Source organism: Plecotus auritus, assembly GCF_963455305.1.
Source record: "Plecotus auritus genome assembly, chromosome: 3".
Lineage (NCBI taxonomy): Eukaryota > Metazoa > Chordata > Mammalia > Chiroptera > Vespertilionidae > Plecotus > Plecotus auritus.
In genome coordinates this window covers 158614993-158687081 of record NC_137772.1, presented here as the reverse complement: position 1 = coordinate 158687081, position 72089 = coordinate 158614993, and the positions used below count along the sequence as shown (strand labels likewise).

General features: G+C 39.2%; 1 protein-coding gene across 4 annotated transcripts; it reads left to right on the top strand.

The window, feature by feature from the left end:
- The first annotated feature begins 15475 nt into the window (after positions 1-15475).
- CPSF6 (cleavage and polyadenylation specific factor 6) lies at positions 15476-51033 on the top strand. Of its 4 annotated transcripts, none has more exons than XM_080658549.1 (11): positions 15476-15641; positions 25677-25886; positions 28438-28541; positions 32485-32630; positions 33530-33703; positions 33833-33943; positions 34392-34896; positions 36265-36380; positions 37380-37533; positions 40609-40798; positions 48005-51033. In XM_080658549.1, exons 1-10 carry the CDS (start codon positions 15582-15584, stop codon positions 40793-40795), a joined length of 1767 nt encoding a protein of 588 aa, XP_080514675.1. In that variant the 5' UTR covers positions 15476-15581; the 3' UTR covers positions 40796-40798; positions 48005-51033. The 4 variants fall into 4 exon arrangements, with proteins under 4 accessions (XP_080514675.1, XP_080514674.1, XP_080514677.1 ...); XM_080658548.1 differs by having other exon boundaries at positions 40606-40798; positions 48005-50402; XM_080658551.1 differs by lacking the exon at positions 33833-33943.
- The last annotated feature ends 21056 nt before the right edge of the window (positions 51034-72089 follow it).

Here is a 72089-nt window from a genome sequence, read left to right as displayed (position 1 = left end):
GCTCCAAAGAAGAGGTAGGCACTAGATGACGATTATGTAGTGTTTGAACTAGAAGCGTGTTTTTTTATGCAAACCCACATAAAATGTGATGCTATGAAGGAGCAAAAAGTAAAGCCTTGTCCAGAAGCCAGACTTCAGAGACTGAAGTGAATATATAGAAGAGCTCAGGGAACATGTTGTCCCAGAGATACAGAGAAAGACAGAGGTAGCTGTCTGATAATTTCCAGTTACCATATGGCCTGACTATACTTAATTGCAATTGAGTTCCTTGGAAGTCCCCTATCTTCTCATAATAAAACCCTTTAAGCCACATTTGTTTCTTGCAAACAAATCACCTACACTCTGTGATTTTGCAGTCCCAAAAGGGCCCTTATTCTTTCAAGTGTACAATTTTCTCTGTTACGGAATGTTAGCAAGTGTTTGAAAGTTAAGCCAGGTGTCTCTTTGTTAAGCACACGTCCAAGTCGTCCAGCAATGTCTTCTGCAGATTCTAACCTAGGATTCTGAAAGCCATTCTCAATCCTTTCTCAGGGTGGGTTCCTAAGTTCCTAGAGTTCCCTTTCTTGAGAAGTTAGAGGAATCATTTAACTCTTCTGTTTTAATTTGGGCTGTTCTTCCCCAAAGCAAAGCCTGGGACAAGCACTTGAATTAAGGAGGGAGCAAGCAGAGTGACACAGGAGAGGAGGGAAAAGTCAGTAAGTGGTGCACTATTTGGCTCATTAGAACTACAGGTGACTGGGGCTCAACCCACAGAAAACCCAGGTAGGATGTGCCTTAGAGTCCACCTGCTTTTTCCACTATTAGTTGAGGTTGTGCCAAGTAGGTTAATTTCCCTGTACTTTTGGGTTATTCTGTACAAGGCATGGAGGAACTCTGTGGCTTCAGAAATACCCCAGAGGCAGAATGGCTGAGAAACAGGGGCACACAATGTGGGGCATCAGCAGTGAGCATGGGAACTGTTCACATTCCCCCAATCTCCCCTCACCCTTGGAACTACCCTGCTCTGAGAGAGAAAACAGAGGTGGGCTGAGGGGATGTGTCAAATATCATCTTCTCTTTGGGGTAAGTGTTTTATTATTAAACCTGACTGTAGGTCCTGAAAATCAGGAATTTTAGAAATATATATGGTAATCCTCTGTGGCAGAGCTATTGTCTGCTAACCAAAAATCCATATTCTCTTCCTGGGTATTCTGCTGGCCTATATTTCCCAGCCTCCCTTGCAGTTAGGTGTGGTCAACTCACTGAGTTCCAACCAATGAAATGTAAGCAGAAATAATGCTATCACTATCAGGCCTGGCCTTTTAAAAACCCTCCCAGGCATACTTCTCTATGTTCTGTCCATTTCTGCTGTCTCAGTGTTGGTTGTCAGGTGACGTCCAAAACCACATGTTAAAGATAGCAGAGCCTCTGCCAGCCCGGTCCTTGAATGACTGTTCAAACATAGCCTCTCTTACGCCCTCTTCTCTCATTCCCCCAGTCTCCACTCACCCCTGAAACTACCCTGCTCTGAGAGAGACAAATAAACTTCATCTGTGGTGTTTGGGCCATTATATATTTGGGGGTTATGTTATTGCAGCAGCTAGCCTACCCTAACTAATTTACCCACCACAACACCTTACCATTGCCAAGACATAGAGATTATTTTCCAGGTGTCTCTGAACCATACTATTTATAAAAGACTTGAAAGTTTAGGAAGACAATTATAAAATTAATATATGGACATGTAAAAAATTAAAGAGTCTAGCCTGGCCAGCGTGGCTCAGTGGTTGAGTGTCAACCTAGAAAAAGGGAGGTCACGGTTCGATTCCCGGTCAGGGCACGTGCCTGGGTTGCAGGCTTGATCTCCAGTGTGGGGTGTGCAGGAGGCAGCCAATCAGTGATTCTCTCTCATCATTGATGTTTCTATCTCTCTCTCCCTCTCCCTTCCTCTCTGATATCAATAAAAACAAAAAAATAATTAAAGAGTCTAATCAAAGTAAAAGTCTCCTCTCTGCCTCCTCACCCCATTTCTAGCTTCACTCCCATTTGGTAACCACTTTTAAACTATTTCTGCCTTTTTCTGACTGCTACCTCTATATAACCTCTTCTGTTTTATCAATACTAAAAAAACATTTAGTGACATCCTACTATGAAAAATGAGTAGTTACCAAAGATTTTTTTAACCTAGGAAAGTGAAAAAAGTACTAGGCAGAAGAAATCATGTGGTGGTAAAAGAACCTCACACCTGTTTTAATATATGAAGAAGAAGCAATGTGAGGCAAACACAAAATTTGAAATCAAATTTGTGTGGAGTTCAGCTTATACTGCTTGTTAATCTTTTAGGATGCTATTGCAAGAGGAAATAATGCCTCTGCAGTTGTTGTTGTTTATTTATTGATTTTAGAGAGAGAGGAAAAGAGAAACATCAGTTTGTTGTTCCACTTATTTATACATTCGTTGGTTGATTCTTGTATGTGCCCTGACTAGGGATTGAACCTGCAATCTTGGCATATGGGGACAACACTCTAACCAGCTGAGCTATTCATCCAGGTGTCTACAGGTGTTTTGTTATGGGTTCATCTCTAGAAATATTTGTGGGGGTCTTCACACACCACCACACTGCATGGTGGATGCCAATTAATCCTAGTGTCAAATCTTAGAAATCAAACTATTCTGGAGGTAACCTGTACGGAGCTAAGTGCTTTGGACATCTATTATTAGATAGATATTGGGCCAGAAGAAAAACAATTCCACTTGAGCCAGCACCTTTTGCTCCAACCAATAGAGGGCAGTAAGAGACACAGAGTTCTGTTTGTTTTTAGAGTAAGGGAAGTCTTTCTGAGAAACGAAGCCAAAGTCAAGTTTGAATTGTCACCCTATCAAAGTGTTGGCCAGAAGCCCAGAAGCATATAAAAATCATTCTTCCCAAAGGACAGATCCATCAAAAACAACTTGAGCCAGCATAGCTCAGTGGTTGAGTGTCCACCTATGAGCCAGGAGGTCACAGTTCAATTCCCGGTCAGGGCACATGCCCAGGTTGCGGGCTTGATCCCCATTAGGGGGCATGCAGGAGGCAGTTGATCAATTATTCTCTCTCATCATTGGTGTTTCTATCTCTCTCTCTCCCTCTCCCTTCCTCTCTGAAATCAATAAAAATATATTTTTAAAAAAACTTGAGCCCTGACTGGTTTGGCTCAGTGATAGAGCGTCAGCCTGCGGACTGAAAGGTCCCAGGTTCGATTTCAGTCAAGGGCATGTACCTTGGTTGCGGGCACATCCCCAGCGGGCGGTGTGCAGGAGGCAGCTGATGGGTGTTTCTTTCTCATCGATGTTTCTAACTCTCTATTCCTCTTCCTTCCTCTCTAAAAAATCAATAAAATATATATTTTTTTAAAAAGTGCCTACAGTTTAAAAAAAAACAAAAACAAAAACAAAAACAACAAAAAAACTGGAAAAACATTCAGCAGATTTCTTGAAACATCATAAAATAATACAAATCCCATATTAACTTCGAAATAATTAAGCTACTAGTACATACTTAGACACACTACTCAACCATCAGGTATCATGAGGAAATTATTGTCCCGTTGGCAATGTGAGGAAAAGAGCTCATTTTCTTGTTCTCTGTACTATGTCCAAACTGATTCTTCTGCTGATTTCGTGTTACTCACTAAACAGATGACATCACCTAAAATCTACCTCAGAGTGTTCTTCTTTAGTGAAACTCTTCTCCTTCATTCTGATTACAAGTCCCACTATGGAATTTTTCAGATTGAAAAAAATAACAAACTCCTCACTGACTACTCAGTAATAGAAATTCTCATAAATTGTTAAATTTTTTAAAAATATATTTTATTGGTTTTTACAGAGAGGAAGGGAGAGGAATAGAGAGTCAGAAACATCGATGAGAAAGAAACATCGATCAGCTGCCTCCTGCACACTCTCCACTGGGGATGTGCCCACAACCAAGGTACATGCCCTTGACCGGAATCGAACCTGGGACCTTTCAGTCCGCAGGCCGACGCTCTATCCACTGAGCCAAACTAGTTAGGGCTATTCTATTTATTAAGAAAGTAAAAATTGTCCCATATTCTAACTAGCAGAATTCCAATGAGATTGCATTGACCAGAACCAAATTACAATGCTATCCTAGCTACAACAGAAGCTAGGAAAACTAAGGCAACAAAGTGTTTACCAATAGATGAGGATTCCTTCGCACTTCAGGCAACTTTTGAAAATGGCTCAGAATGAGGGAACAAAAGACATCCTTCTAACTATGATCTGGAGAAAGTCATTTTCTTCACTGTAAAATTAACATATTGGATTAGATTATCTTTGTTGATGGTGTGTGGTGATGAAGGTCTGGGTTAGGATAATAGTAGAGTAGAAACTATTTGAGAAATATTTAAAGGGTAATTCAACAAGTTTGAGACTGAATGAGCCCAGGCTTTTCAATAATTTGCATTTTTCTTTTCACTTTTTTCAACCCTTCCTAGTAAACACCCATATCTCAGTTCCAATTGCTTTTATTTGAAGATTTGTGCTCTACCACCACTGCTCTACCACCGGCCTGTTCAGGATTCATTTTTTCTTGTGTAAAAAAAAGGGGGGAGGGTGGATTCATTGATCCTTTTGGGTGTGAAGTTTATTGGTTTTTAACAATTCCATTCAACCAGCATTCATTAAATACTTTATACAACTAAGGCATCCTTCCAGATACTATGAGAACATAAAGATGAAAAAATGTGTTTACTTACCTCAAGGGATTCACAGTATAATAGTGTGATACAAGGGTTTATCATCATCATCACCATCATCATCATCATCATCATCATCATCACCTATGTTCTTTTTTTCAGGCCTACTTGCCTCCAAGGTTAATCTTAACGTAATTGGAGCCTAGTGCAGTGATAGTTTGTATTTTCACACTAGGTAGTTCCATTCCTGGCTCCAAGTATTCTCTTAGAGAAGGGAAGCAGCATATAGAAAAATGAGTGAGTGGGAGCATTAGCTTCATTTTGGGAGAGTCCATGAAAACCAGATGGAATTGGGGGTACAGTAACTTGCTAGTCAGATCCCATGTCCCATAATAGCTTACCTAGCTCTTGAGATTAAACATTTCTTCTTCACTTTGAGTGATGAGGGAACATTTTTTAAAAACTTGTATGTGACTCTGGCCAGGTAGCTCAGTTGGTTAAAACATCATCCTGATAAGCCAAGGTTGCAGGTTCAATCTCTGGTCAGGGCACATACAAAACTCAACCAATAAGTGTATAAATAAGTGGAACATCAAATTGATGTTTATCTCTCTCAAAAATAAAATCATTAAAAAATTTAAAAAAAAAACAACACACAACAAAACCATAGCCACCCTGGCCAGTGTGGCTCAGTTGGTTGAGCACTGTCCCATACACCAAGAGGTAGCTGGTTCTATTTCCAAACAGGGCACATGCCAGGATTGTGGGCTCTATCCCCAGTAGGAGGCATGCAGGATGCAGCCGATCGATGTTTCTATCTCTCCCCATACCCTTCTCTCTCCCTAAAAAAATCAATAAAATACATATAAAAAAAACCGAAACAAAGCATAGCTGCCAAAAAAAGAAATAAAAAATTTATGTGCTCACGATTGAACAATTTAATCATTGAATTAGCCATGTAGAGGCTGGATAGAGTGCATTAATACTGCCTAGAGGCCCGGTGCACAAAATTTGTGCATGGGGGGGGCAGGTCCCCTCAGCCCAGCCTGCACCCTCTCCAATCTGGGACCGCTCGGGGGACATCCCTCTCACAATCTGGGACTACTGGCTCCTAACTGCTCACCTGCCTGCCTGCCTGATCACTCCTAACTGCTCCCCCTGCTGACCTGTTCACCCCCAACTTCCCCCCACTGCTGGCCTGATTGCCACCAACTGCCTCCCCCGCCGGCCTGGTCGCCCCTTACTGTCGTCTCCCCTCCCCCCCCCACTGGCCTGGTCACCCCCAACTGCCCCCCCGCCAGCCTGGTCGACCCTCACTGCCCCCCCCCCACTGGCCTGGTCACCCCACACAGCCTACTGCTTGGTCATTTGGTTGCCCCTCAATAACCCCCCTGCCAACCTGGTCGCCCCATGCAGCCTGTTCAGTCATCTGTTCAGTTGCTATGGTCGCTTAGGCTTTTATATATATAGACTAGAGGCCCGGTGCACGAAATTCATGCACGGGGGGGTGGTCCCTCAGCGCAGCCTGCACCCTCTGCAATCTGGGACCCCTTGAGGGATGTCCGACTGCCCATTTAGGCCCAATTCCTCTCACAATCCAGGACTGCTGGCTCCCAACCGCTTGCCTAACTGCCTGCCTAATTGCCCCTAACCGCTTCTGCCTGCCAGCCTGATCACCCCCTAACCACTCCCCTGCCAGCCTAATTGATGCCTAACTGCTCCCCTGCTGGCCTGATTGCCCCTAACTGCCCTCCCCGGCTGGCCTGGTCACCCCTAACTGCCCTCCCTTACCAGCCTGGTTGCCCCTAACTGCCCTCCCCTGCTGGCTTGGTCCCCCCAACTGCCCTCCCCTGCAGGCCTGGTCCCCCCAACTGCCCTCCCCTGCAGGCCTGGGTGCCCCCCAACTGCCCTCCCTTGCAGGCCTGGGTCCCTCCCAACTGCCTTTCCCTGTAGGCCTGGTCACCCCCAACTTCCCTCCTCTGCTGGCTTGGTCACCCCTAACTGCCCTCCCCTGCAGGCTTGATCGCCCACAACTGCCCTCCCTTGCAGGCCTGGTCCCTCCCAACTGCCCTCCCCTGCTGGCCATCTTGTGGTGGCCATCTTGTGTCCACATGAGGGCAGCCATCTTTGACCACATGGCGGCAGCCATCTTGTGTGTTGGAGGGATGGTCAATTTGCATATTACTCTTTTATTAGATAGGATTTGCTCCCTTTGTCCCCTCAGGCTTACCCTACAGTGATTCAACATCCTTTCTTTATTAGTTTCTCTTAACCCTGCTCACACCTTCATAAGGGTTACTCCACTAAATTCTACTTCATTTTCCCTGTCGAGTGTGCCATTTCCTTCCTGCCAGATTCTGACGGAGACACGTCTTTCCCGAGAACTCCAAAGTAATATCTGTGCTTCTAAGAACTACCAGCAACCCCATCTCCCACATTGTACGTATACTTTCTAATTCAATCTGATGCTCATAAAGCATTTATCTCAGGGATGGCACATATTACTATATGCTGGCTCCTTTCCATTTCTCTCACAAAAATATTCCATTTGAGGTAGATGTTATTGACCCAATTTTTTTTTTTTAAGAGAGAGAGGAAGGGAAAGGGAGAGAGCACGTGGGGAAGAAACATTGATGTGAAAGAGAAACATTGATCGGTTGTCTCCAGTATGCACCCTGACTGGGGATCAAGCCTGAAGCCTGGGCATGTGCCCTGATTGGGAATCGAACCGGAGACCTCTTGGTTCATGGGTCAATGCTCAACTACTGAGCAACACCGGCTGGGTACAACCTTAACTAATATTTTAATATAGGGATTGGCCTTAGTGTCCTCACTCAGTTCATATGTCAAATGGTTTTATGTCACTAAGGTTTGTGACAGACATGACTCTAGGTTTTCTGAGGCCTGATATATCTATATTTTGGGAGCTTTCTTAAAGGAACAAAAATTTATGAGTACAAAATAATGTATGAAGGCAAATTGTTATTTGGAAGATGAAAAGAAACAGGAATTTAAATTTCCTATGATTTTCTCATAAAGAGAAAAAAGCTATAGTGAGTTGTTAATTTTATATGCCTCATTATTTAGTGTTTTCCTGCCAGTAGAGTCTTCCATTTTATCTAGCCATCAGTGAAAACCAAATCTTCCACTTACACTTTTGCCTGGCTCTTTAGACTAATTTCCTAAAGAATAGCATCTGATTTCATAGATTTCAAACTTTGTTTCTCTTCCACTACCCATGTACCTCTAGTGCCTAACATGGTTGGACTCACTTAGATCATGATATGAACTCTGGCCTTGCATGTTTGTATCAGAAGCTAAGTAAGTCATAACAGTGGCAATAAAAATATTCTTGCAAAGCATTCCTATACTAGGTTGGCTAACAATAACTTACACATAAGTATTTTCCATTACACACAAACTAAATATACCCCTTCATTCAACTTCCACTTAAATCCAAAAAGATGGCCAGTATATTCCAACCCCCATCTGACATGAGGCAGGGGTAGATGACAGAAAGGTAAGTGGTGGAAAGGAATAGTGGTCTCAAACAAATTGTGCAAGGAGCCCATGAAGTGTGTGTGTGTGGGGGGGGGGGCGGGATTTGAATCATTAACTCTTTTTGCTTCCCACATAATCCCCCTTGTTGGGGCAATCCAGAGAAAAGAGGGAGATTTCTTCCCCAATGGAGAGGATTCTAAAAGGAGTACCTCACACAGGCACTTAACATACTTCACTTGCAGTTTATGAGAGCCCCATTACATAGGCTTACAAATCTATTTTCTAGCTTTAACTAAGCTAACCATCACAAAATGCCCAAGTGTCTTAAAAAGAATCCTAAGAAACCCTGGTTCGTAGCTACTAGTAATAATGTGAGTACAAGTGAAAGATAAGAAAATGGCAGAGCCAACACTTGTCTACTTCTAGTATGAATTCTTGTTAGCCACATAAGATGAAAATAATGATGATATAATCAGATCTGACAAGAGTTGGTCCCAAAATTTCAAGAAGTCTATTTGAAAATATGCATTTATATCTACTAAAGAAGACATGAGGTTATGATTAGCAAGACATTTAAAAATCTTGTTTATTTCATCCTCTAAAATTTTATATTTGTATGTATATTCATGGTATGAAAATGTTAATAAAAATACTTCAATAAAGTAATGTCTACATTTGCGTATATTATGACTACATGTTTATAAATGTTATACTAATAGAGGTGAGTATATTTAAAAGTCTTGCCCTAGGTGGTTTGACTCAGTAGCTAGAGCACTCACCCACGGACTGAAGAGTTCCTCAGTTGCAGGCTCAATTCCCAGCCCTGGTCAGGGTGCATGCGAGAGACAACAAATTGATGTGTCTCTCTCATATAGATGTCTCTCTCTGTGTGTCTCTCCCCCTTCCTTCCACTCTCTCTTTAAAAAAAAAAAAAAATCAATGGAAAAATATTCTCAGGTGAGGATTAACCAAAAACAGATAAATAAATAAATAAAAAGCTAAACTATAGCCTGTAGTGGGTTACAACCAAAGTCATGTTCCTACAGAGATTATGGCATTTATTTATTTGGAGTAAGTTAGAATGATAGCATGTGTTAAATATTTGTGGATTATAAATTTTCTCCAACCATCAGGCCTTTGTCTATGTGTTGTCATCCAATAGGTGAAATGTGTTAGACAACCTTTGGGGTGTCTGCTTAGCTCAAAGTAACCATCTTTCACTGACAATTTTCTACCCTTTTCAAATTCAGAATAGAATTTGTAAGCCATGTTTTGACTCTGTGACCCTGTCCCCTTAGGCAATCTTGATTGGACTAAGATAGGCTTCTATAAAGACTAAGTTGTGCCTTGACTGGCTTGGCTCAGTGTATAGAGCGTTGGCCTGCGGACTAAAGGGTCCCAGGTTCAGTTCCGATCAAGGGCATGTACCTTGGTTGCTGGTACATCCCCAGTGGGGGGTGTGCAGGAGGCAGCTGATCAATGTTTCTAACTCTCTATCCCTATCCCTTCCTCTCTGTAAAAAATTTAATAAAATATATTTTTTTTAAAAAAAGACTTAAGTTGCTGCCCTGGCCGGTGTGGCTCAGTTGACTGAGCATTTCCTGTGCACCAAAAGGTTGCCTATTTGAATCTTGGATAGGGCACATGACTGGTTTGCAGCTCAATTTTCAGTGTGGGGGGCAGGGGGGCAGCCAATGAATGTTTCACTCTCACATGGATGTTTCTCTCTCTGTTACCCCCTCTCCCTCCCTCTCTGAAAAGCAATGAAAAGTTATTGTTTTTTTTAAACTGAGTTGCTTTCTCTTTAGATTTTGTAATTTAAACTAAGGCAGATGGCCATTTTCTTGTATGGTGGCAATTTAAACTCTGGAGCATAGCCATGTGCATGAAAAGGAGAGATAGTTCCTCTATACAGAGAAGTAGATGTACAGAGAACTTTAGGACATTATTTACCTCCTTTCCAACTCTTTTACTACTCTTCTTAAACATTTTGATTTTATATTGTTTATATTGTTGAAGTGATGCAATTGTGGGAAGGGGGCCACAGCCAAAGAATGTGGACCACCTCTTCCTCTAGAATAGTGGTTCTCAACCTTTCTAATGCCGCGACCCTTTAATACAGTTCCTCATGTTGTGGTGACCCCCAACCATAAAATTATTTTCGTTGCTACTTCATAACTGTAATTTTGCTACTGTTAATGAATCGTAATGTAAATATCTCTGTTTTCCGATGGTCTTAGGCTCTACAGCAGCGTTGAGAACCACAGGTTGAGAACCGCTAGCAGCGTCGCCTAACACCATCGGAAAACACAGATATTTACATTACGATTCATAACAGTAGCAAAATTACACCCACAGGTTGAGAAACGCTGCTGTAGAGCCTAAGACCATCGGAAAACAGAGATATTTACATTACGATTCATTAACAGTAGCAAAATTACAGTTATGAAGTAGCAACGAAAATAATTTTATGGTTGGGGGTCACCACAACATGAGGAACTGTATTAAAGGGTCGCGGCATTAGAAAGGTTGAGAACCACTGCTCTAGAAGCTGGAAAAGGCAAGAAAATGGAATCTCCTCTAGAGCCTCCAGAAGCAATGCAGCCCTGCCAACACCTTAATTTTAGCCCAATTCAATCTGTTTTTGACTTCTGATTTCTGGAACTATAAGATAATAAATTTATGTTGTTTCAAGCCACTAAATTTGTGGTAATTTGTTAATTTGTTACAGCAGCAATAGAAAAGTAATGCAAGTGGGCTAGAAGGAAATTCCTCTGCAAGAGTTAACATACAACTGAATTCCTCCCAAGGCACTTTGGACTTCCAATTCTAGGTAGATTTGAATAACAGAATTTCAGAATTGAGGGGGACCTTCATGGAGGACTTGAGGTAAAGGACTTGTCTAAGGTTACTTGGCTATTCAGTAGTAAACCAGGACAAGAACCCAAGCCTCCAATCTTTCATCTATGTACTTTACTGACTGTAAGATGACTATAACAAAAAGGCTAGTACGTAGAAGGTATTCAGTAAGTGGTAGAGTTTTTGTTGTCATCATTATGATTATATGTTTTTTGTAATCTTTAATATTTCATTTTTTAAACATTGCCAAGTAAGGAGGTATCAAGTGTTAAAGAACCCAAAATTCAACTGAGTAAATTTAAAGACCTAATTGGCTTTATTGAACGATTCATGAATTGGGCAGCATCTCATCTAGTAAATAGAAAGGTGTTCCGAAGAGCTGTATAAAATGGGTGGCTTTTATAGGCAGAAATGGGGTGAGACAAAAAAAGTTAGAGTGAATTATTTCAGGCAAGGTCACCTCTCCTTAGCAGAAGTAAGAGGATCTATCAGGCAGATTACCTCATTAGTGCTAACCAAGAAATTCCAGACTGACTTAAAATTCCACTCCTGGAAGAGGCTGAAACTGCAGTTAGGTTAGGTATTCAGTCTTGGTAGGACTACAAGTGACTCCATTTGGGGTCTGTTACCACATTCAGAGTGCTTTTGCCCTCGGGGGCATTTTCAGATTCAAGCAATATGGTTGAGAGGTTGAGCTGCACTTTTGACTTCTAGGGAAACAAAATATGGAGTCTAGGACGTATCACGGGTGGTGACTTTGGTAAACCATGCTTTGGGCTGGTCCTCAGAAGGACAGCACCCTGGGAGGTAAGGGTGAACAAAGCTAAATCAATCACCCCCAGGGTTCCCAATCATCTAGATTAGGGTGATCCTGTTTGTTGGTACCCCAAGGTCCTGCCAGAAGAAGCTGAAAATTATATATATACATGTCTCCCATTATTTTTTCAAGTGTTTCAATTACAATGTCGTGCACATAGTCAGGTAACAAGACAACATGAGTGAGAATCAGCATAAACAACAAATAACTAGAACTAACAATAACAATAGACCCAAACATTAAAAATAAAAAGCAATACACCTCTAAACATACATAGTGAAAGCCTTGGTGGGTTAGCTCAGTTGGTGGGAGCATCATCCTGATACACTAAGATTGCAGATTCAATCCCGGGTCAGGACACATAGAAGACTCAACCAATGAATACATAATAAGTGGAACAAATCAATGCTTCTCTCTATATAAAATCAATAAAGCCCTGGCTGGTGTGGCTCAGTTAGTTGGGTGTCATACTGTTAAGGGCAAAAATAGAATATTGGGGACTAGCTATGGTTATGGGAAATATTAACCATGCTCTGTTAACCATGATTGCCTTGTGTTGGTTAAAGAAAGGACATTCTGACCTGGCTAGGAATTGTATGTCGCCAGGACCTGGGCGTCAACCTTGGACCTGGGAATCAACCTTGGAACTTCCCCATGCCTGTAATCCCTACTTCCCCACGTAATCCTTGTCTTACCCTATATAAGCAGCTGGTTTATGGGGGGCTGTAGAGTAGATTTTTGTGGGTGACCTGCTGCTCTCCCATACGGCCAGCAGCATTGGAATAAATGCTCATATATGATTCAACCCCGTCTTGCTTAATTGGCTCAAGTAGTGACAGGCAGCACAGACCCATTGATTGTCCCGTTACAGTCCTGTGCACTGAAAGGTTGCCAGTTCAATTTCAGGTCAGGGCATATGCTGGTTTTGGGCTTGATACCTAGTTGGGGGGTGGAGGGGAGGGGAGTACAGGAGGCAGTGGATTGATGTTCTGCTCTCACATCAATGTTTCTCTCTCCCTTCATTTATCTCTAAAAATCAATTAAAAAAAACATAGTGAAAGAGCAGAAAACCAAGTTCTAAGAGGAAAAAAAAATCTCAAAAGCAGCTAGGGGGGAAAATAACCTGATGATCTTCAAAGAAACAGCCACACTAACAGCTGATTTTTCTTTTTTTTTAAATATATTTTTATTGATTTCAGAGAGGAAAGGAGAGAGGGAGAGAGAGAGAGAGAGAGAGAGAAACATCAAGGATGAGAATCATGGATTGGCTGCCTCCTGCACACCCCCCACTGGGGATCAAGCCTGCAACCTGGGCATGTGCCCTTGACTGGAATCGAACCCAGGACCCTTCAGTCCACAGGCCGACGCTCTAGCCACTGCGCCAAACCGGCGAGGGCTAACAGCTGATTTTTCAAAGGCAACAACAGAAGTCAGAATCTTGAAATTAGTTTTAAGTGTACTGAAAGAAAGAATAGCCCTAGCTGGTTGTTCAGTGGTTAGAGCGTGGGCCTGCAGACTGAAGTGGCTAAATTTCGGTCAAGGGTAAGTACCTCAGGCTTGGTCTGGTCCAGGGCATTAGGCAGTCTGGGCGTGTGAAGGAGGCACCAGTATCCATGAGTCTCTCACAGCAGATGTTTCTCTCTCTGTCTCTCTGTCTCTGCCCCTCCCATTCTCTCTAAAAAAATCAAATAATATCCTCGGGCGAGGATTAACAAAAACATAAATTGCTTCTGTTATCAAATCCCCTTCTCTGACCCTTCAGCCTTCTTTCACTTGTGACTACTATGGACCCACCAGGAAATCAAGGATAATCTCCTTTTCTTTTTTTTTTTTTAAATATATATTTTATTGATTTTTTACAGAGAGGAAGGGAGAGGGATAGAGAGTTAGAAACATCGATGAGAGAGAAACATCGATCAGCTGCCTCCTGCACACCCCCTACTGGGGATGTGCCCGCAACCAAGGTACATGCCCTTGACCGGAATCGAACCCGGGACCTTTCAGTCCGCAGGCTGACGCTCTATCCACTGAGCCAAACCGGTTTTGGCGATAATCTCCTTTTCTTGAATCAGATCCGAAAAATCCCTTTTTCATCTGAAGGTAGCATATGCACAGGTTCTGATGATTGGCATATGGCCATCAATAATGGGCCATTTTTGTGCCTACCACATTACCATCTTTTTAAAAATATATATTTTAATCTTCTTTACAGAGAGGAATAGTTAGAAACATCGGTGAGAGATCAGCTGCTTCCTGCACACCCCCTACTGGGGATGTGCCCACAACTAAGGTACATGCCCTTGACCAGAATCGAACCTGGGACCCTTCAGTCCGCAGGCCCACACTCTATCCACTGAGCCAAACCGGTTAGGGCCACATTACCATCTTTTATCATAAAGCCCCAAGGAAAAAAGGAAATCAGCACAGTATTTCCAAGAAGCAGAAAAGGATAGGGCATTTTGCATACTATTTCATTTAAAACTACCATCAACCTTTGACCTTGGTGAGGTAAATGTTATTACTCCGATTTTAAGGATTCTGATATTGAACATGAGAGAAATGAAGTAACTTGACTGAGGTCATCTAGAAATTTGTATCCAGATCACCAGATTGGTCTCTATGACTCCAACCACGCTTTTCCCACCATACCCAGAACAAATATTGCTTGGTTTATCAATTCTATGAATGATTTCTGGTCAGTCGGGATCTTAGGAAACACACTTTAATTTGATGGGAAAGAAATAAATAATGGGGGAAGGTTTCAAACTGTGACAACATTTTTGAATAAAGTATTGGTGATAACAGCTTTCTTTATTGACCACAACGTCAAATTCCTTCTATTTTATTAGGCCTCCTCTCCCCCATCAGTAAATTGAGATGTTTGGACCTAATAACACCCTTTTCCGTGTTATCCCCCGTCCCTCCACCACCCCGCCCCCAAGGGGAAGGGGCATGCTAGGATTCTAGGGAGAAGCCCCCGGCCTCAGGATGCCTCCACCTTGTCGGGTGGGCTCTCGGATGACTGCATTCATGTTAGAGGCATCTGAACTATTCCAAAGAAAAACCACTGCAGATCTAGCCAGGAAAAAGAAAAGCAGGGCAATGAACGGGGGAAGAGATGAAAGAAGACGACGGTAGGAGCTGGAGCTGGAAACATAAATAACAATGCAAATCACCTAAGTAGCATGCAAATAATTAAAGATAACCGTCAATGGGGACCCAGGGTTTACAAGGCAAATGAAACGCTGTTGGTCTGAGTGAGGGTGCAAGGGTAGGACATTGTTCCCGCGCTTCTGGCGCTAACAATCCTGGGCTACACTTTGCATTTAATCGTGGACAGACAACTCCCGCCTTTCTAGAAGCCCTGGCTGTGAAAAACGTTAAGAAACACTGTGCAGCTGAAGTACGGCAAAACGTCGGCGTGTGCCGAGGCAGCGAGGAAATGCCGCCTCCGGACACAGCCCGGGCGCCCTCCATCCCCCGAGCCTCACGCAGACACGCGAAAACACAAAAGAAACCGCCTCTGGCCTCAGAGACCCGGCTTTTCGCTCCCGCCGCCCGCGGCGCGGCTGGGAGGAGCTGTCCCCCGCGGCCCGGCGCCCCGCCCCCCGCTCGCCGCGGAAGTGACGCAGCGCGCCCCGCCCCCCGCCGCTAGTTCGGCTGCTGCTGCCGCTGCGGGTGGACCTGCAGGAGGCGGCGGCGGCGGCGGCTGCCGAGGCCGAGGGAAGATGGCGGACGGTGTGGACCACATAGACATTTACGCGGATGTAGGCGAAGAGTTCAACCAGGTACGTGAGGGCCCGGGCCCACGCCGCCGAAGCTGGCGGTGCTGCGGCCCAGACACAGGTCCTAGGCCCGCCGCGGGCTGCGAGCCGGCGCCGCTGCAGACCGTGCGCTTTTGCCGCCGTGGGCCGTGCCCCGACCCCGGCGCGGCGCCCCCCTCGCCCCTCGTTCTACCGCGTCGTTTTTGCGGGCCGCTGACAGTGCGACCCGCCGCGGGGCCCGGAGCGCGGCCACGGGCCGCAAGGCTGCCGCGTCTGGCTCCTCCCTCGCCGCCGCCTCGCTCCCCATTGTTGGCGGCGGCCGGCGGGCGCTTCCCGCCGCGCTAGGCCCGGACTGGGGGACCGCGTGTGTGCGGCGGGGAGAGCGGGCCGCCGCCGCGCCCCCTCCCCTGTCGCGGGCCGAGGAGGAAGCCCGGCGAGGCGCGCGCCTCCCGCCGCCCCCTCCCCGGCCGCGCCGCTCGGGCTCCGATTTCTCTCTTCGCTCCATTTTGTCTCCTGGCCGCGTACGGTCGCCTCTTGGAAGGCCGCGTTCACCGCCCTTTGTATCCCGCGCGCCGGGCTTCCCAGGCTCCTCGCGTTTGCGGCGGGTTTCGGCGTGGCGCTTTCCTCCTTCTTCCCTCACACTTTGTGGCGGCGCCTTAGGTGTGGGCGCGTTTGCAACAAGTCCTTTGACTTTTGGACCCATGGATCGTGTTAAAAGTCGGTGCACTGGCGGCGCCCTGGTGGTCGAGGGCTTGCGGCCCGGCCGTTCGTGGCCTTTTCGGTGAAAATACCTGGAAAGATGGGTGGTCTGGGCCAAAAGGAAGACTTGGAAGCGGGATGGTTGGATGGAACAAAAAAGATGGTAGCTCACCAAGAGATCAGAGGAGTGATTTAAAAAACGTTCACCTGAAATTCTGAAGATATTGTTTAAAAATAGAGTTGTAGACATGACCTGTTTTTTTCCAAAGCAAAATGGTAAATGTCCTCCGAGAGACATGCTTTATGTTTTGAAGGGTTGGAGAAAGTGAGGACACAAGCTTTTCCCGGTACCTCACAGGCCACAGTTGGCCTAGAGCTAGCTGCGGATTTAGGATGCCTGATGTTGGGCATCCTTGCAACAGATCTCGTTTGTTATTAGAGTAGTGCCGTTGAAACTTTAGGCCTGCTGTTCACGTCTTCACTGCCTTTTATGCAGTAGCACATTCTTATTTTTTATTGGATTTTGGGAGTACTTTATTAGAGCTGGCGACAGTGAAGCAAGGGTTTAGGGTAGAAGAAGCAACAGGAGAGAGCCTAGGCGGGCTGCTTTGCCTCACTGAGAAGTCAGAGAAAAGGGGGCCTTGAAGACAGAGTGGGGGGTTATTAGCCCTGGACGAGCTGCACTGCCCCTAAGTTGCAAGTCTGGTGCGATCCCTTACAATTTAGGAGAGGCAGGCCTGCGAGGGAAGAAGAGGGGATGGGGGGGGGGGAGCACGCTATAGTAATACATTTTTAAAAATCAAGTTGTGCCTAACTGCAGTGTATCTAAAAGCTTTATTTTTATGTTTTTCCAAGTCTGTATGAGAAACTTAGTAAAATTCTACTGGTTAATGTGTTTGATTTTTTTCCCCCTCCCTCCATTAGGGATCTTAATGTGTGAGTAGGGGCTCAAGATTTTTTTTAATTGGGAAAGCTAGAAATCCGTATCATTCTGTTTTTTCAGGAATGACTTTGTGCCCCTGGTTTCCATATTAGGAAAAAATTTTTCAGTTAGCTTTAAATGTTTCCTACTATGTTAAAACTGGATATGCTTAAATGTAAACCATTGTAATCAAACGTTAAGTTTTAAAATTGTTCTTTTTGTTGTGCTTATATTTTGAATATATGATGCCTTAGTTGTCAGTGACTATTATCTTGAGTGCTACATAGTCAGATCTAATGCTTTTAAGGTTATTAGATATAGACCTCCAGGAATTTTTTTCCCCTTTTATCATTTCATCCCAAAGCGAGCCATACTTACAAGTAAGGAACAATTAAGTGTTCAAGACTGTCTTTATTAGCTTTTCTTACAAGAGTATACATTTGTCCCACCTGGATTGACTGAGTGGTTGAGCATTGCCAAGAGGTCGCCAGTTGGATTCCCGGTCAGGGCACGTGCCCGGGTTGCGGGTTTGATCCCCAGTTGGGGGCATACAAGAGGCAGCCGATCAATGATTCTCATCATTGATGTTTCTCTCTTCCTTCCTCTCTCTGAAATCAATTAAAAAGAGTATACATTTGCTTTGCTTTTCTACACCCAATAAACAAAGAATTGGTGTGCAATTTTAGAAGTTGAGCTTTCTTCAGGATCTCTTTGAGAAATATTTTAGGCATTCGCAGACTTAATATGATTATGGACATTTCTCTAATTCATATAGCTGGATGAAGTGATACTAGTGTTATAACTAGTGTTGACTGAGCAGGAGGTAAGAAGAGATTAAAATGTTGTGGCCCTGATGTGGAACTATTTTATAGTATTCTTTTTAAAGTGTAACTTTTGACTTGTACCTACAGCATTTTATCTCACACATAGTTGGATAATTTTATCAGTAAAGTAGCTATATTTTTGAATTGATTAATGGGATTAAATTGAAGCCGCAAAGGATAGTTGTTTTGCAATGTTTTCTGTTTTTAATTTTTTTTTTATTGATTTCAGAGAGGAAGGGAGAGGGAGAGAGAGAGAGAAACATCGATGAGAGAGAAACATGGATCAGCTGCCTCCTGCACACTCCCTACTGGGGATGTGCCTGCAACCAAGGTACATGCCCTTGACCGGAATCGAACCTGGGACCCTTGAGTCCGCAGGCCCACGCTCTATCCACTGAGCCAAACCAGTCAGAGCCATTCTGTTTTTTAAAATGTTAGTATTATTAACTTTTTTTTTCCCTGAAATTTTACCAGAATTAGAGGCAACTACAAAATCACTACTGATTTATTTACTTTGCAACTATATCATTAGCTAGTGCCATTATTTGTATTGGTTGCTGTAATAAACTATGACTTATTTTGTTGTAGTTGAGGAAAATGTTTTACTAAGTATAAACAGTCTTGACTATTTTAGCTTTTAAACTGCTGTAAACTTTTATAAATCTTTGTTCTTTAATGGGAGCTGCAGTTTTCATTGAATTTGTGTACTTTGAAGTTCTCCATGGTCTATGTATTTCCTATTTCTTCCATTTTAAATAGTCATACTTTTATGAAGCACTTTTTTTTTAATGTGTGTATTTTGGAAAAGCACAGTATAAACCTATTTCATAAAGTATGAAATGTTAACTGTCTTAGAAGAAACTTCAAATTGGAAATAGGGTAAGAATAAATTAATGAAACTATAGTAGAGTCCCTTTCTTCACTAGAAGAATTTTAGAATAGAGAATAAAGTTGAATGGGAGAAGGCACAAGGGACTGGGCTATTCTTTATGCGTACTTAAGTTGAAGGTCTTTGGATATAACCAAACTGAGAATAGTTGCTTTAGTGGAAGGAGAATTTGAACTACTTCCAAACCTCTACATTACTTGATTTTGGAGTTGAGAAGAAAGCGGTTTTGTTTTAGCCTGTAGGGTGTATCAGTTGAATTTAAACTGGGATTTGTACTCAAATATAGTGTTGCTAGCCTAATATTTAATAATTATAGACTTTTATTTTGACTAAAATAATTGAATTTTTAAAAATTCAATTGCTCAAAATACATTCCTTGAGTTTTTGTTATATGCCAACAAGGAGGGATACAAAGTTTAGATATAGTGCACTAGTGTTTGGTGAGAGGCACCCACACACATAATTGTAACACTGATAGGTTGTGTATTGTAGAATCCACTCCTTTATGTGTGTATCTGTATCTGTAGAATTGTTGGTAAGGAAGAGGAAAGCTGATAGATACTGTATGCATTGAAGTAGTGTGTCTTTTGCTTGTTTGGGGATCAAAAGCTCCTAGGGTAGAATTAAGTTATTGATCTGACTACTCAACTTTAAAATGAAAATGTGCATAGGTAGTGGCCAGGAAAAAAATTCATTTAGAAGTTATAGACCTAGACATCCTTGAAAGTCAGGTTTATTTCATGAGTCATTATACTTTATATCCTATATAATAAAAGCCTAATATGCTAAGTGTCTGATCATTTGACCGTTGGACCAGTCTCTATGATGCGCACTGACCACCAGGGGGAAGACGCTCCAACCGGTAGGTTAGCTTGCTGCTGAGGTCCAGCTGTCAGGACTAGGTGAGACGGCCAGACACGCCCTGGAGTCCTCCTGCCCTTCCCGGCCCGGTGGTGCACCAGTGGAGTCCCTCTGCCTGGCCTGCATCCTTTCTGGCCTACGCCCTCTCACAATCCAGGACCCCTGGGGGGATGTCGTGGAGCCGCTTTCAGCCTGATGCCCGCTTTCAGCCTGATGCCCGCTTTCAGCCTGATGCCCGCTTTCAGCCTGATGCCCGCTTTCAGCCTGATCCCGCAGGCGAGGCTGAGGGACCCCACCAATGCACGAATCTGTGCACCAGGCCTCTAGATTAATCATAATGTATATTTACTCTAGCCAGTTTTGGAAAATGAGTTTATTAGACAAATATCAGTGAAACCTTATTTCTGATAAATTTATATGTAATAGAAAACCCTCTAAGATAAGGGTTTAGGGTCAAGAATGAGGTAGGTAGAGATTGATTCGGCAACTTGGGTAGAAATGTTTAGGGGAGCTAGAACTCTTCTCACTCAATTTTATTATTTATGAGTGTGATCCATTCAACTGCCTATAAATTGTCCACTTTGTGGTTTATGTGGCATGTTTTTAGTAACAAGCTGGCTTCCTTACTATTAGTCGAGCTTTGTATAGGAATTACGAGCTAATTTTAATATATACTCAGAACATAATTAGACAAAATCAGGATATGATGTATTTTCTAAAAAGATAAATACGTATTAGATTTATCTGATACTGGATTTTGTGTGCTAGCAATTTTCCTTGGTATAGAATACATTTTGTAAATGCAAAATATAAATTTTCCCTGCTTATATTTCTCTAAGTGGAAATGACTATTAAATCCCTTTTATTTGTTTATTTTTAAATAGAGGAGCTTTGAAACAAATGGCCTTTGCTGTGCTGTTACTGGTAGTATCATATGCAGGAATGATATTACTACAATTTTAGGACCAGAAGCAGTCTTGGTCCTATCAGGATGAAGAGTATAGTTGTACTAATTACTATGTATAGTACAGCTATACAATGGTCATCCGAATAATGGTATTCAGTATATACAGTATATAAGTGTTTTCTCTGACTTGGCAATAACTACTTGTATATCATGTAGAATATAATCTTGGAAGTGTAAAATCTTGAGATGATACCTAGTCTGTAGAATGATTGTAGTGATTTAGAATGCAGGGAATGAAAAAAAAATTACTTAGTGCATTTTTAAAATAAATCCCAAGGGCTGTTAATTATTGGAAGTTATATATAATGCACAGCTCTATTGGTGAAAAGTTAAGATTGGGCAGCATTTGGTATCTAAAACAATCAGGGGGGGGGGGTAATGTTGATATTTTCTTGTTTTTGAATGTTATTGAACTTTCCTAAAGATGATTGAAAAGATTTTGCATAGTAGCACCTGACGTTGTTGACCATTTCTCTTTAACAAAGTAGAAGGCATTTTTTGTTCAAGTAGACTTTCAGAACTTTAATGTATGACCCATGATACACATTTTGCATAATTTCAGAATATGCTTGTTTCCCCTCTTTTTAAAGTGGGAACAAAAAGTAGGATATGTTCTCTGTATTATTATTTTTTAAAAAATGTATCTTTATTGATTTCAGAGAGAAAGGAAGAAGAGAGAGAGATAGAAACATCATTGATGAGAGAGAATCATTGATTGGCTGTCTCCTGCATGTCCCCCAGTGGGGATCAAGCCCGCAACCTGGGCATGTGCTCTTGACCGGAATCGAACCTGGGACCCTTCAGTCCGCAGATTGACACTCTATCCACTGAGCCAAACCATCCAGGGCTATGTTCTGTATTATTATTATTTTTTTAATGTGGAGGTTAAGTGTGATGCTGAAGGTGAAAAGGAAGATTACTAATACTACAAAAGAGTATGTGCTTTGAGCTGAATTTTGGTAAGAGCGACAGATATATTTAGATTTATTAGTATTTTTTTTGCCATATCCAAATGTGTACCTTTGGGGCTATAAGTACAGGCTGTGGCCTTGAAATAGAGCAAAGTTAACTAGTCCACGTGGAAATTGAACCCCAGGACCGTGGTCTCAATTAGCATCATACTTGAACCAGTTGGAAGCAGTCCAACCAGACAAAGTGGCAGATCCTGAAATATTGGAAGTCATAACAATATGGAAAATTGGTTGGTGTCAACGTAGGAATTCATGGAAGGACAAAAATAGTAAGTGATTGTGATTCACTAGGTTAGTGTAGCTGCAATTATGCTTGTAAGGAATTGTTTATGTTAATATTTTCCTGGATTTACAACCAATGAAAAATCAAATAATGTGTTAACATGTTTGGTGAAAGTATAAACTTATTCTCCCTCAGGCCTTATATTGTGATTATAGGCTCTGCTGAGCAAACACAACTCCCTTTGTATAATAATAATACTAATATTATTACTGTTGTTGTTATTATTATTATTATATTTGAGGTACAGAACTGGATTGCAAGAGAGTTTACAGTGCCCACAACCTCTTGTGGGGAGCTTTTTAGTATCTCAGATGTATGGAACCACTGCTGCAACCATGTCACTTGAATCTTCAACTACACGGAAACTTCCTAACATAACTCACCCTCCTTTTTTCTGTTACTGCAATTTGAACATGTATTTTAACAAAAATTCCGTTCTGAAAGATTATTTTGGTGTTGCTGTACAAACAAATTTATGGCATTATTCACTGACTTGTCTTAATTTCTACCTTTTGCTAAAGATGGCTTTGTTCGCTGACCTACCTTAAGATTTTGGGCCCCTTATTAAATGTCTTACATTCTACCTCATAACAGAATTGTTATGTAAAGATTCTGTTATGTAATTGGTAAATTGGCTAACTTTGTTATGCAGAAGGTTACCTGAAGACGACTTGACAAATTTCAGGTCCCTTTGGCTATGTGTATAAATGGTATTTCCCTGTCTAGATTTTCTTTCTTTCTTTTTTTTTTTTTAATATATTTTATTGATTTTTTTACAGAGAGGAAGGGAGAAGAAAGTTAGAAACATCGATGAGAGAGAAACATCGATCAGCTGCCCCCTGCACACCCCCTACTGGGGATGTGCCCGCAACCCAGGTACATGCCCTTGACCGGAATCGAACCTGGGACCCTTCAGTCCGCAGGCCGACGCTCTATCCACTGAGCCAAACCGGTTTCAGCTAGATTTTCTTTTTCTCTTTTTAAAAAAAGTTTTGGTCTAGCTTCCTCTGAACAACTAAGTAATAGCTATGTTCCTATGGGGCCTATAATAACAATACTTCGTTAATTTGTTTACAATCATTTTATGAATGCTCTCTAGGTCATTCTCTATCCATGTAAATAGTCCCTAAAATTTTGCTCCTCTTAATGTGCCATTTGTATAACAGTTCATCCTTAATAAATTGTATTAATGGGAGAGGATATGAGTTATGTCTGAGTTTGTTGTTTTGTAACTGATTGACTCTTTATTATCACAAATACGGGGTGTGGCAAAAATAGGTTTACAGTTGTGAGTAAGTAAAAGGTTTTATTCTTGTACTAGTAGTCCTGTGCACGAATCCATGCGCCAGTAGCTGGCCCCAGTAGCTTGCAGCAGCCCTCCAGTAGCTCTCCGCCCGCTGCCCAGCCCTCCTGTAGCTTCTTTCCCGCCGCCCCCCCGCCCCCCCATAGCTTGCTGCCTTGCCCCCTCCTGTAGCTCTCTGCTGCCCTGCTTGTAGCTCGCCCCACCCTCCTGCTGATGAGTGAACCGTCATTACACGGTTGGTCATTACGCTTCTCCGCGTAACGACCATTTACATATTACATCTTTATTATATAGGATTATTATTGATTAATTACTGTATTTTCTATACGAACAACTGTAAACCTACTTTTGCAGCATTCTACATCATAAGAATAAAATAGTTCACATTGATTTTAGGTACTTGGTGGAAAGGAAGAAAGATGGAAATAGGCTTTCCTCTGATACAGGTTAGTTAAGCCTGTGGCTCAGTAATGGTTACCAAAGGCAATTTTTTTTTTTTTAAGATTTTTTTATTGATTTCAGAGAGGAAGGAAGAGGGACAGAGAGATAGAAACATCAATGATGAGAGAGAATCATCGACTGCCTGTCTCCCGCAGGCCCCCGACCGGGGATCGAGCCCACAGCTCGGGCATGTGCCCCTGACCGGAATCGAACCCGGGACCCCTCAGTTCGCAGGCCGACACTCTATCCACTGAGCCAAACCAGCCAGGGCACCAAAGGCAATTTTATTTTATTTTATATATATATATATATATATATATATATATATATTTTTTTTTTTTTTAAATATTTTTATTAATTTCAGAGAGGAAGGGAGAGGTAGAGAGAGATAGAAATAGAAACATCATTGATGAGAGAGAATCATTGATTGGCTGCTGCCTGCATACCCCCCACTGGGGATCGAGCCTGCAACCCTGGTATGTGCCCTTGACCGGAATTGAACCCGGGACCCCTCAGTCCTCAGGCCAACGCTCTTATCCACTGAGCCAAACCGGCTAGGGCTAAATATATTTTTATTGATTTCAGAGGAAGGGAGAAGGAGAGAGATGGAAACATCAATGATGAGAGAGAATCATTGATCAGCTGCTTCCTGCACATCCCCTACTGGGGATTGATCCTGCAACAAGGGCATGTGCTCTTGACTGGAATTGAACCTGGGACCCTTCAGTCCTCAGGCTGACGCTCTATCCATGAGCCAAACCAGCTAGGAACCAAAGGCAGTTTTAAATGGTGTTGAGTGTTCTGCCAATAGCTGCACTTCATGGGGGGGGGGGGGCTTATTTACAAATTGAACCCTCCCTTTTCATTTTTCTCTTTATATATGTTTCTTTTCCCTCTTCCTTGCTTGTTTAGGCATGTAAGTGGCATCCTCTAGCATTGCTTTAATTCTGTTAGTGACAGCTTTCCTAGGTCCATTTTCTCTTGATAATTGACTAGATAATCTAACAAGTCAGGTAAGCATTAACTCTTTGTTGATTGAGAATAATAAAACTATTGCTAGACACTAATTTGTATAGTTTTACTTGTCTTTATGTATTGTTTATCTTTCCCTTGTTAATTTGTTATAACTTTTGGAATTATTTACATACCCACGTTTCATCATTCCCTATGCTTAGCTCTCTAAGCTTTTTTCCCCAAAACTAATAGATTTCACAGGGCTAGGAAAAAAGATCTTGAATACCCTAGAAAAGAATAGTTGTGTTTTTCTTCAGTTAAATATTTGTAATGGCTCTGATTTTTGTTTGTGATATTTTTTGTGTCGATTTTTTTTTTGTCTTTTGTGTCAATTTTTTTTTTAAAAAAAAACTCATCTATTTGTATTAATTCATGTATTATTACTTTCACTTTAAGAGTATTTTACTTCCAAGGAAAGTTTTACATTAGTACTTTATTATGAGCCCATGTCATTCTTTTCCCAGAGGAACATTATTTTATATGTTATAGTAAATAGTGGGAAAATAGCTTTCACTGTATAGACATTTACTTTATAGGTACTGTTTTAAGAATACAAGTTTGGCCCTGGCTGGGTAGCTTAGTTCGCTGTCCAAGGTTGTGGGTTCAATCCCCTGTCAGGACATATACTAGGAGCAATCAATGAACGCATAAATATGTAGAAATCAATGTTTCTCTCATCAATAAATTAAAAAACAAACGTGTGGCATAAACTGAGATTTTTGCTGATATTTTTGGCCTTTTCCTTTTTTTGATCTAAAACTTTAAAAACAAATAGTTGAATTAAATTCTGTCTTTTTTTTTTTAAATAGTTGAGTAAATTTGTATTCAAATCTCTTTAGTGTAGTAGTCTATTGTATGACTTAAAAGCATTATTTTTGTATCCAGGAAGCTGAATATGGTGGGCATGATCAGATAGATTTGTATGATGATGTCATCTCTCCATCCGCAAATAATGGAGATGCCCCAGAAGACCGGGATTACATGGATACTCTCCCACCAACTGTTGGTGATGATGTGGGTAAAGGAGCAGCACCAAATGTTGTCTATACATATACGGGAAAGAGAATTGCATTATACATTGGAAATCTAACATGGGTAAGTAAACTTATCATATGAATTGGTAAATTGAGTTTGAGCTATTCTAGCAGTTAACTTTGAAGTTACTAAATTGATTTTTCTATGTGCTTGCTTATGCAATGAGGAGGACAATAATAGTATCTTTAAAACAAATTCCAGATCTTCTAGTTTTTAATTTTGTAGTCATTCAACTTATTTTGGTAGACATTCCAATTAAATATAGTCCAATGATTTTGTCTTCTAATCAGTTATTCTTTTTACCTATTCCTAGATGTCAGCTATCTCAATTTTACAAAGGAAAAATATTTACATAAGGTCTAAAACCAGGATTCAGAACTGCAAGAGAGAAAGAGACACAGTATGACTCCTGGTTTTAAAGTTTTCATTATCTAATTCCTGTTAGAAACTTGCAGAGTTTTAATTTCTGCTCTCTTTTTATTTTGAGTACATTTATTAAAGCTGGGGACGGAATCAAGGAGGGGCTTAGGATAGAAGAAGCAACAGGAGAGAACCTAGGCTGGGCTGCTTTGGTTCACTGAGAAGTCAGAGAAAAGGGGCTTTGGAGACATGTTCAGGGGACTACCTTTGGACCAGCTGATGCTGCCCTTTGCTCCCATGGTTGCAAGTCATGCAGGGGGTCCCTTAGAATTGCAAGACTTGGGGGGGTCTCTTAGAGTTTAGGTCCTGTAGAATTTAGTAACCTGTGGGGGAAGAAGAGAGAAGGGGAAGATGCATACTCACGGAAGGAGAGCATGCTAAATTCTGATATTAATTTTTTTTTTTAGTGTTTAATTTCCAATTGCTGGTTGTTAGTATACTGAAGTACAATTTTATTACTTTTTTTTTTTTAATCCTCACCCGGGGATATTTTTCCATTGATTTTTTAAATTTTTTAAAATATATTTTATTAATTATTTACAGAGAGGAAGAGATAGGAAGAGAGAGTTAGAAACATCGATGAGAGAGAAACGTCAATCAGCTGCCTCCTGCACACCCCCTACTGGGGATGTGCCCACAACCAAGGTACATGCCCTTGACCAGAATCGAACCTGGGACCCTTTAGTCCGCAGGCCGACACTCTATCCACTGTGCCAAACGGGTTAGGGCTCCATTGATTTTTTGTTAGAGAGTGGAAGAGAGAGGGAAAGACAAATATTGATGTGAGAGAAACATATTGATCGGTTGCCTCCTGCACGAGCCCCTACCAGGCCCCAGCCAGGGAGGAACCTGCCACCGAGGTACATGCCCTTGACCAGAATTTAACCTCAGGACCCTTGGGTCTGTAGGCCGACGCTCATCCACTGATCGCTCTATCCACTCAGCCAAATTGTCCAGGGCTGCTCTTAAATTTTTAATCTGATTTATGGAAATACTGCTATATATACATTGTATCTTAATTTGCATTTATGGGACTTCAAAATTAGTGGTTGGGAGTTTCATTAACTGGATGTTTAATGTAGCTATTTATAATTTTATTAGCATTAAATTTTAAATACTAGAGCAATCTTATAGAATTTTTATCTCTACTTTGAAACGTGTATTATATGTACTGGAAAGTTTAAAAATAGTCTAGAAATCAAAAGTTGTCACTCCTCAGAAGGAGACTTGACTTTGTCAAAGGAAAAAATGACAACAGCCAACACAATAGCCATCTGGTGTGAATGAACAAAAAAAAATATATCCTTTTTTTGTCAGATCGGCAGAAAGCATATATTTTGGTGTGCTATAGAATTTTGGTAGTTTATGAGATGAAAAAGGTTGAAAATCATTGCAATATACAGATGATGTATTATAGATGTACATTTGAAACCTGTATAATTTTATTAACCAATATCACCCCAATAAATTCAAATAAAAAAAAAACACTTGTCACTCTTCAACTTCCTTAATAGCATTTTCTTTTAAAATTTTTACATTAAAACACATACAAATGGATTGATCTTCTACCACCCAATCTGAGAAGTTTTATAATATTGGAGACAGTAACAGTATAGTAATGGAGAGTAGTTGATAATTAAGTCTTTGAATCTGGACTCCTCCATATATTAGTTTTGTGATATTAGGCAAGCTTGTTAACCTCTCTTTCATCTTATGTGAAATGGGAATAATAAAGGACTTGTAAGACTGTTTAAGAGTTAAATATTTGATATAAAGTACATGGTAGTACTCAGTACATGTTATTTTTTTTCTTTTCGTCTTTATATATATATATTTTAAACGGAATTTCCCCAAATGGTTGCCTTTAAGGAGAGGAAGTGACAAGTGATACTAGTTTTATTTAAAATTTTAAATCTTTGCAGTTTAATGTTGGAAGAGACCAGAAACTTTTTAAGATTGATATCCTATCTCTAAAGATTTGTATCTTCTTAATTTCTGAAAATTATCAAGGAATGCATTTTGCCCTCAGGTACTTTTGTGCTATTTAAAAACTGAAGACTGATTTGCAGCAACTGCACTTAGATTTGAACTGAGCATTAATTTTCTTTATTTTGAGTTTACCCTTAAAAAATTGAAACAATAAAAATCTTGGATATGTTTTAATGGTTAATGAGGGGGAAATGTCTTGCAGTGGACAACTGATGAAGACTTAACTGAAGCAGTGCATTCTTTGGGAGTAAATGATATTTTGGAGATAAAGTTTTTTGAAAACCGAGCAAATGGCCAATCAAAGGGGTAAGATTTTTTCCCCCTAATAAAGTTAGTAGCTAGTGATTACAGTTTTGGTGTTAAGTTTTCTTCAAGTTAATGCTTACTATTCACATGTGTAGGATGCTGTGTTATCCACATTGGCAGGAGGTTCTTGGGAAAAGATTTGTACTCCATTTGTCCTGTGATCCAGCTCACTAAAACTAGTGGACACATTGCAAGTGTGGACAGTTTGAGTCTATTCTTTAATTTTCCTGAGTTTTCTCCATCTATGGTTGAAATTATTATTGAGATGACAGTTTAAAGAAACCTTACTATCCCTGGGATTAAAGGGTCAGGGAAGGTGGGCAACAGGAGAATAATGTAACATGGATGTTTTGCTTTATTTTTTTAACTGTTAAACTATACACATGAGATAGGAACATTATACAACACATATTCAAAATTTAATGAAAGCCATAATCTAACAATCCATAGATTATCACTCTTAACATTTTAGTGACTATACTTTCAGGTTTCTTCATAGCACTTTGTGTTTTTATTGCAAAAAAAACTGTAGGTTACAATTTGTGTGTTTTATAACGTGTTTGATACAAGGAGTAAAACAAGTATTATAAGTACATATTCTCTTCTAATGTCTAATTCTTTCCATCATACCTTGTATGCTTCTGTAATTTAACCATTCTTATTTTTGGTTATTTCGGTTTCCAGTTTTTGCCTATTATAAATATGTTACAGCAGGAATCATTCTATATAAAACTACCTTCTGAACTTTTGCAGTAGCTGCCTACTAGGTGTTCCTGCTTTCACCCTAATCTCCTAAAGTGTATACACATAGTAGAAGTTGGAAAAAAGTGACACCAATATTCGTCTGCTCAGAATCTTCTAATGGCTTCTCTCTCACAGTGAAAACCAGAATATTTACTGTGGCCTACAAATTATATGTGATCTGTTCCCCCACAACCTCTCTGACATTATCTCTTAACCATTCTTTACTTTATTATGCTGTTGTTTCAGCCATATTAGTCTGTTTGTTGTTCCTCAAATACATTCCTACTTAGGACCTTACACTAGGTGCTTCCTCTTCTGGTTTACTTTTCCCCCCAATGTTCACATGGATCTCATTTCCTTCAGAACTTTGTTTTAAGAGTTCTGTCCCGACCATCTTGTGCAAAATAGCACCTTCTCTTTCCATCACTGTTTCCTGTCTTTTATTTTTTCTGTTACTAGTGTATTTTTACTTGTTTATTGCCCTGTCTTCCACTATATTATAAGCTCCATGCAAGCAGAGATTTTGTTTTGGTTAACTATTGTATCCCTAGCCTTAGGATGGTGCCTGGCATGTAGGAGTTGGTGTATTGCTCAATAAATATATGTTAAATTAATGAATTCATTAAATTGTTGCTAAATTTAATCTTGACTCACAACAGCAGAATTTTTTTTTTTTAAATATATTTTATTGATTTTTACAGAGAGGAAGGAAGAGGGATAGATAGTCAGAAACATCGATGAGAGAGAAATATCGATCAGCTGCCTCTTGCACACCTCCTACTGGGGGTGTGCCCGCAACCAAGTTACATGCCCTTGACCGGAATCGAACCCGGGACCTTTCAGTCCGCAGGCTGACGCTCTATCCACTGAGCCAAACCGGTTTTGGCACAACAGCAGAATTTTTGACAACAAACTGGAATAGGGTTTCTAGTTAACAGCCATTTTGAACATTAGTGAGAAAAGGGTTCCAAGCTCTTGAGAGTCCTGATAATTTAGAATATCCTATAGCTGTGCAAAATTTTTAATCTTTTTTTGTTTTAAATTATTTTTTAACTGCGGTGTAATTCACATACCAAAAAATTCACACTTTTAAAGTGTTCAGTGTTTTTTTAGTATATTACAAAGTTGTTCAACTATTACCACTGTTTCATTCCAGAACATTTCATCACTCCAAAGAGAAATCTCATACCCATTAACAATCTATCTCTATGGATTGGCTTATTCTGAACATTCCATATAAATGGAATCATATAATAAGTGGTCCCATGTGACTGACTTCTTCCACTTAGCACAAGGCTTTCAAGGTTCATCCTTGAAAAGGATGTAGCTTGTATCCGTATTTAATTACTAGTGGCCCGGTGCATGAAATTCGTGTGTGGAGGTGGGGGTGGGGGGTGTCCCTCAGCCCAGCCTGCACCCTTTCCAATCTGGGACCCCTCTGGGGATGTCCAGCTGCTGGTTTAGGCCTGAGACATCTCTCTCACAATCGGGGATCGCTGGCTCCTAACCACTCATCTGCCTGCCAGCCTGATCGCCCCCTAACCTCTCCCCTGCTGGCCCGATCGCCCACAAGTGTCCTCCTTCGCGCGAGGCGGCATAGATGCTGGGACTGGCCTCCTCTGCACCGCATGGAGCTGCGGGACCCCCAGGCCTCACTGCATGGAGCTGCTGCCAGTCCCCGCCTCTGCTGTGCACATGACCATCTTGTGACAACATCATGTGCGAGGGTCACCTAGGCTTTTATTAGTATAGATTTTCATGGCCACATATTTCATTATATGGATGTACCCTCTTTATTTACTTGATGGACATTGGGGTTGTTTCTACTTTTGCTAATTGTGAATAATGCCCCTATGAATATTCATGTGCCAGCTTTGTGTGAACATATTTTCAATTCTTCAGCATATACATAGGAATTATTGGATTATTTGTTAACTCTGCATTTAATTTTTTGAGAAACTGCCTGATTGTCAAAGTGGCTGTGCCATATTACATTCCCATCAGCAGTGTATGAAGGTTTCAGTTTCTCATCCTCACCAAGATTTGTTAATTATCCTTTTTTTTTTTTATTAAAGCTACTCTAGTGGGGCCCAGCTGGTATGGCTCAGTGGTTGAGCGTTGACCTATGAACCAGGAGGTCACGGTTTGATTCCCGATCAGGGCATGTGCCTGGGTAGCGGGGCTTGATCTCTGGTTGGGGCGTGCAGGAGGCAGCCAATCAATGATTCTCTCTCATTGATGTTTCTATCTCTCCCTCTCCCTTTCTTTCTGAAATCAATAAAAATATATATATATATATTTTTTTAATATATTTTATTGATTTTTTACAGAGAGGAAGGAAGAGGGATAGAGAGCTAGAAACATCGATGAGAGAGAAACATCGATCAGCTGCCTCTTGCACACCTCCTACTGGGGATGTGCCCGCAACCAAGTTACGTGCCCTTGACCGGAATCGAACCTGGGACCCTTCAGTCCGCAGGCTGACGCTCTATCCACTGAGCCAAACCGGTTTTGGCAATAAAAATATATTTTAAAACAAGAAGCTACCCTAGTGGGTGTGAAACGGTATCCTACTGTGGTTTTGATTTACATTTCCCTGATAGTTAATGATGTTGAGCATCTTTTCGTAGTGGCATTATTCATAATAACCAAAAAGTGGGAACAACTCAAATGTCCATCAATGAATGGATTTTTTAAATGTGTAGTATCCATATATGGAATATTATTCAGCCATAAAAAGAAATTTAGTACAGCACATACTAGAGCATGCATAAACCTTGAAAACATGCTAAGGAAGCCAGTCACAAAGGACTACATATTGTATGATTCCATTTATATGAAATGTCCAAAATAGGCAAATCCATAAAGTCAAAGTGGATTAGTGGTTGCTTAGGGTTGGGGGATGAGAGGAAATGGGTATGAGGTTTTATGTTGGTGTGGTGAAATGTTTTAAAACTGATTGTGTTGATGGTTGAAAAACTGGGAATGTGCTAAAAATCATTGAACTGTACACTAAATGAGTGAATTGTATTATGTTATTTAAAAAGTTAAAGATGAAAGTATGAACTTGCATAGTTTTAATTTAAGAAGTATTTTGTTTTCTTAGATAAAATGGAATTTAGGCTATTTTCTTTTTAATAATAGTAACATTATTAATCTTTACTCACTTTCTATTTCCATCCCCTTAAACATCTTTTAGGTTTGCCCTTGTTGGTGTTGGATCTGAAGCATCCTCAAAAAAGTTAATGGATCTGTTGCCTAAAAGAGAACTTCATGGTCAGAATCCTGTTGTAACTCCATGCAATAAACAGTTCCTGAGTCAATTTGAAATGCAGTCCAGGAAAAGTAAGCAATTCCTCTGAGGCTTTTATTAAAAGATGTGTATTTTAATCAATGTTGCTAGCATTTATTATATATTATACTAGAAAAGTCACCTTAATATTTAGTTTGTTGGAGAATCCATTTTAGAAAGTCCATACTTTGCATTTGATTTAATTACTGCTTATGACTGTGATCCTGTATGCTGGAAACCTACTCGCATTTTTCTCTAGGTGTCACAAACCCAATATTATTCAACAGTGTGCAAGTTCTGTAGCCCTGCCATTCTTGTCCTGTCATTCCCATCCTAGAGAAAGGAAGAAACTACATTCTAATCCTTAGATTGAAGGAAACTTATGTGGATGTGTGTTATGGTGGTGGAGAAACCACTGATAACCAGAAAATATTCGTTGATTTCTGCTTGGCACCAAGACCTTTCACCACTTGGTAAAGTGACTATAGAAAAGATTTGCCATTGCCCACTTACGATTGCTATCACTTAAAGAAATAAGATGATGATTATGTATTAAGCAGAAATTCAAGTGGTTGGTATTTTTTTAATGTTTTAGCACTTAAGGCTTAACAAGAGTATGTTACAAAATTTAAATGATTTATGCTTAATGAAATTCAGATTTCTATTGGAGAATTTGGTCTTGGCTGCTGCAGAGAGTACTGTATTTTGAAAGTAACTCATATTTATTCATTGGAAATACATATGTGCCTGGATATTTTGAGACTTCAAAAGAACATAAATGTGAATGTTTTCCTAATCAATACTTCTCACATAGTTTGGAAAGGCCCACGGCATCTGCAAGTTAATGTATAGTATAAATGATGTTTGAATTGTGGTTGTTTCTAATAATAATGGTTACATTTCAGAGAACTATTTTAATAAGTGCTATTTATGAGTATTTGGATATTTGCAGCTACACAATCAGGACAAATGTCTGGGGAAGGTAAAGCTGGTCCTCCAGGAGGCAGTTCACGTGCAGCATTTCCACAAGGTGGTAGAGGACGGGGCCGTTTCCCAGGGGCTGTTCCCGGTGGGGACAGATTTCCTGGGCCAGCAGGACCAGGAGGTCCACCCCCACCTTTTCCAGGTAAAATTTTTAAAAAAATTACCATGGATAAAATGTGTCTATCTAATACCTCTTTTCCTTTTCTCTCTTTTCAAGTAATGCATTATTGATGTGACTTACTCTCCTTGTTATGCTATTTTTGGAATCCAGGAAATTTGATCAAGCATCTTGTTAAAGGAACTCGGCCTTTGTTCCTGGAAACTAGGATTCCATGGCATATGGGGCACAGCATAGAGGAAATACCCATTTTTGGCCTAAAAGGTCTTTATTTTTCTCCAAACTTGCTTGACTTATATATAGAATATTTACATCCGTCTTATTTTCTTACCTCTTAAAAAATTCTTTCAAGACAATTTTTCCTTGTTTCACTTTCTAGCTTGGCATCAGAGTAGAATATAAGGTGGGTGATTTCACTGTAAGAAATGTGTGTATGCTGAAAGATGGAAACTATCGCTAAGTATAATTGTCTTTAGTAAAGTTTTTGTTTCAATAATTTTTCTTAAGCATAAATTGAGGAAGTTAAATTTGGAAGGATATACTTTATCTTTGTAGTTGTTAGTATAGCATTTACCATAAGGGTTTTATTTAACAAGAAAGAATCTTGGTCTATGAGTTATGCTTTAAAAGTATAATCTTGGCATGAAGATTAAAATACTTTATTGAAGTGTGTCTTTTCTTTCTCTCTCTCTCTCTCCCCTTTATTCTATAGCTGGACAGACTCCACCACGTCCACCCTTAGGTCCTCCAGGCCCGCCTGGTCCACCAGGTCCACCTCCACCTGGTCAGGTTCTGCCTCCTCCTTTAGCTGGGCCTCCTAATCGAGGAGATCGCCCTCCACCGCCAGTTCTTTTTCCTGGACAACCTTTTGGGCAGCCTCCTTTGGGTCCGCTTCCTCCTGGTCCTCCACCTCCAGTTCCAGGCTACGGCCCCCCTCCTGGTCCACCACCTCCACAACAGGGACCACCTCCACCTCCAGGCCCCTTTCCACCTCGTCCACCTGGTCCTCTTGGGCCACCCCTTACACTTGCTCCTCCTCCGCATCTTCCTGGACCACCTCCAGGTGCCCCACCGCCAGCTCCACATGTGAACCCAGCTTTCTTTCCTCCACCAACTAACAGCGGCATGCCTACATCAGATAGTCGGGGTCCACCACCAACAGATCCATATGGCCGACCTCCGCCATATGATAGGGGTGACTATGGGCCTCCTGGAAGGTAAGTTAGTATGTATCTTTGAATGTAGACCTGGTATATTTGGTAAAAGATATTCTGTGTTCCAACATTGAAGTTTTTAAAATGCAAACGTTATTGCCTTTCCCCAAATACTTAATTTTCTGTGTTATTTTCTCTTCTCATTAGAAAAGGCAGTAAGGTATGGTATGGTAAAAAGATACACAGAACAGGGTTGGGAATAATCCAGCTCTGCTACTTGCATAGCCATGGGATTTAGGACAGGTCACTAAATCCCTGGAGATTCATTTCCTTCATATATATATATTTCAGAGAGGAAGGGAGAGGGAAACATCAATGATGAGAAAGACTCATTGATAGGCTGCCTCCTGCACACCGTCCCTACTGGGGATTGAGCCCTCAACCCAGGCATGTGTCCTTGACTGGAATCGAATCCGGGACCCTTCAGTCTGCAGGCCGACGCTCTATCCTGAGCCAAACCAGCTATGGCCATATATATTTTTTTAAATATGTTTTTATTGATTTTTTTTTTTTTTTTTGAGAGAGAAGTAGGGAGAGAGAGAGAGAGAGAGAGAGAGAGAGAGAGAGAGAGAGAGAGAGAGAGAGACACATTGATGAAAGAGAAACATCACTCACATCAATCGGCTGCCTCCTGCACACCCCTTAGTGGGGATCGAGCCCGCAACTCGGGCATGTGCCCTGACCGGAATTGAAATGGTGACCTCTCAGTGCTTGGGACAATGCTCAGCTAACAGCCAACACTGGCTAGGGCTACATGTACAATTTTCAAAGTTGTCAAGCAGCTTTAGAAAATCTTGGCATTTTACTCATTTTTTTTTAACGAATATTTGCACTTACTGAGTATCTTTTATTTTCCAGATACTTTTCTAGGATTTAGTGGCAAACAGCATAGTCTATGGTCTTGTCTCTCCTGAAATTCTATTAATCAGACATTTATTATCCTTCAGTTGTGAGTTGGACCCTCTGCCTGGAGTATCTAAACGTAATGAAACCGAATTCCTGTCCCTGATTGTGTAGGCTATATTTTGTGCACTCAACATTTTGTGTTTGTATGCATCAAAAAATTTCTTACCTGTTTCTGTGAGAATGAAAATTGTTATATTGTAGATACTTAAATATATCATTTCTGGCCTCCAGAAAGACAAGATTTCTAAGCTGCTACTTGATTTCATCTGTAAGATTGTGATATTAGATAATTTTGCTTATTAGATTTGCTTTCTTAGTAGGAGAAAATAGCATGCTTCAATTTGGAAAATAAATACTAGCTCTAAGGCACTTGTCAAAAACAACCAACATAAATTGCTTTATACATAGTTAAGACTAAGTTAGAAATCTGTTGTGTATGAGTTGAGGTTTGTTCTGATTTTATAGGGAAATGGATACAGCAAGAACTCCACTGAGTGAAGCTGAGTTTGAAGAAATCATGAATAGAAATAGGGCAATCTCAAGCAGTGCTATTTCAAGAGCCGTGTCTGATGCCAGCGCTGGTTTGTGTATTTCTTTCTGTATTAATGCTTCTTATTTATGTTATTAAGAATGATTGTTTATATATAGTAGTTATTTATATATTCTCAAATCATTGTCTGTCCTTTATTTAAAAGGTATTGAAGAAAGCTGTGTGTCACAGTGTAATGGAAAAGCCCCTAATTTAAAATTTTTAGATGTAGGGTTAAATCGTAACCCTCACATTTAATGACTGAGGCATCTTAGGGCTACTCATTTATTATCCTATCTAATAAAGAGGGAATTAGGAGGGAATATGCTAATTGACTGTCCCACCCTCAAAGATGGCAGCACCCACAGCCAGTAAGTAGGGAATGTGCTAATTGCCATGCCCTCGAAGATGGCGGCGCACACAACCACAAGATGACATCACTCAGTCCCCTCAGTCCCGCTGGGGTAACAGGCGCACAGCAAGGCTGGGCTTGCCCCCAGGCAGGTCCAGCCGCTCCGCACGCCTGCCTCCAGAGTCCCTCAGCCCCCCAGCCGCCCAGGGCTGGCCTGAGGCGGATGGCGGCTGCCCAGCCTCCCAGGGCCATCGGAGGCTCAGGTAACCAGGGCTGGCCGAGGCTTGCGCTGCTGGCAGTGGCAGCAGCAGAGATGTGATGGGGCGTCCGTCACCTTCCCTTGATCACCAGGTCGCCTCCCGCCCCTGAGGGCTCCCAGACTGTGAGAGGGGGCAGGCCGGGCTGAGGGACACTCCCCCTTCCAGTGCATGAATTTTCATGCACCGGGCCTCTAGTCATATTTACAAAATGGTAACGTGCTTCATGTAGATATAATAATATACTGCTAATTTTATGCACAGAAAAGCCTTTTGCAAATGGTGAAATACTAAAAAAAAAAAAAACACTAAGAAATCTTCTGTGGTCATTTTAAAGTTCACTCCTTGTGTAAAATGCTTTATGCTCTTACTGCAGAGGTGGTTTGGTGGTATTTTGAAAATAAAATTTATTTGACTTCAACCCCTTTTCTTCCCCTCACAGGTGATTATGGGAGTGCAATTGAGACATTGGTAACTGCAATTTCTTTAATTAAACAATCCAAAGTATCTGCTGATGATCGTTGCAAAGTTCTTATTAGCTCTTTGCAAGATTGCCTTCATGGAATTGAATCCAAGTCTTATGGTTCTGGATCAAGGTAAAACTTTCCTGTCTCATTTCTATTCAAACCTACTTACAAATGGAAAAAATACGTTCGGGACTTTAAAATAGGACTTTGATTATACTTACACTTGATCATCTCACTGTTTTTGTACTTGATATTCTTTCTGTTAGGAGCCCTTTTCCTGAAAAAATATTTTTATTGATCCAAGAGGGAAAGAGAGAGAGCGAGAGACATCCATGGGCTGCCTGCTTCCTGCATGTCCCCTACTGGGGATCGAGCCTGCAACCCGGGCACATGCCCTGATCAGGAATTGAATGGGATGCTGCTCATCCAACTGAGCCACACTGGCCCGGGCATGGCTTATGTTTTTCATGCCTCAACTCAGTCTAACTTATAGCAGGAGTCTTCTCCCAGACATTTTGTCAGGTTTTGTTATTTCTTTCGTAGTACTTACTATAATCTGTTTTCACTGTACATGTTTAAAGGTGGAAGGGGCCTTACCCATCCTATTCACTACAATATTTCTTCTTTTAAGATAAATTTCTTGGGGGATATAGATTCAAGTGTGCAGTTGTATAAAACATCATCTGCACATTGCATTGTGTGTTCACCATCAAAAGTCTAGTCTCTCTTTTTTTAAAAAATATTTTATTGATTTTTTTTTTTACAGAGAGGAAGGGAGAGGGATAGGGAGTTAGAAACATAGGTGAGAAAGAAACTTCGATCAGCTGCCTCCTGCACACCCCCTACTGGGGATGTGCCCACAACCAAGGTACATGCCCTTGACCGGAATCGAACCTGGGACCCTGCAGTCCGCAGGCTGACGCTCTGTCCACTGAGCCAAACCGGTTAGGGCTAGTCTCCTTTTATCACTATTTATTTGACCCCATTTACCTTCAAAATCCCCTCACCCTCTTACCCTTTGGTAACCACAATACTGTTGTTTATGTATGAGTTTTCTGTTTGTTCCCTTGTTGCTTTCTGTTTTATGTCCCATGTATGAGTGAAATCATATGGTCCTTTTCTTTCTGGCTTATTTTGCTCAGTATGATACTCATGATCCATCCATGTTGTTGTGAATGGTAGTGTTTCATCCTTTCTTATGGCTGAGTAGTATTCTGTTATATCTATGAACTGTATCTTTATCCAGTCATCCCAAGGACTCTTGGTTGTTTCCGGTCTTGGTTACCATGTAAGATGCTGCGATGAACATAGGGGTACATATATCTTTACAAATAAATGTTTTCTTTTTTTTTTTTTTTGGTGTACCCAGAAGAGGGGTTCATTACTGGGTCATATGATAGCTCTATTAATTTTTTGAGGAACCTTCATACTTGTTTTCCATAGTGGCTGTCACTATAATATTTCTAATGAATATACAGAATGGTTGCTAAGTAAACGTTTCTTGAATAAGGGAGTTAACGGATTATTTATTCTTAGTTTTTTAATTGGGTTATTCCATATTTTAGCATTACTGCTTACCTTGAAATTTTTCATACTTTTTAATGGTAGATCTTTAATCTTCACATGATACTCTTGAGATCTGTCTTTTGTATAATTTATCTTATCTGGTGGTAGAATCTTTTTCTTAAAGTTAAGGAAAAAGAGCTTGTCATAGTCATGGTCCCCTACTTTATAATTATTACATTTTGACACAGTGTAAGGATATTTGTATCTGAGCAAATTAGTCATAGCTAAAAACCATATCTCATAGAGTCTTCTTTTAAACGTTTTAAGCCCAAAGTAAGCACCTAATAATGAATTTCAAATTTAGAATAGAATTTTTAAAAGTATTTTAGGCAGCATACTTGGTTAAATTACCTGTGGTTTGGTTTTTTTTAAGTGCTCCATGGAACATTTCTTTTCATTAAGTAACAATGTGAATAGTATCCCAATCTTTACTAGTGGTCGTAATTAGTGGGTTTTCTTCTTTGCTTCCCACCACTCTTCTGAGCCCTCCCAACAAACATGTATATATTATTAGAAAGTTTCTTAGAGGAGTGACATTTTTTAGTTATAAAGGTAAAATTGATATTTATGTATGGGTTTTAGGTAACCCTGTGTTAATGGTAATTTTTTTTAACTTTTAAAAAAAGATGTTTTTATTGATTTTAGAGACAGGAAGGGGGAGGGCGAAAGAGATAGAAATATCAATCGGCTGCCTCCCGCATACCCCCTTACTGGGGATCATACCTGCAACCCAGGCATGTGCCTGACCTGGAATGGAACTGGTGACTTCTTGGTGCATGGGTTGATGCTCAATCCACTGAGCCACACCAGCCAGGCAATAGGTGGTAATTTCTTATATTTAAGTCCCATTGTATATTGAGTGATTTCATGAATTTTATTTCTACAGAACTACCTTCTGTATGTTCTTTAGCTTGAAATAGAAGTCCTTTGAAATTTTCTCTTTTACCTTTCTGTTTGTTTGTTTACTTATGTTAATTCTCACCTGAGGCTATTTTCCCATTGATTTTTAGAGAGAGTGGAAGGGAGGGAGAGAGACACACACAGAAACATTGATGGGAGAGAGACACATGGATTGGTTGCCTCCCACACGAGCCCTGACAGGATTGGGGATCGAGCCTGCAATCAAGATATTTGCCCTTAACCTGAATCAAACCCGGGACCCTTCAGTCTGCAGGCCAACACTCTATTCACTGAGCCAAACTGGCTAGGGCTTACCTTCCTGTTTATTATTCAGTGAACAATACATGTCTATTTTAGACTACCAATTATAATAGATAAAACATGATGTGTGCCAGGTTCCTAATATTTGGGTGAGTATTTTTTAAAATGAAATTTCTAGTTCATACTTATAGGTGTCTTGGTAAGTCATTGATAGTTCAGGATATCATAAATCTGAATTAGGCCTATAAAATTTTTTGGCCTTAGATATTTTTAAATACCAGAATTTCTTTTTATATATAGCAAAGGTGGAAATTTATTGAAGAACAAATATAGACTCCCACGCGGGGAAGGGGAAAGAATCTCACAGCACAGACTCCCATGTGGGGAGGTGGGGAGAGTCCCCAAACACCGAATATTGAGAATCTTTTTAAGTTACACAATTATGGAGAGCATTAATTCAGTAATTTCTTTTAGAAGACGTGAACGATCAAGAGAGAGGGACCATAGTAGATCACGAGAAAAGAGTCGGCGTCATAAATCCCGCAGTAGAGATCGTCATGATGATTATTATAGAGAGAGAAGCAGAGAAAGAGAGAGACACCGTGACCGAGATAGGGACCGTGACCGAGAGCGTGACCGAGAGCGCGAGTATCGTCATCGTTAGAAGGTGGGTATTCCTTGTCTTATTGTATTTAGTATATGCATTATTAACAGTAATTATAACTCCGAGGCTATTGTTTATACAGTATATACCTACATTTTAAATGGTCCAACTACTTGTTCTGAGTTTAATCTTCTGGAACCATCTGAGACAAATGACAGGTGAGTAATGACAGGTAAAAAATTTGACCTCTTACCTTTGAATATTGTATTGCTGAGTTATAACTTTTAGTTTTCAGATTGTTAAGGGTCTTAAAGCGAGAAAATAATCAAGAGGACTCATTGTCTACTGCTAAAATCCAAAAATTGGAATTCTCTTAATCACATAATTTGCATATGACTTAAAATATAAAATAAAAGGAATTATCTCATATATATAAAAAAATGTGCTTGGACTTTTAAAAAGTAAATTTTTTTAAAAGTAAATTTTACAGTTTCTCTTCTGGAACTAACTTCATTCATCCCTAGAACTTTTAAAATGCAGGATGGTTTCTCAACATTGAAAGAGCTTTTCTACTTAAAAAAAAAACACACAAAAAAAAAAACACAAAAAAACCCAATTTTTAGTAAAGACACTTTTCCTAGCACCTGGTTTTTGTTTTTAAAAGAAAAAAAACAAAACACGGTACTCTTTTAATTTGCAAAGAAGATATGAAACTTACTCAATTAAAATGGGTTTGGGATACGTTAAGAATTTTTAATTGTGTCAGATTATTCATCCCAGGTTAGAATAACCGTGAAATAATTTTCTTTGATGTTTCATTCATAACCATAATCATTGTCTTTTTTTTCTGTATTTTAAAACTTTCTTGTGTACATTTTTTCATAAAGCAGTAAGAGTTGTCTGTTTCTACTTCATTTTCCGTGTAATTTTATTTTTATATTGTGAACAGCATTTATTCATGTGAAAAGTGGGAGGAGGGCACTATAAATGCTTGTGCATGTGACACAAAGGTTATTCTGTAAACAAATATTTTTTCTTTATATGTTGGTGGCATACTCGGATTAGACTATATAGGTAACTACTCTTTACACAGTTATTTCCCATAATCATGGGAAACATTGAAAATTAAGTGATGGTAATTGTTAGTATTTAAACTGTTACGGACAAAATGAAAGACTTTATCAATGTATAATTTTGTGATAGAAGAGCAGTTTAATATGTTTTAGCAACTGATAAATTTTTTTTTGGTAATTTAGTAAATAAACATGTCAGTCTTATTTTTATGGTACCTAATTATCTATTCCATTATTTGTAGTTTTAAGAGCTCTTTGAAGTGAAAAGGCCAGTTTTGCTACTTTTCCTTGCATTTCAATATCCTAACCCTGACATTTAATGACTCAGGAGTCTTAGGGCATTCAAAATATGTATTATATTTATCAAAATTTCAATTTGAAAATAGCCCTTCATGTATTGTATTATAGAATTTAATATAAATACTTCTCAAAACATTTCTTTAATATGATGCAAAACATCTTTCACTTTTAAAATTAGGCTTATTGAAATAATGTTTTTCGGATGAGTAAGAATTGAATACTTGTATCATGTAAATTTAAACATTAAATTTTAAAAGACACAGGTTTTGATACCCCTGGGTTGAACAGATCTTATTTCATCTTATGAAAAAATTCTCAGTTTCCATCAATTGCTTAAGATGAATTGTGGCCAACTTATTACTTGAATGCTTATCAGCAATTTCATTTTATAGTAAGGTACAGGTCCTACAAGTTATATTTTTAATGAGTTTTCTTACTGGTTCTATTTAAACTAGCATAGTCGGCCAAGTAAACTCCTTGAAAAGTTCATTGTTGATTTTAAATACTTTTAATTAACTAACATTACATTCCAGTAATGGGTACACCTAACTATATCATGCCTTGAGTTTCGTTAGATTCAGACATTAACTATGAATTGCTAACTTGCAAACTATTGTTGACATTTTTCTTAATCACTGATGTGTACCATACCAGAATCTTCATGTTTTGTTTGTACATTAATCAAAATTGAGTTGCAATATTGTTATGTGCCTTCATCCAAGCAATATTTTTACATAAGCATTTCCAGTGCAAAAATTTCTGTTATTCTGGAATATATCGTTGCTATATACCAAACTTATTGTTGATGTAGGGATGGGAAGTGGGATTAAATATAATCAAGTGAAAAACTTTTAAAAATAATATCTGCACATTTAATCACCTTTATTAGGGTCTGTTGACCTTTTTAGAAGTTTTTAAATATGGGTCCTTTAGAGCTTTCAGGTAAATCTTAAATTTGACTAAATGGAATAAGAGTAACTTGGAAGCTGAAGTGAATGTCAGAAAGTCTGTATACAAATAAAACAATGTAATCTCTTATTAAAATGGTGATGAATGGCTAAAAGAGCAAGTTCTTAATTTAATTGGAAACATTATGATGTTGGCAAGCTGTTAATGTCTGTCCTATTTTAATTTTTTGTGTTTGAACTGTTGGTAATGTTAATTGCATTCTCTCATTTAAAAATGTATTAGTTTTTCTAAAAGCATACAATATCTAGGTTCAAATAGATAATATTTCAGTGAGAATATCAGTATTGTAAATTTTTGGTATGTAAATACATTGTGCTTTATATGCTGTAATTTCTGCCTATTCTCAGACCACTCTGAGCAAAACAAAAGCATTTCAATGTTGTAAGATTGTACACTTAGAAAAATAATTTTACTTTCATAGTTTCTTTTAGGTTGTATTCCACTTATTTCTGTTAAGAATTCAGTTTCTCTTTATGTACTGAAGAGTTGAAACCAAATTATTATTATTTTTAAAAAATATATTTTTACTGATTTCAGAGAGGAAGGAAGAGGGAGAGAGAGATAGAAATAGCAATGATAAGAGAGAATCATTGATGGGCTGCCCCCTGCATGCCCCCTACTGGGGATTGAGGCTGTAACCCAGGCATGTGCCCTGACCGGAATTGAACCATGACCTCCTGGTTCATAGGTCGATGTTCAACCACTGAACCACACAGATCGGGCCCAAATTATTTTTTTAAAAAATACTCTTTATTCATCTTTCCGTGATAAATGAGTTTCACATATTCTCAAATCATTACCCATTTTTTGATAAAAAATTTTAAGCATCATGTATGGAATAATATGGGTTAAATTTGTTGAGTGATTACTTCTGCCATAAATATCATGACCTTTAATGTTGTTACTACATAAGATTTAGGGCACTTTGCATTTTTTATTTAGTTTATAGCTTTTCATTAATTTGGGGAAAACAAAAGTTTCTTACGTTAAGATGATGTTTTATCTTTTTTTTTTTCTTCTAATATATTTTTATAGATTTCAGAGAGGAAGGGAGGGAGAGAGAGAGAGAAACATCAATGATAAGAATCATTGATCGGCTGCCTCCTGCACGCCCCCCACTGGGGATCGAGCCCCCAACCCAGGCATGTACCCTTGACCAGAATCAAACCCAGGACCCTTCAGTCCACAGGTTGATGCTATCCACTGAGCCAAACCAGCTAGGCAAGATGTTTCATCTTAAGAGTTAGTGTTACTTTAAGGCTTATGTGGAAATTAAAATTCTCTTAATTATCTGATGAATGATTCTGGTGATAATGAAATTTAAAAATTATTTCTGCAACTCTTAGGTCATCTAAGGTCTGCCTTGTATTGTCCAGCCCTGTGTTTTCTTTGAGGTTTCCTGTATATCCTTACTGCTTCATTTGGATATGCTAGTTCTCATTTCTTCTAATTTTCTTTTGCTTTTAGTATTATTTGTAAAACCTGTCTGACTACCAGCTGTCTAATTAAAAGTGCAGGAGGATAGGAAGTAATCCCTTGAATGGATATATAGTATGTTTTTGCTCATTGTGGTTTAAGAATATGGTTGTTTACAAATAGTGTCCCTCTTTAAAAAAAAAAAAATCCATGCCAATGTGAGTCACTTTGCTCTCTCTCTCCATCTTAGTGTGGAATTTATTATCATTGTTCTAGTTTGTAAATTAGATTGTTTTGAATGAATATTTAGTTAGCATTGTTTAACAAGAACTTAATAACCAACAAAGAGCTAAGTTTGCCATATATGCTATCCAAATTTACTAATTTGCTTTCTGTGGTAGCATGTTTTAACTCTCACAGTGAATTCTAAATCACATAAGCTTATTTTGAAATGTCTCATTTTGTGAAATTTTGAGGACAAAGCTGAGTTTTGTTTGTGGTAAAGTTCATTTCTACTATTTAGTGAACTGCCTAGAGCAGTGGTCGGCAAACTGCAGCTCGTGAGCCACATGCGGCTCTTTGGCCCCTTGAGTGTGGCTCTTCCACAAAATACCACGGCCTGGGCGAGTCTATTTTGAAGAAGTGGCGTTAGAAGAAGTTTAAGTTTAAAAAATTTGGCTCTCAAAAGAAATTTCAATCGTTGTACTGTTGATAATTGGCTCTGTTGACTAATGAGTTTGCCGACCACTGGCCTAGAGTAACATCATATAAAGGTTTTATAGTGTAATAAAAAGGCTTTAGTTTAAATGAGGTAAGTACTAACTCTAAAGGTAGAAAGCCAAAAATATGAAATGTTTTGGTAGTAAGGGAACTTTTTGAAAACATCTACAGTAGACAGAATTTTGTGTAATATATCTATGTCGATGCAGGAAGGAATTTTGATTTTTAAAATGATTTAACTTATATACTGCTTTTTTCTCTTCCTCTCGTTAAGGAAAAATTTTGAGGTAAAAGTGAATTTAATTGCACTGGGTTAATTAAAAGTGCATCTCTAAAATTATATTAGCATTCTTTTTTAAAAAAATATTTTTATTTCAGAGACAAAGGGAGAGGGAGAGAGATAGAAACATCAATGATGAGAGCGACTCATTGATTGGCTGCCTCCTGCATGCCCCCTACTGGGGATCGAGCCCGCAACCCAGGCAATGTGCCCTTGACTGGAATTGAACCCGGGACCCTTCAGTCCCCAGGCCGATGCTCTATACACTGAGCCAAACCAGCTAGGGCATATTAGCATTCTTTAAATTAAATATACTAATGTAAAAACTTACAAAAAGAGCCATATCAAATATACACTTGAATCTTTTACTTGACAGATGAATTTGCCATGGGTTTAAGATACTGATGCTAACAAATTTGCCTAGTTTCTAATAGAAACACTCATAATTTGAGTTTTTACTATTGACTTAATTTTACATTAATCTCAAAATGCAGATGCTTCTCTATTCAAATTTTATAACTGATAGCTAAAGCAAGTAATTGTGACTTTGACATGAAAAGATTTGACCAAATGTTATTCTCAAAACAAAAGCATTGAATGTATTTGTCACTTTTAAGCTTCTTTTTGATATCTTTGTTTATGTAGATGTCTACATAGAAATTTGAGACTATAATATGGAATCGGATTATTGGAAATGGGTTGTATTGCCTTCAAATTTGCTTTCATTTGGGATTGTATATTTTGTATTTCCAAATGGATAACTGTTAAGTGTTTAGAAATAGAAATAAAAACTGTTAGAGTATCCCCCAGATTTTATGTCTGTATGGTGAAATTGAGAAACTTATTAATAGTAAAGATCTAACTATAAAGTATAATTATGCAAAAGATGAGTGCATTCGTCCTAGATAAAGGTGTATGTTAAAATTTCACGAACAGGATTTTCTACATTAAAAGCAGTAAAATTCTCCATTGGAGTGATGAATGATAGAAAGTTGCAGTGTATGTTATGATTTTTGGAAGGATTGGGTGTTTTTATTTTGTTCACTGTGACCTTAAATAATTTTTCCCTTACTGATTCATCTCTCCCAGCATAAAAATATAGGGTGATAGCATTTTTTTGCAATAAGATTTTTTACTTTTTCAGTAATCGTTTTTTTTTTTTTATATTCCTTGTCTCTTTAATACCGTGATGATACTAGTTTTTAGAAGTGCATTACAAATAATAAAAATAAAACATTAAAGCTGCCTTTCTAGATATTTTTTTTCATGAAATAATTCCATCAAAAGAATCATCAACAATAAGATAAGGGTACTGTAACAGGTAACATTAGAAATGGCGTAATTATCTCTTTGAAAAACATGGGCAAATAGAAACTTATTTAAAACAGAAAGTCCAAGATTGTAACATGCTTTTTCCTTTTGCAGTTACACAATTTAGGTTTTTACTGCTAGGCAATGTGAATATGATATGTGTACTGATGCTCTTAAGATTCTTAGAGCCTAGTGGAGAGGAAAGGACATAAAAGATAAAATTTATAGTTTAATAGAATATTAAGTACTCATAATTACAGAGCAAAATCTTATGGCAAAATATCACTAAATATTGTGCTCTTTTGCCTCTTATTATTGAAGTGCTCTGTTGGGGTTTATATTTTAAATGCCTGATGTTTCAGTGATCACTTATCCAAATAAATTGAATGGCTTTTTTATGAATCTCTACTTGAAGTGTGCACATTTATGTATTCTTAAAATTTTTAGTTTATCAAATTTGGTTTTTTTCCTTTATGTGAGTTTTCAATGAAATTTATTGTAGATTCCTATTTAGCTTGTTTTTGGTTAGTTTATTACATTAGATATTTAAATATATAGGAGGATTAGAGTGAAAGTAAAGTAAATGTTTTAAATTTGTATTATGTCTGAAAATTTGTACATGGATGTTATATTTATTTAAATGTGCATACTAAGCTATATATTCATAAATTTTGTAACATGGAGGACCCTTTGATTGATAACATTTGCAGAAGTTCCTGTACGCTGTCAAATAAATACAACTAATTTGTAAAATAATTTATTGCATTTTATATTCACTTCGCATTTAATTGTTAATGCATTCTATAGAATTGATATGTGTTTGAATGAAAATATTTACATTAAAATCAAGCATTTAAAAATTATTTTTGTAGTATGCATATTTTAGAAAATGACTTATGTTTCCATCGTCACAGAAACAGTAGCTGCTATATTTTTTCCTTTTCTGTTTCAGTCATTAAATTTATAAGACTTAAGGTCCAAAAATAATGAAATCAGAATGTCTCAAGTTTTAATCATCACATAAATTGGGAACGTTTCTCCACCACAAAGGCAGCTACTGTTTCAATTAATTCTTACTTTGTGTTAGAATACATAACAGTGAAATAGATGCACGACTTGTGTTTGTATAGTTAAGCCAGCGTTTTTCTGTGTATTATGGGGAATAGCAAAATCTACATCACAAATTTTGACACATTACAGCTGAAGGAAGAGGAACACCTTCCAAGACAAAACAGTCTTCATGAGGGAAACATGACGCTTGTCCAGCAGTTTGCTTCTTGTGATTGAACTGAACCTGTAAGGATTCATGGATAAAATGAACAGGAATAGATCTGAATAAAGCAAATCTGCATAAATGGTAACCAGTAGCTCTCCTTTTATTTTTTATGTTGCTTAACTGTTTTTATTTGAGGAAAACCTGTGTGATTTAAAAGTTATAGCTTTGCAACTTTATTACTGGTTATATACTTTTTGGCCATTATAATGTGCAAGCAATTGAAACAAATGTCAAGTAAATGCTTGTTTTTATAGTAGTTTGTTCTTGTTAAAAATGTTCATATGATAATGTCTGTAAACAGCACCACTTTGATTACAATAGATGTAGTGTTGTAATAAACTGTTTAATGGGGCTGATGTGTAAAGCTGTTCAAGTTATTTGATGTTTACACCTCAGGGAAAGTCTTGTGTTTAGCAATATCTAAAGATAATGTTACTATGACATTTATACTGTCCTCTTAAAAGGCGTTGCAATAGCATTTTTGGATATGCATCGATCTAATCTTGCATTCAGTGAATTAAACATACTAATTGTCTGTTGCCCTTGGTTTGATATTAGGATAGGTAATTACACGGATATTTAATATTTCTATATTCTGCTTTTCTAGCTCTTTTTACCTAGTTAGCTTGTGGTTTTGCTGAATGGTATGTAAACCTATGAACTGAAATTTCACAGACATAGCAATTCAGGCAGTGTGTTGGGGTCAAAACAATTTTGTGGTTTTAACATTTTAGTTAAAATCCATGCATTATTTGCTACAGTAATGCAGCTTAGTCACAACACAAATGTACTGAAATGCTTAATTGTAAACTTCTGGCATTGAAGAAATATTTTGACAATTTCTATTTGATGCGGCAATTACTTGTGGTTTTATATTGATAGTGCTTATGGTTAATTTTTGAAGCCATGGGCAGTGTAAATACAGTCATGCAGCAGACAAATTTGAGTAAAGAGAGCCTTAGTTTTATTTTCTGGTTACTATATAGATTTCTGAAGGGTGTAATGTTTATTAACATCAGGTTGTATTCTCCCGTGTGTGTAATGGGAGATTATAGGTATACCCTATCTATCTCCATAGTTAAAGAAGTCTGTGTATTTTTATGCAACCTATTGATTTATGCTAGAGTTACTTAGTTAATCAAAGATTTTTTTTTCCAAACCTGCCTTACATAAAGGCCCACAGTATAAGCACTTGCCTAGCATATGTTCTTAATTGCAAAATTAGCATAGGCAGTGTCACCTTGATTAGCTATTTTATAGGAAGGTTATTCTGAATCACTACAGAAATTTGAGTGAAAATCCTTAAGCAGTTTATAAATTGCTTTTAATATTTTTAAGATCCAATTATCTTTGAGAAGTCTTCTGATAATACACATTGGTTTATTAAAAGTATCGCCAAATTTTAGGACAATGCTTAAAGTTTAAGTACCCTAGATATTATGTCATATGCACCTGTAGAACCCTCCTGAGATTTGCACTGCAGTTCACTTAATCTGTGTGCTGTCACACTAGTTCTTTCAAAATTAACTGTTTCAAATGATTCATATCATATTACTGCCAGTTTTATTTTAAAACATTTTGTTGAGTTTTTATGCATGGGATCATTGGTGTTTATCAGAACTCTTTGCTCTCAAATTCTTAAAGTGTTTTATCTTGTTGAAATGCACTTGCTTTCTAAACATTATTTGAGAGTTGTATCAAAATCGATTTTCTTGTTTTGTATATAGGTGTTTTTTCGTTTTTGTCATTTCCTAGTTTTTTATATTTTAATTATAATGCCCTAATGCAAAGTACGGACATAAATCTATTACAAGGGAAATTAGTTAATAGCTATCTTAAAAAGGTAAGTAAATATCCATGAGAATAAACATTTCTCTGAACAATGTTAAAATGGAATCATAGAAATCGCTGTTTGAACTTGAAATGAAACTGGAAATTTTATGCTAATTAAATCCTTCATTTACTTTCTCACTTTTTATCAGTGGAACCCTTTAATTGCTCATTCTGTCACTCTTCTCCCTACATGGCTTATCTCATTGTGTGACTTATTGCAGACAGTGTGAGTGTACTAGAATTGCTTGCTACTAGTTCATTATTTTTTAAGTGTCATCAGAAGAAAATAACTTTTTGGTTTGACTAATTAAATTTCACAGTCTTGTTTTACCTGATAACATATGAATGTACAGCTGTAAAGGTGAAAATTGCAATCCTTGTTTTATTTATATTCCTTCTGTTGTCTATGGGCTGATGTGATTTGAAAAAAAAAAGATTTTTATGTATAAAAACAATCCAAAGAGAGAAATGTTGATTTACATAGACACCAAAAAAAGAAAAAGAGAGAGAGAGAGAGAGTGTGTGTCCGGAGACCTTTCAATTTTTTCTTAGTTACAGTGGATATGAAAACAAATGTGAGTTTAATTTTAAACCATAGCATTTATTAATGCTATGCAGCCACATTCCTTTTAGTCAGTAAAGTTATGTGTGTGATGACAGCACCTGAATGGTATTGCTCCTTGAAGCAACACTTTGAATTGAAGTGTGCTGCTTTCAGTTAAAGGACATTTGTTGTAGAAAGGATATTTCAGTTTAAATTCCAGTTTATTTTGTCAGTTTTCATAAGCAAGATTTGGACTACATTGAGGTGGCTGGTGATCATAGTTTAGTCCATTTAATGTTCCCTTTACCTCGCATATTCTTACGCAGTTAAGTACAATTTGGAGTTCACAAGTAACTTATGGATTGTAGCTTAAGGTATTTTTTTTTTAATTTAATTCTCCTATGGAGAACATTGCATTTTTGTTTTTAAATTAGTTTAAGGTCAGTTCTTAAACACAGGTTTTAATGAATGTTGTATAACATTTTATAGTGAAGGGGGAAATTGTTGGAAGGGTAAAGACTTTCCCTTACATATTTAAATGTGCCAATAATTAAATAAATATGTACTGTTTTATACAATGAGATGCTACTACAAGACTTTCTGTTGGAGTGCTCTCGACATTTTGGTTTTTATTACCTGAATGATTATTGCATTTTCTGTATCTTATAAGATGGCCCCAATTTTGTGTTTTAAGGTTCAGCTTGTTATTTTTAGAGAAAGTTTATGTTCTGATTCTTTACCAAGAATATAGTATTAAAATTCTTGGCACTTTGCAGATACCTGCCCTTTAAATTTTAATCCATTAAGTTCATTTGCATCCCATAGCCATCTGTAAATGTTTCCCACAGTTGTATGTACTTAATTGCACGCTTATCCATTGTACTTATCTGACATTTTTGTGCTAAAATACATTAAGTGGGGATTTTGTAGCAAAGCATTCTGTTTTTCTGTTCTTAAAGTGTGTGTGGTGTTGTTTTATTATTTTTTTACATTAATTTTCAGTTTAAACACTGGTGTATTTTTTTAGCAACTTGACTCTTAGAAGCCTTAGACTAATTTTTAAATAAATATTTAACCAAAAATTATAAATTTATTAAGATGTGGCCTTACATATAGCATTCCTTGTGTTAGTAATGTGAGAGTTTTAATTTAGAGAAATCAGAAGATTCAGGATTAAAGTTTCATTAAATTGAAATAGAAAAATGTGCTAAAATGTCTAGGCTTCTGGGAGGAAGTTCTTAAACTCTTCTTTCTTGGCATTAGAAAGAAGCAATATGAATTTTTATGAATATTCAAAATATTGAGGCAATTGTATCCTGTTCAGATTAATTTAGATTTGTCTTAACCAATGTTTCTTTAAAATTTCAGGTTTCTGGCATTCGCTCTGAGTATGCAGCTAGTATGGTTTTTAATGTTTTAAAAACTTCCTGCTATATTAAAATTGTAATGGGAGTCTTTTAAAATATTAGGTAGAATTTTATTGAAATCACACAAATCTTAAAATGTTATCTGCAGATAGTATATACTACAGAGAGTTTCCATTCCATGTGTGAGTAGTATTCTAAAACTCTGCCATGGTTGTAAATGTTTTACATTAATTTCATAATTAGACTCATAAATGAAATTAAACATTTCATTTTGAAGATTTTTCTTTCTTGTTACATTGTTACTACGTAACACTTCTCAGCATTTTGTAAGTTATTTTAAAATACAATGGTGGATTCATGTTTATTTTTTTATGTTGAAAATTGAAGTACTCAGGTGGTATTTAATGGGAAAGGAATTTTTGGGGTAATAGTGTATTCTAAGGAATACATCTATAACATTGATGACTTTAGCCTTAAAAAAAGGTCTATTATTCCTTCCTCTTCATCCATTGGTATATTAGCAAAGTAGTTTACAGCCTTGTACAGCCTTACAAAGTTGTTTTACAATTTTGATGGAAAGACCTTAACAAAAAATTGTATCATATTCCAGTATCCATGAATTACTGAATCATGGTTTGTAAATAATTTGTCTAATACCAGAAGGCCAAAGAAAGTCTTGAAATTTTAGCTATTGAGACTCTATGGTGACTTCACACAATAAGATTTCTGTGCAAAAGGTAAGGTAATCAAATGACATATTTTTGGTGTCCATGATAACTAGACTTCCATATTTGCTTCTACTAGAAAGTTCATTCCATTTATTAAAATGTTTGTAATTGCAATTTTGTGTTTAATGTTTACTTTCTGTCTTTTCTTTCTTTAGCATTTAGGTGATTGTTCAGCAGTTTACTCTATGGCCATTGTTGGCCTTAAACTGCACTAGTACAAGCATGGTATTTATCTTGTATTGAAAATAAACCAGTTTTGATAATACTTTGCAGTTTGTTCTTTTTGCTTGATTTATAATTTGTTAACCATCGTATAATGGTTTGAAGAATTTGTATCTGTTGGTCATCCTGTCCTATATAATAAAAAGCTAATATGCAAATTGATTGAATGGCGGAACAACCAGTCGCTATGACGTGCACTGACCACCAGGGGCAGACGCTCAACACAGGAGCTGCCCCCTGGTGGTCAGCGCGCTCCCACGGGGAGTGCCGCTCAGCCAGAAGCCGGGCAGCAGCGGTGGCCGGAGCCTCTCCCGCCACCGAGGCAGTCGGACATTCCCCAAGGGCTCATGCGAGAGGGCGCAGGCCTGGCTGAGAGACCCCTCAACCCCCGAGTGCACGATTTTCATGCACCGGGCCTCTAGTATGCAATACAACAAAAGTTGAACTGTGTTTGTATTTTGTCTTTAAGCCAGCCTCCTAGATAGTGGTTATTTTCATCTGTATTGGCATTTGGTGGTCCTTAAAGCAGATGGTATCTGACTGAAATGAAGATTTAGAAACCTAAAAGATTTCTGGGCTCTATTATTGTTAAATATATATATATCTCCCAGAGAAATGTTTTCTGAATCTTAGATATCTATTGATTTTTTTTTTTTTTTTTTTTTTTTTTTTTTTTTTTTTTTTACAGAGATGAAGGAAGAGGGATAGGGAGTTAGAAACATCGATGAGAGGGAAACATTGATCAGCTGCCTCCTGCATACCCCCTATTGGGGATGTGCCCGCAACCAAGGTACATGCCCTTGACCGGAATCAAACCTGGGACCCTTCAGTCCGCAGGCTGACGCTCTATCCACTGAGCCAAACCAATTAGGGCCATTTGTCTAGTTTTAAGTGATCATTAATCTTACTAGATTTTAATCAAATAAAAATGTAGAACACAGCAAAAAAAAAATATTTCGCCAGCTAGCTTGAAGGTAATATAGAATACTTTTTTAAAAGTAACATTTTTATTTCAGTGCATAACCCATGGATTCAGACAATAGTGTGGTAAAGGCCTGGGGCAGAGGACAGCGAAGGCTAGAAGGGGTCAGTGGGGATAAAAGAGAATGTGTAATACTTTCAACAATAAAGATTAGAAAATTCGTGATTTCAATGAGGTTTTTTCAGTGCTGTGTATTATAATACAGGCCCCAAATTTCTTGAATGTGTATGTTTCAAAGTGTGTTTAATGTAATTCCAAACAGATGAAATGACCATATGAGAAATAACAAGTTATCATTATAGGGATTCTTTTCCATATGCCAATTCAAATTGTGGTTCAGGTTTTGTTAGTTTCTCTAATACTTTTTGTTAATATGTTTACATTTTAAAGAAGATTCCATTCATTGATCTTCACTTGAGATTGAATTAATTTTGACTATTTGAAAGAAAAGATTATTAGGTCCTTAGAGCATAAGCCCATAGACTGAAGGGTCCCCAGTTCGATTCTGGTCAAGGACACATACCTCGGTTGCAGGCTCCATCCCGGCTCTGTGGCAGGGGGGAGGGGGGGAATGCAGGAGGCAGCCAAATAGATGTGTCTCTCCCACGACGTTTTTCTGTCACCCACTCACCCCCTTCCACTCTCTTAAAAATGGGATTAATAAAAAAGAAAAGAAAGATTATTACTAATCTTTTAAACCAGATGCCACACAAAACTTCGTAAGAGTCGGTCAAGGCCTGTTTTAGTGAAAGGGGTTTTTTAAATAAAGGAGTTATACACGGTTTTTTCCCCAGTCTCCTAGTTTTATTTCCTAACAATTATCATGAAACAAATAGTACTAGAAATGGTTTACCAAATGTAGAGAGACAGGCACAGGACAAAGTGTCTTCTTTTACTAACAGTTTTTGCATTTTCATGTTCTGTCCGTTCTAATCAGCTGTCATTGTCAGTGTCAGGTAAAGGATATATACATTTTTTTGGCTTTCAAAAAGCTACATTCAGAAATTAGAGTTTATTTTCCTAATGTAGTTTATGTCTTTAATCTTATGCTTAGACCTAAAGAAAAAATAAGACTTGGTGCATATGGAAGGGAATTACCTTGCAGACAAAGAGGTTTGAACAGAAGTCTTGACAGGAGGGACTAGCATGTTAATAGGAACTAGAAGAATGCCAGTTTGGCTGATGTAGGGAGTGACTGTCATAGCCTGTGCATGGGGCTCAAGAAAAAAGCAAGAGTCAGGATTCTTCAGGGCTCATAAATCACATTCAAGATGGTCTCACTGCCGAAACCGGTTTGGCTCAGTGGATAGAGCGTCAGCCTGCAGACTGAAAGGTCCCAGTTTCGATTCTGGTCAGGGGCACCTTGGTTGTGGGCACATCCCCAGTAGGAGGTGTGCAGGAGACAGCTGATGGATGTTTCTCTCTCATCGATGTTTCTAACTCTATCCCTCTCCCTTTCTGTAAAAAATCAATAAAAAAATATATAAAAATATTAATGGAGTTATAAACTGAAAAGTCCTCAAGATAATGTAATTTGGGGGGTCTGAATGTATAATATTGTGAAAAGAAGAGCAAATTAAATGAATAAGAAAAAAAAAAAAGATGGTCTCACTGTAGCTGGTTTGGCTCAGTGGACAGAGCGTCGGCCTATGGACTGAAGGGTTCGATTCCCGTCAAGGGCACATGCTTGGGTTGCAGGCTCGATTCCTAGTTGGGGGCTTGCAGGAGGCAGCTGATTAATGATTCATCATTAATGTTTCCCTTTCATTCTCTGAAACCAATAAAAACTTTTAAAAAAAGATTGTCACAAGTAATAACATTTCAGAAATCTTCGCTGCATATTTAATCAAGGAAAGAGTGAGGTAAACCAGTAAAACTGAAAGTCTCCAATTACAGGCGATAGAGGGATAATAGAGATAGAGAAAAATTGACTTAGTGAAAGACTTAAGCACAGTTGACAAATTTAGTGGAAGTTTGGATACAACAAGGCACAAAGGATGACTTAAATGGTATGTCATCAACTGAAATGGGAAACTGGAAAAAGATATGGAGGCAGTATGAATTTAGTACTTTGAAATCCAAGAAATAGCAAGTAGTTGTGTAGCTGTATGGTTTTACATGGATTAAAGTCATAACTTAGTAATAGCTAGGAAAAGGGGAAAGTGAGAAGTCTGGTACAACTTTCAAGCTGATACTCACTGAGATCAGTAGTATGAAGCAAGTAGCTTTGGATTGAAAGGGGAACCCCCTCCTCAGGATACATAAACACATGGGAGTTTGTGACCTTGAAGGTAGGTGGTAGAAGTTTAAGATATCTAGTGACTAAGATGGAGGACATTGTGCAAAGGGTTATTGCTTAGGTGTGGGAGAATGAACTGATGCTGATCTGTTGAAGCATTGTGGGGACATCATTGGCTTAGCTGAAAGTAGGCCTCATTTTTATGGCAGCATTCCACTTAGTAATACACTCAGTCATGGAGAAGGTCGGTAGTTGGATTAAACTATGGGGTGGGGAAGAAAATTGTTTCCCATCACTTTTCAATTCAGTGGTTGTCAACACAGTTGCAGAAGAGAATCACACATGCCCTTGTTTGTGTTTGGTTTTTTGAGTCCTCACGCAAGGATATTTATCCGTTGATTTTTAGAGAGGGGAAGACAGAAGTACCAATGTGAGAGAAATACCGATTGGTTGCCTCCAGCACAAACCCGGGCCCGGGCTGGGAAGGAGCCTGCAACCGAGGCAGATGCCATGGACTGGAGTTGAACCTGGAGCTGACCCTTCAGTCCGCAGTCTGATGCTCTCATCTACTGAGCCAAACCGGCTAAGACTCGTTTGGGGCAGGGCGGGGGGTATTGCCATCAGCATTTTTAAAATTGCTCTTATATTTCGTAGAGCTTAAATCATCATTTTAGAGAAAGTATTCTTTTACAAATGAGCCTGTGGTATCTGAGTGGTTCTGACTAGCAGAAAGGTGAGTTGATGTTAGAGTGTGTTTGACCCCAAATCAGCTTTTTTCAGTTACTTGCCGTGTTTTAGCAAACTAGGCCCCCACTGCTACCTTTAAAGGCTTTATTGGTTCCTGAACTGTAAGCATTTCAGAATATGTTAAAAATGTTTATTTCTGTACAAGATCCTGTGCTAGATAAGACAGGCCATTGCAACTTAGTGATATCTTGTTAATTTCATTTTTAAATATATATTTCTCTTGATTTCAAAGAAGAGGTGAGAGGGAGAGACAAACATTGATGAGAGAATCATTTATCTGCTGCCTCCTGCACACCCCCTATTGAGGATGGAGCCCGCAACCTGGGCATGTGCCCTGACCAGCAATCTAACAGTGACCTGTTCATAATGCTCAACCTCTGAGCCACAGTGGCTGGGCTTTATTTTAATTTTTGAAATATATTTTTATTGATTTCAGGGAGGAAGGGGGAGAGATCAATGATGAGAATCATTGATTGGCTGCCTCCTGCATGCCCCCTACTGGGGATCGAGGCTGCAACCCGGGCATATGCCCCAAATCGAACCTGGGACCCTTCAGTCTGCAGGCTGATGCTCTATCCATTGAGCCAAACCAGCTAGGGCCAGGCTTTATTTTTTAAAATGTCTCATAGATAACTTGCACAGGTTCTACTTACATAATAGCTATCCTATAAATATAAGATGTTCAACTTTGTGAAAAGAAAATTTTGTCATTGACTCAGGAATTGGGCCTTGCTCCATTATGGTTTAGGAACTTGTTCTCTGCCCTCCCTACTCCCCCCCCCCCCAAAAAAAAAATAAAAACTGGTAAGTCATTTTACATTATTACCTCTATAGCTTTCCCCCAAGTAGGGGGAGAAATCACTTTAGTTGAAAATATAAACAAGAATTCTTAAGCATCTAAGAATATGCTCAGTTTGTTAGAAAGTGATTTGCAGAAAGTGATTCAATGATGGCTGTTTTTACAGTTAATTAAGAGCCATGTCAGTCACGGGTGTCTGACACTATACTTTCCATCCAGAAGACAACATAGTCTGGGCGCTTAACGTGTTAATAGTGTATCTGTTGTAAATACTTGTCTCATTTCTTTTGAAAGTACCTGGCAGTAATCTACCTAAAGTTACCTTCCACCAATTGTTACCTCAACCCCTGCTTACATGACTAATGAGGATAAAACATGCGCTCTTATCAGAAGTTGATCGGTTAGCATAAATAGGTAAAGTTAGGAGTCATAGTGAAGGTTTAAATTTTCATTATTTCATGCATCCTTAATCTCTTCTCTAACATTTTAAGTTTAATCTGAATTTCTTGGCGCTCTCCTGTTCACAGCTTTATGTATTAGAGGCCTGGTGCGTGAAAATTCATGCACTGGGGGGGGGGGTCCCCCCAGCCCAACCTGTTCCCTCTCACGGTCTGGGAGCCTTCAAGGGCTGGAGATGATCAGGGGAAGGTGATGCCCTCATACCTCTGCTGCTGCCACTGCTGGCAGCGCAAGCCTTGGCCGGCCCTGGTTACCTGAACCTGGGGCAGCTGGGCAGCCGCCATCCAAGGCTTGCTTGTGCCTCAGGCCAGCCCTGGGGGGCTGAGGTCCTGAGGGGACTGGGGTACTCCAGAGGCAGGTGCCCCAACAGGGCTGGGGCCGCCATCTTTGAGGGCGTGGCAATCAGCATATTCCCTCCTTATTGGCTGTGAGTGCTGCCACCTTTGTGATGGTGTGAGGGTCAATTAGCATATTTCCTCTTTATTACATAGGATATTCTGTTGGTTTCTAACGATAGTATTTCCAATTCACACCTTTTCTTAAACTGGAGACTTTACTGGACATCTCAATTTGAATATATATTTTATTTTTTTAATATATATTTTCATTTCATAGAGGAAGGAAGAGGGAGAGAGAAATATCAATGATGAGAGAGAATCATTCATTGGCTGCGTCCTGCACACCCCCTACTGGAGACTAAGCCCACAACCCTGGGCATGTGTCCTTGACTGGAATCAAACCCGGGACCCTTCAGTCTGCAGGCCGGCACTCTATCCACTGAGCCAAACCAGCTAGGGCTCTACTTGAATGTTTAATAGGTATCTCAACACTTCACCCTCAACTATTCCTCAACACCTACTCAGCCCAGGCTTCCCTAGTAGCAAGCATCAACACCACCATTTCAGTTGCTTAGGCTCAAAATGTTGAAATCATTTTTTACTCTTTTACACTCCATATTCAATACATCAGGAAATGTTGTCTGCCATCAGGAAATACCTAGAACCTGACCATTGCTTGCTTTCTTTACCTATATTACTGCAGTAATTCCTAATAGGTTTTTCTGTTTTTACATCCCTACATTCTTAGTACATCTTTCAAGAGTCTTTATTTTCTCTGTTCAAAAACCTGCAGTGGCTCCCCATTTCTGACAAGATTAAAGCTCCAGTCCTTAAATGGTTCTTCCATGATTTGGCCCTAATTCTCTGAGGAGATCTCCCAGTACCTTCCCTCCATGCTCACTGCATTCCAGCCACTCTATTAGTAGCCTCTGTTTTCCAAACAGGTCAGGCATGCTCCTGTCTCAGCCTTCGCACAGGCTGTTACCCTGCCTGGAATGCTTTGGATGTCTGCATGACTGCTAATAAGTTATATATATATGTATATATATAATTTTTTAACCTGGGTGGTGTGGTTCAGTGGTTGACCATTGACCTGTCAACCAGGAGGTCATGGTTCAGGGCACATGGCCAGGTTGTGGGCTCAATCCCCAATGGGGAACCTGCAGGAGGCAGTGGATCAATGATTCTCATCATTGATATTTCTATCTCTTTCCCTTCCTCTCTGAAATCAATAAAAACATTAAATATTTAAAATTTGTTTTAGTCTTCACTCGAGGATATGTTTTTATTCATTTTAGAGGGAGAGAGAAACATAGACATAAGAGAGAAACCAGTTGGTTGTCTCCCATACACTCCCCAATAGGTCTATGGGACAATGCTCCAACCGAGCCACCTGGCCAGCACTGTTTTCCCCTTTAAATTGAAGAATGGAACCCACTCTCTTCCTTATTCTTCTTCCAAGTATTTATTACTAACACAATATGTTAATTTGTAATCCATTAGAACATAAACAGTCTTGTTTCCTGTTAAGCCCCAAGTGCCCACATCAGCATGTGTCGCATAGATGTTAAATAAATGCTTAAGTGTATGTCTACCACGTTATCTTGTTAGCTTAGCTTATAGTTGTAAGAACTAATTCAGCATCTTTCAAATTATAAAATGTAATAAAAGCTGCTGTTTTGACCATTTTAAATGTATATTTCAGTGGCATTAAGTATATTCAAAGTGCAGCCATCACCACTGTCCATATCCAGGATTTTTTCAAGTTCTCGTTAAGCAGTAACTTCCCATTCTTGCCTCTCCCCTCATTACTGGCAACCTTTACTGTACTTTATATCTGAATTCGCCTATTCTAGGTACCTCATATAAGGAGAAACATACAATATCTGTTCCTATGTGATCAGCTTATTTCACTTAGCATAATGTTTTCAAGGGTCATCTATGTAGGATGTATCAATTTCATTCCTTTTTATGGCTGAAGAATAATCTATTGTATGTATATTACCAAGTTTTATTTTTCCATCTACCAGTGGACATTTGGGTTTTCACCTTATGGCTATGGTGAATAATGCTGCTATGAACATTGGTGTACAAGCATATGACTTCCTACTTGTGATTCTTTGGGTATATACGTAGGAATTGCTGAGCATATGGTAATTCTGTTTAGACTTTGAGGACCCCCAATTCTTGTCCACAGCAGTTGCACCATTTTGCATCCCTACCAGCAACTTGAGAGTTTCAGTTTCTCCACACCCTGACCAAAACTTACTTTCGTAATGGGTGTGAAGTGGTATGTCAAAATATGAACTTAGTTTTTATTGAACCAATTATTTACACTCACATTTCATTGGCTTACATAATTCTAAATTATGGGGGAAAAAACAGGAAAAAAATACTATTGACAGTTTAGGAACAAACTGACTCATTAAAGTAATCATTTGAGAGATGCAAATCAAAACAACAATGAGGTACCACCTCACACCTGTCAGAACAGCTATCATCAACAAATCAACAAATGACGAGTGCTGGAGAGGATGCAGAGAAAAATGAACCCTCCTTCACTGCTGGTGGGAATGCAGACTGGTGCAGCCATTGTGGGAAACAGTATGGAGTTTCCTCAAAAATTTAAAAATGGAACTTCCATTTGACCCAGTAATACCACTTCTAGGAATATATCCCAAGAAGCTAGAAATACCAATCAGAAAGGATATATGTACCCCTATTTTCATAGCAGCACAATTTACAATAGCTATGATTTGGAAACAGCCTAAATTCCCATCAGCAGATGAGTGGATTAGGAAGCTATGGTACATCTACACAATGGAATACTACGCTGCTACAAAAAAGGAATTCTTACCATTTGCAGCAGCATGGATGGACCTGGAGGGCATTATGCTAAGTGAAGCCAGGCAATGAAAGAAAAATACCACATGATCTCATTCATTTGCGGATAATAAAGAACATTATAACCCGATGAACAAAAAGATACAGAGGCAGAGAAGCGTTGAACAGACTGTCAGATTACAGCGGGAAGGCTGGGGAGTGTTGTGGGGGATGGTGGTTAAGAGATCAACCAAAGGACTTGTATGCATGCATATAAGCATAACCAATGGACATAAGACACTGGAGGGGTGGGGTGAGGGCATAGGCCGGGGGAAGGTCAATGGGGGAAAAAAGGGGACATATGTACTACTATTTGTATTACTTCAAACAATAAAATAAATTAAAAATTAAGTAATTGAGTAGGTTATTGATCATATATATTGTGTGAATAAGTCCGTTGTATAGAAAGAGTATATGTATAAGTTGTTTATGTGAGGCTCACTTGAGTGCTTTTACAGTATTGACATTTTGTGTCATTAAATGATCCAAAAGCTTGCTACTAAAATTGTTGTCTACAGCCCAGCTGGCGTTGCTTAGTGGTTGAGCGTCAACCTATGAACCAGGAGGTCACGGTTTGATTCCCTGTCAGGGCACATGCCCAGGTTTCGGGCTTGATCCCTAGTAGGGGGTTTGCAAGAGGCAGCCAATCAATGATTCTTTGTCATCATTGATGTTTCTATTTCTCCCTGTCCTTCCTTTCTGAAATCAATAAAAATGTATTTAAAAAATAAAAGTATAGCCAAAACCGGTTTGGCTCAGTGGATAGAGCGTCGGCCTGTGGACTGAAGGGTCCCGGGTTCGATTCCGGTCAAGGGCATGTACCTTGGTTGCGGGCACATCCCCAGTGGGAGGTGTGCAGGAGGCAGCTGATCGATGTTTCTCTCTCATCGATGTTTCTAACTCTCTATCCCTCTCCCTTCCTCTCTGTGAAATATCAATAAAATATATTTTTTAAAAAAAATAAAAGTATGGTCTACAGACTATTAATGTCAGCATCACTTGGGCTGGGAACTTGTTACAAATACCGAGTCTGGGGCCCCACCTCAGGAACCAGAATATGCTTTTGGACATGATCCCCAAGTGATTATATGCACATTAAAAAGTGACAAGTTGTGTTTTTAAACTGCTTTTAATGACTCCCTGGTATTTCAACTTATACCATGATTTTAATCAGTTCTTGTCATTGGGTATTCAGGTTATTTCACTAGATTTTTTCAACTAATGCAAAGGATATTGCAATGAATATCCTTGTAAGTTAATCTAAATATACATCTCTGTATTCCAAAAAGTTTGTTAGAGTGCTTGATGTAGTGAGTATGAACATTTGAGGTTTTTGGCACAGGAAGTTGCCCTCTGATTTACCTTCACCTCAGCTGTTTGTGAAAATGGATATTTACCCATATCCTTTTCAATAATGGGTGCTTTTTAGAAATACCAATTTTGAAAGTGAAAACTGGTATATTTATGCATTTTGTGATGTTTACAGTGGGTTAAATATTGTCAATGCTTTCAAGTGTTATGCACTGCCACCTAGTGGTAGCTTTATGTAAGAAGTGGGTAGGTCATAATTTATTCAGTCCAAAGTACTGTATTTTTCTATGTATAAGATGTCCCCCATTTTTCCAACCCAAAATTAAGAAATCAATATTTTAAACATAAAACAGAACACATTTTTATTTAGTAATTACCGCAGTAATGTTTACATACCAGTACTATGATATGCAGCATCACTTTATTCAGCCTCTGTTGCATCACTGCTCTCTTCTTCATCACTGCTAGTTCCAGACATATCAATTTCTTCAATGTCTGTTGTATCACTGCTGTCTTCTGAGTCACTGTCTATAATGTGAGACCATCCTCAAACTGGTGGCATTTTCTGAGCTAACTTTGTTCGTGTTCTGATGGCCAACCCTTCTCTCCTCAAGAAAATGAAGCACCTTTTTGCCTTTCCTGTAAAATCAACAATGTTCATTTCGCTTGCAAACATTCTTGCCTGACATTGAATAAGCTTGGTTGACACACATGAGCCACTCTGGCACTGCTCCATAATCCAAGTCTTAAGCCTCTGCTCCAAGTTTGCCCATTTTGCTGGTTTTTCTCCTAAAGCCTTCTTCTCTTTTGGCATTTGGGAGTTGTTCTTCCTGTTTTCTCCACTGTCTGATCATACACTCAGTGCGGGGGGGGGCTCCAAATTGTCTCTCTGCAGCTCTATTTCTATGCTCTCTTGCATAGCTGATTACATTCATTTTGAATTGTGCAGGGTAAGACCATCACTTACCAGTATTAATATATATATATTTTTACATCTTTATGGGCTCAGAACACTCAGGTCGCTATTGCATCTGCACACTCTCCACCTCCACCTCCAATTATGGCATCAGCCGATGTCAGTAACAAAAAGGCTCATGATTGGAGGAAGCCTGTTTGACAAGGTATGGGCAGCTATGCATCCGTGCGGTTCCCTCCTCGGCTGACTTCCTTGTATAAGGTGCCCCTCGATTTTCAGTCTAATGATTTTAGAAGAAAAATAGCATCTTAGACATGGAAAAATATGGTAATACAACCAGTAAAGGGCAAATATAAGAACTAGAAGATCCAAGCCAAGTTTCAATTACCAAGAAGGATCTGAAAAATTCTTTTCTAAATCAGTGTCTGTTAAGCCACAACAATACAGTCAAATGGAATGAATGTATTAATAATTCTCTGGCTATTCTGGCAAAATCAGTAAGACCTTTTTTTCATCCTTATACTGAAAATATTTCTGTATTTTCTCAATGCACACAATAAGTCATTTGAAGGGAAGGTATTTTGTACCTACATATTTTGTACTTATATATACAAAAAATTAATTTAGATAATTAGCATTTCTTTGAAGAAGTATAGACTTGCCTGATGTCATTCTGAATAAAATGCTCATGGTAGGAGTAAGAGAGTGAATTTAATCTTACTTAGCAGAATTCAATACTGTTTTTTGTTTTTGTGTTTAACCCTAGGTGAAAGCAAATCTTATTTTTCTAAAGACAGGAATTTTAAGGGAGTATCTTTTTCTTTTTAAAAAAATTTTAAAATTTTCGTTAATCCTCACCTGAGGATATTTTCCCATTGTTTTTTTTTTTTTTTTTTTTTTTTTTTTTTTTTAAGAAAGAGTGGAAGGGAGGGGTAGAGACAGAGAAACATAGATGTGAGAGAGACACATCTATTGGTTGCCTCCCGAATGTGCCCTGAGGGGTCAGGGATTGAGCCTGCAACCGAGGTACATGCCCTTGACCAGAATCAAAACCCTTAAATCTGAGAGCTGATACTGAGTCTCTATACACTGTGTCCAACTGGCTAGCAGTGGTCGACAAACTCATTAGTCAACAGAGCCAAATACCAACAGTACAATGATTGAAATTTCTTTTGAGAGCCGAAAACCGACTTCTGCGCATGGGCCACGAAGATCAATCGCACTGTACATGCACGCCCGCACGTGGTATTTTGTGGAAGCTCCACATTCAAGGGGCCAAAGAGCTGCATGTGGCTCGTGAGCCGCAGTTTGTCGACCACTGGGCTAGGGCAAGCATATCTTTTTAAGCATGAGTGCTTACTCTAAGTATGGGATTCAGAAAGCGTATCCCAGCCAAGGACTATGCTTTCTGCCCTGTAGGAGTCAGGAAATAAATAATTTCTACTCAGTGAATACTCAAAATGACTGCCACGTGCAAAATCCCTTGAGCACACAAAGTCAAAACAATGTGCTATCTGGAAGAAAGGGATTGAAGAGACCAGGCTGGCCATTTCCCCACATGTTATTTCATCTAAGTGTCAAAACAGTCCTACTGGGTTCCTTATTTTATAGGTGAGGAAACATTTAGATTCAGTAGCAAGGCATTAGTCTTGGACTCCGAGGAGCCAACCGAGAGAATGGGACAGTAGGACTTCTTAGTGGTCAGTATTTACAGATGATTTGAGATGGTAGGAAAGACTACAGATTAAAAGCAAGCTCTGAATACCAAATCAGATATAATGTAGCTAGTACTGAGTAAAAAGATGCGCAAGCCCTCTTTTTTTTTTTTTTTAAATATATTTTATTGATATTTTACAGAGAGGAAGGGAGAGGGATAGAGAGCTAGAAACATCGATGAGAGAGAAACATCGATCAGCTGCCTCCTGCACACCCCCCACTGGGGATGTGCCCGCAACCAAGGTACATGCCCCTGACCGGAATCGAACCCGGGACCCCCCAGTCCGCAGGCCGACGCTCTATCCACTGAGCCAAACCGGTCTCGGCGATGCGCAAGCCCTCTTTGGAGAAAGTTTTAAACCTTTATTGGAAGACTAATATGGCTGGTATGGCTCAGTGGTTGAACATCAACCTATGAACCAGGAGGTCACGATTTGACTCCCAGTTGGGGCATGTGCCCGGGTTGTGTGCTTGGTCCCCAGAGTGGGGCAGGTAACAGGCAGCCCATCAATGATTCTCATCATTGATGTTTCTATCTCTCCCTCTCCCCTCCTCTATGAAACCAATTTATATATATATATATATAAAATCTCAAAAAAAATAAAAAAATAAAAAAAATAAAATCTCCAAATCAAGGGACCTATCGTGCTCATGAAAATAAGGAAGAGTCGGTATTGTAAATGTCAGTTCCCCACAATTTGATGCAGATACAAATAAAATTAATGCAAATACAATTAAAATCCCAAGAGATTTGTTTCCTTGTTATTGAACTTAACGGTCTGGTTCTAAACTTTATGTGGAAGTTAAAGGCAAGTGATAACCAAGAAGGAGATGAGGAAAACTTGCCCTGTCAGATACCAAGACCTTTAATAACAGGGCAGATTTGGTGCAGGAATAGATAAACAGACCTTGGCACAATATCGAGAGAGCAAATCTACATATAAGAAAACTAGATGCCCTGGACGGTTTGGCTCAGTGGATAGAGCATTGGCCTGTGGACTGAAAGGTCGCAGGTTCGATTCCAGTCAGGGCCACATGCCTGGGTTGGGGCTTGATCCCCAGGAGGGGGCGTGCAGGAAGCAGCCGATCAATGAGGCTCTCTCATCATTGATGTTTCTGTCTGTTTCTGTTCTCTCCCTCTCTCTTCCTGTCTGAAATCAATAAAAATATATTTTTTAAAAAAGAGAGAAAACAAAAACAGAGACAAGGGCCCTGCTTACCCAGGGACCTGAGCCCCAGTTAAAACAAAAACAAAAACAAAAACAAACTAGGTTTGCTCAGCCAGGTGTGGCTCAGCAGGTCGAGCATTGGCCCAGGAACCCGGAGGTCACTGGTCCAATTCTGGCCAGGGCATATGCCTAGGTTGCGGTTGCAAGCTCGATCCCCAGTAGGGGGCGTGCAGGAGGCAGCTGATCAATGATTCTCTCTCATCATTGATGTTTCTCTCCCTCTCCCTTCCTCTCTGAAATCAATAAAAAAATATATATTTTAAAAAACTAGAATTATGCTAGAATAGAAATAGGATCTTCATCTAATGCAACACATGAGTATCATTTCTAGGTGGATTAAATGTGGACTTATTGGGAAAGGCAAGTGTAGACTGTTTTAAGAAGGAACTATAAGAACTAATTTTATAACCTTGGGTTAGAGAAGGATTTCTTCAAAGTACACACAAAAGGAAATATCACTAACTGTGAATACATTAAATTAAGAACCGTTCATTAAAAGACATCACAAAGAGCTCTAGCTGGGTGGTTCAGTTGGTTGGAATGTCGTCCCATACACCAAAGAGATTGTGGGTTTGGTTCCCGGTCACGGCACAAACCTAGGTTGCAGGTTTGATCATGGTTGTGGGCATGCAAGAAACAACCAATTGGTGTTTCCCTCTCATCTGATGTTACTTTCTTCCTCTCTTAAAATAAAAAATCCTTGGGTGAGGATTTTAAAAAATAATAAAAGACACCACAAAGAGAGAAACCCCAAACTGGAGGAAGATACATAAAACTCAAAACTGAAAAGGGATGAATGTCAAGAATATGTAATAATCTACAGAGAATGATGGAAACCCACTAGAAAAATGGGCAACAGACATGAACTGCCATTTCACAAAAAATAATAAATATATGAAATTATATTTAATTTCATTAATAACCTAAGACTTGCATATTAAAAACCACAGGTGACATTTCACACCTACAAAATTGGCACACACATAAACGTTTGATTGGTCAGTTCTAAGTATTGGCTAGGATATGGTGCAATGAAAAATAATGCTGAGAGGGATATATATTGGTACAGCCAAAATTAAGTGTTCCTACATATATCTATATATACACTAGATAAACTGTCGCTGCACTAGGATGCATTTATAGAATATAGCAGAATTTCTAATAGCAAAAATCTGGAAACAGTTCTAATGTCAACCAACCACGGAGTACATAAATAGAACATTTGTACAATGAAACATATAGCCTGAAAATACAAGAATTCTAGCTGCACACAGCAACATAAATGTTAAACGTATGCTGACTGGAAAAAGCAAGTCATAGAAGAATTCAGACAGTTTTATTCCATGTTTACAAAGTTCCAAAACAGGCAAAATAGTGAATGTGTGTGAGAGATTCCTATGTTGTGGAAACAATAGAAAATACAAGGAAATCGTTAACAAAATCCAACATCGTAGTTCTGCCGGCCAGGAGGCAGAGGAATACAGCCAAGGCAGCGTTCCACAGGGGCTCCTAACGTGTATTTGTTCATCAGAATGGTTGGTACCCATGTGCCTTTACTCTTTAAACTAACATACATTTTAATACACTGTAAAAAATAAAATTAGCCTAGGAGTAGGCTTTTTATTGTATGTCTAACTGAATTCTAGACCATTTAAGCTCCATCATACCTAGGAAATGATACAAGTATTTAAAATAATACTTAAGGCATTTCTTCCACAACATTATAAATGCTACTTAAAAAAAAAAAACACCAGTCTTCTATTTATATTTTAATTTTTCTTTGAGTACAGTTCACTTGAAGTGGAAGATAACATTTTGGGGCATGGAGATAGCAAATAGGTAATGTAACAAACAGTCTCCTGCTTTAGCAGATTCTCAACATGGAAGAAAGGTAGTTTGAAAAGGTGTATTTTAAAGCTACCATTGTTACATTTTGTTTCAAATTTTTAAATAACACCAAAGGAGATCATAAGGTTTATATTTATTACAAGTGACCTCATGACCCTTCCTTCTCTGGGAAAGTGGTGGGTAATGATGTTGGGAGGAGTGCCGTTACCAACCGTGGCCAGTGCCAGGATAAACATCCCGAAACCTTGAGCTGCATGTGCGGCTACTCAAAAGTGCCAGTATTTATTGTCTTGGATGGGATGCAGTGATCATTACAAGTAATACGTGGATGTACACTGAACAGCCACCCTCCCTCATTGGATGGACCTACCTGTGCCAAACCGTTTATGCCCTTTTTATGGTGGTGTGATGCCTCTTCCAAACCTTGGAATTATGACCTCAGTTGGAGCCTGCGTCCTGAAGGAAGTGGCTGAGATGGAGGTCACTAGAACCTGCATTGTATTGGGATAGATTGGACCCTAGCAGTGTTGGAGGCAACTACCATTAGATGGCAGGCCAAGCTGGTTAGGGAAGTTAGTGTGGGGTGGCAATGAATAGTGTCTTCCAATACCTGGAAGGCCCCAGTTACCAATGGGTTCTCTGCATTCACTCTTTCAGGAATTGCTGCGTTGCCCAATAGATACCAAGCACTGTTCTGGTGCCAAACAAAAACAATTCCTTCATCTTGTGATTAGTGAAGAAATGAGAAGTTAATTTTTCCTTGAAGTAGTGGATATATTTTCATCTCTTTGGAAGACTCCTAATCTATGAATGAGTTCTTGTTGGATTTTATGAAGATTACTTCATTGAAGAAAAATTAAAATATAAATAGAAGACTGGTGTTTTTTTAAGTAGCATTTATAATGTTTTGGAAGAAATGCCTTAAGTATTATTTTAAATACTTGTATCATTTTCACATGTGTACATTCCAGGGTTAGCCTCCAAAGAGGGTGCTCCAGTATTCAGGAAGTCTCAGAACAGGGGTTTATGTGAGGTCAGATACGCTGGCTAGCATCAGGTAGGATTCATTCATTCATTCAACAAACATGCTGGCCACTGATGTAGGTGCTAGAAATGCAGCACTGAGTGTGATAGACAGCATCCCTCTTCTCCAGAGCTTGCTCTAGTGAGGAAATACAGACAATAGTCAAATACACCAGTTGGGCCGAAACCGGTTTGGCTCAGTGGATAGAGCGTCGGCCTGCGGACTGAAGGGTCCCGGGTTCGATTCCGGTCAAGGGCATGTACCTTAGTTGCGGGCACATCTCCAGTGGGGGGTGTGCAGGAGGCAGCTGATCGATGTTTCTCTCTCATCGATGTTTCTAGCTCTCTATCCCTCTCCCTTCCTCTCTGTAAAATATCAATAAAAAAATATATATATAAAAAAAAAAAAAAAAACAAATACACCAGTTGGTGTTGAAGTTATCCAGTGAAATAGAGCTGGGTATTTTTATTTTTTAATGCTTTTAAAAAGATATATTTTTGTTGATTTCATGCAAGAAGGGAGAAGGAGAGAGAGAAACATCAATGATGAGAGAGGATCATTGACCGGCTGCCTTCTGCACGCCCCCTACTGGGGATGGAGCCCGCAACCCAAGCATGTGCCTTTGACTGAAATTGAACACGAGATCCTTCAGTCAGCAGGCTGACACTCTATCCACTAAGCCAAACCAACTAGGGTGAGCAGGGTATTTTTTGATTAAGTTGATCAGGGAAGTCCTTTGTAATGTGTGGTTTAGACAGATCTAAAGACAGTGAGGGAGTCAGCCATGTCAATGTTAAGAAGACCATTCTAGCAGAGGGAATAATCAAGTGCAAATGCCCTAAAGGGTAAGTGTAGCAGCAAAGGATGTCAGGATGAGGGAAGAGAAGGGTCAGAAATGGATTTAGGAAGGCATTTGGGGGCATGATTACATAGGGCTCTATAGTGAACAGTAACAGTTTTAGCTTTTACTCATGGTGTGAAAGAAAACTTGGAAGGGCATAAGCCGAGAAGTGACATAATTTTACATTTCATCATTGGTTGGTATCCGAAGAATAGGCTGTTAGGGAGCAATTGTGGAAGCAGGCAGACCCACTGGAATGATTTTGCATTAGTGTAGGTAAGAAATTATAGTGGTTTATATTCAACTAGAGGCCCGGTGCATGAAAATTCATGCACTGGAGGGGGGGTCCCTCAGCCTGGCCTGCCCCCTCTCACAGTCCGAGAGCCCTCAGGGGTGGGGGGGCGCCCCGGTGATCAGGGGAAGGCGATGCCCCTATCACATCTCTGCTGCTGCCACTGCTGGCAGCGCAAGCCTTGGCCGGCCCTGGTTACCTGAGCCTTGGGCAGCCCTGGGCGGCCCTGGGCGGCTGGGCAGCCACCATCCGAGGCTTGTCTGTGCCTCAGGCTGGCCCTGGGCAGTTGGGGGGCTGAGGGGACTGGGGGTCTCTGGAGGCAGGTACGCGGGGTGGCCGAACCTGCCTGGGGGCGGGCCTGGCTGTGCCACATGCCTGCTGCCCTGGCAGGGCTGAGGAGACGGCACCACCATCTTGTGGCTGTGGGCGCCACCATCTTTGAGGGCGTGGCAGTCAATTAGCATATTCCCTTTTTGGCTGTGTGAGCCACCATATTTGTGAGGGCGTGACGGTCAATTAGCAAATTCCAAATTTATTAGATAGGATTACAGTGGTTTAAATTATATTTTTAAATAGCTGTGAAGAAGCAGTAAGATTTTGAGTATATTTTTAATATCAAGCCAATGTCATTTATTGAGGGATAAGAGATGAATATGAGAAAGAAGTCAAGGGTATTTCTAAACAAACAAATGGAGTTGTCTTTTACTGAGACAAATGAAGACCGGAGAGGGGTGAGAACATTTTTTGGTGGGAGTGGAAATCAAAAGTCTTATACTGGGTATGTTGAGTTTGAGAAAACTAGTAGACCAAGTGGAGATATCAAGTCATCCTTTGGATATATTTACCTGGAATTCAGGGACAATGTCAATGCCAGAGTTATAACTGTGGGAGGTATCACTGTCTAAATAGTATTTAAAGCAGTGGGACCAGGTGAGATTCCAGAGAGAGTGATGATGGATAAAGAGAAATGATCAGCAGACTGAATCATAGGGTGCTCCTCTGCCTAGAAATAGGGAAAATAGAATGGTGCAACAAAAAAGACTGAGAAGAAGCAGCCTGTTAGGTAAGAGAGAGGAAGAGAAAAGGAAGAGAGGGACAAAAGCAGAGAAGGGAAGAAAGGAAGTGGGGGAAGGAGGGGATCTCAGAAGCTAAGGTTCACAAAAGAGGGAGTCAAGATGACTGAATTGATCATTGGATTTTTAAAAAAATTTTTCTTTTTTTTTTGTCATTTATTTTTTAATTTATTTTTTAAATAAATCTTTATTCAGATTATTACAATTATTTCTCCTTTTTCCCCCCATAGCTCCCCTACACCCAGTTCCCACCCCACCTTCTGCCCTTACCTCCCCACCACTGTCCTCATCCATAGGTGTATGATTTTTGTCCAGTCACTTCATGAACCCCCCCAAACCCCTTTCCCCCTGAGAATTATCAGTCCACTCCCTTTCTATGCCCCTGATTCTATTATATTCACCAGATTATTCTGTTCCTCAGGTTTTTAATTCACTTGATTTTTAGGTTCACTTGTTGATAGATATGTATTTGTTGTTCATAATTTTTCTCTTTGCTTTTTTCTTCTTCCTCTTCTTTAAGAATACCTTTCAGCATTTCATATAATACTGGTTTGGTGGTGATGAACTCCTTTAGCTTTTTCTTATCTGTGAAGCTCTTTATCTGACCTTCAATTCTGA

Excerpts from the sequence above, each read along its gene's own strand:
- CPSF6 (XM_080658548.1), top strand. The coding sequence starts at position 15,582 with ATGGCGGACGGTGTGGACCACATAGACATTTACGCGGATGTAGGCGAA. Across the intron at positions 28,542-32,484 it reads GCAAATGGCCAATCAAAGGG|GTTTGCCCTTGTTGGTGTTG; the intron begins GTAAGATTTTTT and ends AACATCTTTTAG. Across the intron at positions 34,897-36,264 it reads GACTATGGGCCTCCTGGAAG|GGAAATGGATACAGCAAGAA; the intron begins GTAAGTTAGTAT and ends CTGATTTTATAG.